General features: G+C 39.5%; 1 protein-coding gene across 2 annotated transcripts; it reads left to right on the top strand.

The window, feature by feature from the left end:
- Positions 1-21946: 21946 nt before the first annotated feature.
- On the top strand, positions 21947-64013 carry wnt7bb (wingless-type MMTV integration site family, member 7Bb). 2 transcript variants are annotated; one of them, XM_088416771.1, is made up of 4 exons: positions 21947-22398; positions 33588-33814; positions 57823-58094; positions 62065-64013. In XM_088416771.1, the coding sequence occupies exons 1-4, from the start codon at positions 22331-22333 to the stop codon at positions 62542-62544; spliced, it is 1047 nt and encodes a 348-aa protein (XP_088272897.1). In that variant the 5' UTR covers positions 21947-22330; the 3' UTR covers positions 62545-64013. The 2 variants fall into 2 exon arrangements, with proteins under 2 accessions (XP_088272897.1, XP_088272896.1); XM_088416770.1 differs by lacking the exon at positions 21947-22398 and adding an exon at positions 26708-27096.
- The last annotated feature ends 8076 nt before the right edge of the window (positions 64014-72089 follow it).

Raw genomic sequence — 72089 nt, 5'->3', positions numbered from 1 at the left:
CGTGAAAGCGGCACTAGAGGAGTGGCGGCATTGGTTGGAGGGCACCAAGGTTCCCTTCCAGGTGTGGACGGACCACAAGAACCTTGAATATATAAGGCAGGCCAAAAGACTTAACTCGCGCCAGGCCCGTTGGGCACTCTTCTTCACACGCTTTAACTTTGTCCTCGCCTACCGCCCTGGCTCCCGAAATGTAAAACCGGATGCCCTTTCCAGACAGTTTGAACGCATGGATTCCCCAGGCAAAGAACCAGAACCGATCCTTCCACCCTCATGCATCATCGGAACCCTCACCTGGGACGTTGAGGAGAGAATAAAGTCAGCCGCCAGAGGTCAACCCGCACCTAGCGCCTGCCCGCCCAACTGCTTGCCTGTTCCCGACCACCTGCGCTCTGAGGCCTTGCAATGGGCTCACTCCTCCAAATTGACCTGTCACCCTGGGGTTCGCCGGACAATAGAGGCCCTGAGACAACGCTTTTGGTGGTCCACCTTAGAAAAGGACGTAGGTGAATTTGTCAAGGCCTGTCCGGTCTGCAACCAACATAAACCCAGTCATCGACCCCCAGCTGGCTTACTGCACCCCCTTCCGATTCCCCATCGGCCCTGGTCCCATATCTCGTTAGACTTCATCACTGGTCTACCCCCTTCCAATGGCAACACAGTCGTTCTGTCTATAGTGGATCGGTTCAGCAAAATGGCCCACTTCGTTGCACTCCCAAAACTCCCATCCGCCAAGGAAACGGCCATCCTTCTCTTAAATCATGTCTTCCGACTCCATGGGCCACCCCTTGACATGGTTTCAGACAGAGGTCCCCAGTTTGCCTCCTCCTTTTGGAAAGAATTCTGTCGGCTCCTTGGAGCAACTGCCAGTCTTTCATCCGGCTTCCATCCCCAGACCAATGGGCAAACCGAAAGGGTCAACCAGGAGCTTGAGAAGGCCCTCCGATGTCTGTCTTCACGGGACCCGCTGTCCTGGTCCACCCACCTCCTATGGGCCGAATATGCCCACAACTCACAGACCACCTCTGCCACAGGTCTGGCTCCCTTTGAATGTGTGTTTGGATACTTACCTCCGCTCTTCCCTGCCCTGGACACTAACACCTCCTGCCCTTCCGCTCTTGCATTCGCCCGCCGGTGTCGGCGCACATGGTCTCGAGCTCGCGCCGCACTCCTGCGTGCAAAGGAACGATACATTCGCACCGCTGACAGGCGGCGCACCCCGGCGCCTGCATACCAGGTGGGCCAGAAGGTCTGGCTGTCAACCCGCGACCTTCCTCTCCGGGTCGAGTCCAACAAATTGGCTCCTCGTTTCATTGGCCCCTTTCCCATACAGAAGGTCTTGAGTCCGGCCGCGGTCCGTCTCTCTCTTCCCCGATCAATGCGGGTCCATCCGACCTTCCACGTCTCCCGGATTAAGCCTGCGGTTGACAGTCCCCTGGTCCCGGCTGCTCCGCCTCCTCCTCCTCCTCGGCTCGTTGATGGGGGCCCTGTCTACACGGTCCGCCGGCTTCTTCGTTCACGTCGGCGGGGCAGGGGCCTCCAGTATTTGGTGGACTGGGAGGGGTATGGTCCTGAGGAGCGTTCCTGGATTCCTGCTCGCCAGGTTGTGGATCCGTCCCTGATCACAGATTTTCATAGTCTTCACCCGGATCAGCCGTCTAGGTCATCTGGGCGTCGTAATGTGCCCCGGCGCGTCGCCCGCCCTCCCGCCCGTGGGGGTTCCCCGGCCGTTGGCCTTTCCCTCCCGCCCGGTGGTTTTGGGACGTCGGGAGCCGTCCTTTGATGGGGGGGTTCTGTCACAGTTCACCAGTTCAGCCACCTCACTCCCAGCCTCACCTGCTCAGCCCTCCTGCTAATCAGCCCAAACACTAACACCTGCTGCCACTCACCCGCCTAGTATAAAGCCCGCTCACTTCCATCCACAACCTGCCAGATTGTCTCTATGCATCACGCCGAGCTTTCCAGCGACTCCTCCTGCCAGCCTGCCCGTTGCCTGACCCTGTTTGTTCCTGACCACCCGACTGCCCGCCGAATTGACCGAAGTATTGGTATTTCGACCCTGTCTGCCTCTGACCACCCGCTAGCCTGCCGTCTTAATCTGTCTGCCCGAGCCCTCCTCCTGTCCCGCTCCCTCAGCCCGGCTCCCAGCCAAGCCCCGCTCTCCTGACTCCGAGACCCCCTAGACTTCTTCGCCACGCTCTCGTCGGCTTCCACAAACCACCTGCACATTCTGTTTAATAAACTTTCTGCATTTGCCCTTACCAGTTGTGCGTGCGCTTGGGTCCTCTCTCCTCCCGTCGTCACAATAAGTCACACTTCTTCCCCAAAACAAAGGCCAAAAGTATGGGTTTAACAGTATGGATATGGGTATCTATATGGGTCTATTACAATCTTACAATCTAAATAAATAAATGATTAAATAAATACCGTAATTCCCAAAATATGTCACACTTCTTCCCCAAAGCAAAGGCCAAAAGTATGGGTTTAACAGTATGGATATGGGTATATATATGGGTCTATTACAATCTTACAATCTAAATAAATAAATGATTAAATAAATACCGTAATTCCCAAAATATAAGTCACACTTCTTCCCCAAAACAAAGGCCAAAAGTATGGGTTTAACAGTATGGATATGGGTATCTGTATGGGTCTATTACAATCTTACAGTCTAAATAAATAAATGATTAAATAAATACCGTAATTCCCAAAATATAAGTCACACTTCTTCCCCAAAACAAAGGCCAAAAGTATGAGTCAAACTGTATGGGTGTGGGTCTATGTAGTAAGTACTGCAAGTATGGGTCTACTACAGTTGCAACAGTTGCAATAAATACATTTTAAAAAACAAAACAAAACAACAAACAAGAAAAAAAAACTCAAAATATGGGTATAGGAGTATGGGTGCGGGTCTGAGTGTGCGTTTACTCCAACAGTCTAAATAAATAAATAATAAACAAACAAACCGTAATTCTTCAAATATAAGACATCTTTTTTTTTCACCAAAACGAAGAGCAAAGTTATGGGTGCATCCTATAAACAGTAACTTCATCTTTTTTAAAATAACTTTATATTTACACCATTATAAATTGTATACAAAAATACAATGACGCTGGTTTTAGAATGGTAACTAAATGTATAAGTGTAAAACATACTCCTTGGAAGTAACTTCTAATATGGTCAAATACATCTGCTTGAATTTGCATGAAAACGTAATATTTGTGCAACAGCGCCTCTTACTGGCATAAAGCTACTAGCGCTGGGATTATCACGTGACACGATTGCCAGTGGAAAAGATACGTGACCACATGACGGCTTGAATTTTTCTTATTTTCCCTTAGATTAAAAAAAAACACATACTGCACATAAACATTTTAAAAATCAAAGAAATCAAATCAAAGAAGTTGTGTGGTACAGTCTCTTCTTCGGCGTGATTACAACAACGATTAAAAATAAAAACAACAACTATGCACGGTTTACGTTAGTCACTGTCGCCATCTAGAGGACATTCTGTTAAATGTCACTATTTTTTAACGAATCATTGGTTGCTTCAAAAGTAATGAGTTATAAATACTTATGTAAATGTGCATCATGTAATTTTCTGATAACTTAGGACTTTTCTTCGCTGCGTTCAAACAAAAATAGACAAACAGAGAAAATGTGTTAACTTTTCAATCTTTGAAAAGTGATCTGAATAAAAAAAAAAAGGAAATGATGTGATTGCATATGCGTGCACACCCTCATAAAAGGTTACATTTTTTTCAAACAAAGGCTTTGAGTATCTTAGAGTTTGTTTAACACCCTCAATTATTCTGAAACCATTTTTAACATTTTGAATACGTTTTTAAAACGAATTAACGAATTACATACAGTATATATTATATATATATATATATATATATATATATATATATATATATATATATATATATATATATATATATGGCAAAAACTTACTTGCTGAATGCAAGCCAATGATAAATTAAGCCCCCTTAGAAGCACATTATTTAATTTTAAGCAAAATTTGATCAATTAGCAGTCAAAATATAATTTTCTGTCATTTTAAACGGAATTTATTTCAATTTTGGGTGTATTTTGACAGCTAGCACTGTATACTGTATATTAAAAATCAGGTGAGAAAGTCAATGCCATTTCACACTGGTAAATAATATATTAGTGTTAGAAAAGCAGAGGCTTTTGTCATGCAAGCATGTGGGAAACATTGCCCCCTGGTGGTTAAAAGACAAGAGTTCTTGTCCATTGCACTGAATGACTTCATGTTTTATGATCGTATTGTTTGCTTGTACTATTTTGGACAGTATTAAAAACATAAAATATCAGACCTGTTCTCAAAAAGAAATAATTCTAAATCAATATTTGTCCACAGAATAATATTCAAGAGATGCGTTCACAAAAAACGGGACAAGTTGTCTCGGCGCATTCTAGTATGAGGGAGAATCTGTCTTTTACGAGATTTTTTTTTTGTTTTATTGATGACGCAACCCCTCCATGTCATTTCCGAGCTTAAACGCACCTCATTCATCCCGCGGCGCGCCGCCATTCCGCCATTCATCACATCCGTGGCCTCTTGATGACATCATTCAAGTGCGAGTTTGAAAAACGGCGGCGGACGCCAAGCCCTACCGCCATTATCATGGTAGCCCTCGCTCAGCTAGCCTTGATTTATCTGTCGGCCTGAAAACGGCGCCAGGGCCGCGCACGCTCGGGAGCCATCATTCCCGACCGAGCGGCAAACCCAGACAAAAACGCGCGCATTACTCCCGTGCGCCGCTCGCTCGCTCGCCGAACACAACGCGTTGTCGGCGAGCGCCAACAAGCATTTGCTGCAAATTCCTCGGGATTCCAGTAAGTGGTGTCTGACAACTTTCCTGGCCTTGACGGGAAGTCTGTCTTTGGGGGTGCAAGATTATAACCTCCGCAATAGCAGCGGTCAACGGAAAAGTCCTAATCCGCTCACGGTGCCCGCCGCTACCCGGCGTGAAATTGCCTACCGGAGATACGGAGGTGGAAGACTTTCACCTAAAACAAATAAATTGAGCTACGCTTTGAAAAAAATAAAAATAAACAAAAAAGAAAAGACTCCAAAGGGAGAACGGAACAACGTAGCAGGCGTATGTTTGCTTAGTCGCCCTCGGCGGATTTGAATTATTCAATTGAATTGACCCTAGAATAGTGGTTCTCAAATGGGGGTACTCGAGATTTTAAATAAAAGAACAAAACAGGCAAACGTCTCTTTAAAATAATTATTGGGTTAATTAAATGTTTCAGGAAAATATAAGTTCATAAAACGAATGTTATGTTCAGTAGGTTATTCAATTTTCCTATTTTTATAAGCCATATTCTCCCCCATACTAGAATGGTTCGACCCAACTTGTCATGTGCCACCTCTCGTTACCTGTCAGGTTAACGATTTATTTTTCTGAACACGTCTCTTCTATGACCCCAAAAGAGGGCACTTTAAGTTGAATATTTTTCCGTGGGCAAATATTTATTTAAAAGTATTTTTAAGGACAGGTCTGACACTTTATTTTGATTATTTTTTTTATCTAAAATTATTTATGAATAATTAAGTTGAATATTTTGTGAACAGATCTCTACTGTAAAACAAAAAGATTACTTTTGATGTTGAATATTTTTCTGTGGACTAATATTTATTTATAATTATTTCTTTTTGAGAACTGGTCTGACACTTTATATTTTTAATACCGTCCAAAATAGGACAAGCAAACAATACCATTAACTCGTTAAGTGCAATGGATGAGAATTTTTGTCTTTTATAATAGTAATAACAATATTAGTACAATTCTGTTCAAATATGTTTTTTTATGGAGGGTACTTGACACGCTTGACTAATTCTTATCTAATATAAGCCAATTGTGCACTGTAGTGCTAATAGTGACCATTGGGTGGCAGCGTTCCTACACTTATAACGCATATATTACCGACATCAATTCTAACTGAAGAATGGAAGTCACTTTTTCTAATGGAAGCACCCATATTTACATTGATATAACGCACAATATTCTGTTGGTCTTGAAAGGTGGGTAAAAAACATTTTCTTTTTCCAAAAACGCTTGGCACTGAAAGAGTTAACATTCATAATCATAAAATATGTAAAGTTTTTCACTTATTGAAAAAAAAATCAGATTATTGTTACATTTCACAAAAATCACATCGCTCGTACATCTGCGCGTATTATTCTTCTTATACGGTTGCCGCGTGCGATGCTGCTACTCACGGCGTTCGTCGCCAGATGTTGTAAATCCTCCACGGCGAACATTTGGACCGCCTTTTGTTTGTCGCGTCGAAGCCAATCATATTTGTGCCTTCATTAATTCCAAGTGGCAGTTGCGATGTGGGAAAATTGCGACTCCTTCAAACGTCTTTTATGTGACAATTAATGACATTCCGCACTTACAATAGCCGCTCATCGCGTGCAGATGGCGTCTTTCATATCGGGTCCAAACACAAAGCGGCGTTCTTTTCATTCAGGGAATGCATGCCGTCAAATAAATAAAGATGAAATCAAGTGTTGGGAAGCCTTTTATGTCCTTTTGCGCTTTTGGTTTGCACCAGCGGAAAATATCACTGTTAGCTGAGGTAATGGCGCGACCCAAAAAAAGCATGATGGCGGATGCTTCTCACCAGCTGTTGGCGACCCCAAAAGGCACATGGAACTAAATGTGCAATGGAAGTTCTACTGCAAATGCCACTTGGAGCGGCAGGAAGACGGGAATGATGTGTTTTGTCTTCGAAAATGTACCGCAATTATTTTTTCCAAGATGGCGCCCCGGCGTTGGTAGCGCGGGCGAGAATCTCCCACGCGGCCCTTTTGGGTTTTGTCAGGGTGCTCTGGCTTCCTCACGTATTCCAAAGACAGATGTGAGGTTCGGTGCACACTTTAAAGTCGGATTTCTAGCTTTAGGGTGAGAATTTTTTATTTTAACCCCTGGGGGAAATTTTGATCCAACCCAATTTTGACCCACTCGCAGATTATACACGTTGCGTTTTTTTTTTCTAATTGTGTAAATGCTTTTAAAGGCGTAATAATTTCAGTTATTTTTGAATATGGAATGTGGCATCAATTCTATCCAATATATATGTAAAATTTATTAACACCACAAAAAGAATGAAAAAATATTATGGTCTGTTTTTGTAGTCTGTGACGTTATGTTGACAGTTGAAGACAAAACCAATAACGGGTCTCTACCGCCACCTACTGTCTTGAGGTGAAACACAAGTCAATAAAGAATTTTCTGTTTGCTGACATAGTGTGATGGCGGCTCATTGGAATAAAATAGCAGAATAATCAATGTAATAAATCCTATTAGAATGTATCTCAAAAATTGTAATTATAATGGTTTTACATGGTCCAAAATTTGATTATTTTTGTAAACAAAATCACGCATGTCGAGCTGCAATCGCATATAAATGTCAGAATCACTGCATTTTGAAATTGTACGTTTTAGTCATCTGCTGGAAATTTCAGCTCCCAAGTTTTTTTTCACCAGATTCCTTTATGATATCATTAAAAAAAGAATGACCATAATTTGTAACAATGCCACAAGGGTTAAAGAATGAGCATAAAAAAACCCCAACATTGTCAAAACATGTCAACTTTCAATATGCCACGAGAGGTCAAGAGGTACACTCTATAGGTATCAAATTTAGCCCATGTCAGGCTCATTTACTGCCATTCAAAATTGGAAATATTGTAAATTTTGGATGTAATGAAAACCCGAAATTTTATCGTGCATTTCCCTCAATTTTTGCAAAGACCCTTTTAAAGGCAAATTGCAAACGGGGCGCAATAGAAATGTTTGTGTTGACACCCCAAAACCACCGGGCGGCGCTAGCGGCCAACTTATGACATTTGCAAGCATTTCCATTACTTCAATGACTGGCTTAGCCTGGACTCCCATAATGCAAAAGTCTTCAAAAGTCCCAATACTCTAATGATGACATAATAAATATTCTCTGAATGTATTAAACCAAATAAAGTCAAAATTCTGTGCCGAATGATGTATGCAGAGACAAAATTCTGAGTATAAAGTCAGTATTCTCACTTCAAAGTAAGATTTATGACTGAAGTGAGAATTCTGACTTTCAAGTGAGGAAGTCAGGATCCAGACTTTTGTCTCGGAATTCATTAAACAGAATAAAATGAGATTTTAAAAAGAGAATTCTGCATTAACTTGCAACTTCGGGCTTTCGCCGACTGTAAAAAAATTTGCAAGAAATCATTCGAAAAGGAACCCAGCAGCGTTAGCGCAATCCAAATGGAAATCGAACCCTGAAGCAACCCCTTTGACCTCAAATTCCAGTTTACTCAGGAGCGGATCCCACCTGGCCGGGGGAACTCGGCGCTGCCGGGTTTTCGGAAAGGTCTCCTTCCTCCGCGCGGGCCGACAAACCGCAGCCGGTCCAGCGTTGGAGAGTTGAAATAACAGTCACTTTGCACAGGAAGCCATTGCTCACTGGGATGCTTCAGCGCTCAGACACAACAAAGTGGGCTTTTACACACACACACACAAGCGCGCACACACACATGCGAGGGTTAACAGGAGGCCAAGCGCAGGCCCAGAATTGAAATGGAGTGTGCACGAGAGTGTGTAGACAAAGTGACATCATCAGAAAGGCCTTCATTGGTGAGTTGGAGAAAAGAGAGGGGCAAAAAAAAAAAAAAAACGATGAGTAGACAACATATGTTCCAAACATGCACCTGCGGCGTATAGACGATAGGGGAGGCAGTGCTACATTATGGCCAGCAGGTGGTGCAGTTTTCCCTTGTCGTCCTGATTTGGGAGTTCATGTCATGTTTTTTTGTTGTTGGTTTTTTTTAATCTATACGGATAAACAATTAATTCGTGTGAGTGGTATTTTTCGTGATTTTTTTCTTCATTTTCTTCCCTCCTTCTTCTTCTTTGGGGGTATAGAAAATATTGCATAAAAACGTTTTGGTTTGACTTTTCCCATATGTTTTCTAATTTTTTGTTTTGATAAAAGTAGAAGCTAGTTTTTATTTCTTTACCTTGCTTAGGAAAAAAAAAAGGACCGAATGAACTAACTTATGCACAAGCTATAAATGTTAGGTTTACATTAAAACAGATTTAAAATCAGTACATTGTCTAAATATTTTCCACAGGTTTATTTTTTTTTTAATAAATCAAACTATAACATACACGTTTGATGGGTTTATTACTTCAGTTTAAACCATCAAAAACATAACTGTCCAGAATGGCCGCTATTGATGGTAAAATGAAGCCTCGTGAAACACTTTTGATATATCTTGCTCCTCTAGATGGCACTCTTGGCTTACAGATGGAGGTGAAATTGAATACATTGCATTATCCTTTATCTTTAAACTAAGAGCACATTATAATAGAGTAAGAAAAATATCACAAGTGCTTCATGAGGCTTCATTTTTTGCCCTGCTTTAGTTTTCCATATATATGGGACCTGATTTTTTTTTCTAACCAATTACTTTAAGCAAAATGACATTAACAAAGACTCATGACACCGTTTGCATCACAGCGTTTTGTGATTAAATCCCGGCGAGATAAGCCTCCCATCTGTTTTGACCGCTACGGAATAAACGTGGTCACAAAAGCGACGGGCAAAAGGTAAAGCCGGAGCATTTTGTCAACGTTTGGGGTTGGGCTCTATTCTCCGAGAATCCTATTGGTGTTGAATGATATTTGATCTTGGGCGCTGGAGGCGCTTGAGGCCAAAGGTCCGCTTGGCTTTGTCATCCTTAGCCGAGCCTCGGAGCACTTCAAGAACCTCCCTGACCTGATTGGAGATGTCAGCTTAGTGTCGTGCAGTCAGACGGGCAAACAAGCAGCGAGTGTGTGTGTGTGTGTGTGTGTGTCTTTGTAACAGATCCATCCTTTGTGAGTGTGAGGCCTCTGCGAGGTTCAATGTGTGTCTGACACAACAAAGAGAAGCAGTGTTTGCCCCAACCTGAGACTCCCAGGTAAGTCCGGTATAACCGACCCACCTAAAGACCTTCAACTTGAGACTGGGCCTTTCAACGGAAAATGATGAGAAATTTCATGAAAAAATAAATCATTTGGCTCATCAGTTTCGCCTTTTGGCTTCAGTTTATCATCAGTTTTTCCGCGTTTTTTTTTTTTTTGTGGGGGTTCCTTTTTTTTAAAAATATGTTTCCTTTCTTTTAGTTTGTTTCTTTTGTTAGAAATACCGTATTTTCCGGACTATAAGCCGCACCGGTATATAAGCCGCAGCATCAAAAATTGAGCAAAAAATTTTTAATTTATAAGATGCAGATATTTGCAGAAAGATGGTATATGGTACAAATATTTTATTTGTATTTATTTTCTAATTGTTTTCAGCCAAAAATTGCTGTATGTTTAGCACTAACATATTTATAGAAAATGGATGGATGAATATTTTCAACTCAATACCGCCAGAATACTGCCGCGTTAAATAACAGTTCAAACTCAAAATCAGTAATCAATAGCATTTTCTTCTGTCTCTATTTGTTTGATTGATTATTTTAATGAACATATAAACACATTGCACATAATTCATAAATATAATCAGAAATAGTTCATAGATTTCCTTACATTTCCTTGAATTGACACATCGAACAGAAGAGAAACACACATTTACTTTACTGGTTGATTGGACCGGTGGAAAACAAACAAAAAGCCCAACAGATAAGTTGCACTGGACTATAAGCCGCAGGTCTCAAATCACGAGAAAAAAGTTGCGGCTTATAGTCCTAAAAATGCAGTAAAAATAAATATAAAATGTTTATTTTTTGTTGAGATCATTACTTTTCACTGACATTTTGCAAAGCTCCCCAAAGAGAACAGTTCAGCCCCCCCCCCCCCCCCCACCCCCCCCCCCCCCCAGCAACTATAACTAAGATTTTTATCGACAAAAATAGTATACCTATAAAGCTGCAGCCTTTTTAACATTAACAATAGAAAACAAGCAATATAACTCCACTGCTAAGTACTTGATTTGTACAATGTTTGTGCAGGGTTACAGGTTAGTCTAAAGCTGAAAAAAGTACATCAAAGTGCCTGAAAAAAAATATGACACCAATCCGTATTTTATTTCATTTCACATGACAAAACCAATGCCTTTTCCTGGTCTGGTTTAACTTTAGAAGGAAAAACAAGCAAGGTAACTACAATAGATATTGTAACAACAACAAATATCCGCAGCGTAATATTCAATTTTATTCTGTAGTTCACGCTTCAGTGAATTTTGTAGAAAGTACCGTGAAAAAAAATGAACCGACATTGCTTCACTTTATTTTGACCTTGCTTCATCGTTTTTTCGCTAACCCCTTGTAAAATTGACGTTTTCACCAAAAATTGTCCTCAAAATGTCTCAGCATTTTGATAAATTTCTAACGGCCTTTCGACTTAGCAAAAGACGTCATTAGCGATCTGCATTCATTAACGTTGTTGGTCATCACTGGTGATTTATTTGTCATCAAAGCGAAAGCCTTGAAAGAAGGCACTAGGGAGCTGAAATTTCACCCGGACGGTGACAGCATGTGAAAGTTCGAAACGGCAAGACAACTTAATTATAACACTACCGGGAGTGTGCATCGCTTGGCTAAAATTTACTGCGAAACAATATGGAAGAAAATGACCCAAAAATGGTCAAAACATTGCACAAGGCTTAAAAATAGCAAAAAGTGGGATTTCCTTTGATCTTGACATCAAAGGCATTTCACATCAAAGCGAAAGCCTTGAAAGAAGGCACTAGGGAGCTGAAATTTCACCCAGACGGTGACAGCATGTGAAAGTTCGAAACGGCAAGACAACTTAATTATAACACTACTGGGAGTGTGCATCCCTTGGCTGAAAATGACTGCAAAATAATATGCAAGAAAATGACCCAAAAATGGTCAAAACATTGCACAAGGCTTAAAAATAGCAAAAAGTGGGATTTCGGAAAAAAACAAAACAGTCATTTCAATCTAGTTGATTATTGCCCATAGATCCAGATCTCCATTCCGCAAGTCATATTAAGTTGGAAGCTTCCCTTTGCCAAATTCCAGAACTAATAAGAGCAAGCCTGGAATACAATTTAAGATTTTCATCATTTTTAATATCTATACGCTACCGCCTGACACTCCGGAGAGCTAAAACAAATATCGGATTCCATTAAAATCCTGGCGTGTACGTAAATATGATTTGATGGATGATCGCGTGAGCTAATTGCTCCCTTACATCAACAGCGGAGCCCGGAGATCGCTTCGAATGGGCCCGAGTGAAAAACGGCAGCGCTCCCGGGGTGAAATTCTTGTGACCGAGCATTTTTTCGCCAGTATCGTTACGGCGGCCGTTATAACGCCGCGCCGTTTGATACCGGGATGGTATAGGAAGAGCGTGCGTTAGCCGCTGCCAAAACACGCAAAGGAAACCACATGCTAACATGCAAAACATCCTGGAGTAGAATTGAAAAACCTTCAGCGGCGAGGATAAACAGCACGGATGGATTCAATATGCGCGGACGGGAACTGCCAAAGACTCGGGGAACGCTTTCGACATGTGTGATCGTCACCCGTGATTTATGTCGAGGGCCCGATGAGTTAAAACGTCGAGGGAAAATGAAGTTAACAATAGCGGAGCCTCTTTGTTATTATTATGGATTTTTCTTGTAATGCGTGAATGCTGGGAGACAATGTTGTGGTTACACCATGTATTGTGGGAATAATTGAAGAGCAGAATTTAATAAAAACTGTTTACTGGTATCTGCGATCAACTGTCCATCAGTCGTGGGAAGACCGATCCGTTTCGAAGACGATATATAAATATATATATATATATATATATATATATATATATATATATATATATATATATATATATATATATATATATATATATATATATATATATATATATATATATATATATATGTATATATATATATATATATATCCATAGAAACTTATATTTTTTAATATTTTGATATTTGGAGGTTCTAAAAATGGCTGGATTTGAATAAATTAATTATATAAAGTCGTCAATTACTTTAGTAAGTAATTATTCATTCATTTAGTAGCAGCCGTCATTTGCGCCAAACATTTGAGAAAATATAAATAAGTACCTGGGATTGACTCTCTGGATGCTTTAAGAAAAAAAAAAAAAAAAAAACTTATAAAAATACGTTTTTGGGATTCAATGAGTTAAAAAATGAAAATGATGTCTGACTGAATAAGACCCACCTATTTTAAAGCACCGATACCACCAGGAATTTTGGTATACAAAATAAAAAAACAAAAACCAAAAGCAGATCATTTTTTTCTAGTTTAGTACATTTAAATGACATTTGAATGAAAAAAATATATATATATTCTAAAATATGAGTGAAAGAAAGACTATATCAAGTCACTTCTACTATTAACCTTTTTTTAGACTCAAATTAAAAAAACATATTTTTAACACATTCAGTAACAGCCATGTATATATATATATATATATATATATATATATGTATATATATATATATATATATATATATATATATATATATATATATATATATATATATATATATATATATATATATATATATATATATATATATATATATGCAATGAGCAGGTTTGACTCGTGTCAATCTCTCTCTCTCTCTCTCTATATATATATATATATATATATATATATATATATATATATATATATATATATATATATATATATATATATATATATATATATATATATATATATATATATATATATATATATATATATATATGCTTGAAATTGGCTGGCAGTTTTCCTTTTTTTCCCTTATGTATGGCATGTAAGTCCAAAATGATCACTTTTCCGGAGACCCCAAAATTTTGGGGATTGGTTTTTAAAAGTTACTTTTTTTAGTCCTTTTCTTGTTGCTAATTTTGTCAGTCTCGTCCTTCCTTGAGGCAATGAGCTCGTTTGACTCGTGTCAATCTCATCCGGCCGGTGACCCGGGCCCGACCGCCCGACCGCCCGACCGCTTCCCACTGCCGGGTTTGCTTTTGTGACCGCCATTGTGCAGGCTATGAAATACTGCGGGAACCAATATCTGCGTGACCTTTTTCGGAATGCCGGTGGGCAAAAAAAAAAAAAAAAATCAAAACAAAACAAAACACGGCGACCGAATGTACTCGGTCGCATTGCTGAAATTCTCGCTGATTTCTCAATGAACTTGGCCCCGCTTTGTTTTTTGTCGCGACCTGAGGCCAAGCTTCGGTGGTTTGTGACAAACGCCAGGATCGGATCGAGGGTGGGGGGGGACGGAAACGCGAGCTGTTTGAGGTAGGCGCAGTGCAAACACAGACAGCGCACAGGGCCCATTGTGCGAAGCGTGCAATGTACGGCAAACACTCCCAGCTGCTCGCAAGCAGGCTGTGTTTGTATGTCTGCGCGGGCCGCTGCCGCGAGGCCGTGCTCGGGCGCAAATACGACGGGGGGGGGGGGGGGGGGGGGGGGGGTGGGGGGGTGGGGGGCACGCCTTGAGTCAACGCTCTCTGTTGAGCTTTCACAAGTATGTCAACTTCAATGTCAAAGCAATGCATTTGATGTATCCGCAAAGTTAATGGCTAATTGCGCCGCAATTCTTTTCCCGGTTCTGCTGAAGTGGAGCACGCCGGGCGATTGAATTAGTCATGGAGGGGGGGTCCGCAAACCATGGCTCCAGGGCCAAATGTGGCTATTTCCATCTTATGCTGAATCTATATCTGGCCTGATATAGATTTTTTTTTTTTTTTTTAAGCGTCAATTTTGCGCAGAAAAATATTTGAATGGAGAAAGAGCTGTCAATACTGTTCATGTCCGGGCCAGGTGAATTATTAATTATTATTATGACTATCTATCTATCTATCTATCTATCTATCTATCTATCTATCTATCTATCTATCTATCTATCTATCTATCTATCTATCTATCTATCTATCTATCTATCTATCTATCTATCTAGATAGCTAGCTAGCTGACAATCTCTTAAGCTACCTAGCATGCTGCCAATCTATCCTTGTCTAGCTCACGCTCTATCTACGTAGCTTAGCTAGCGCTCTATCTAGCTAGTTTAGCCAAACGCTCTTTCTAGCTAGTGCTCTATCTATCTAGCCTAGTGCTCTATCTATCTAGCCTAGCAAGCGATCTAGCTATCTTGTTAGATAGATAGATAGATAGATAGATAGATAGATAGATAGATAGATAGATAGATAGATAGATAGATAGATAGATAGATAGATAGATAGATAGATAGATAGATAGATAGATAGATAGATAGATAGATAGATAGATAGATAGATAGATAGATAGATTTTGGCTAAACTAGCTAGATACAGTAGAGCGCTAGCTAAGCTATGTAGATAGAGCGCGAGCTAGATAAGGATAGATTGGCAGCATGCTAGCTAGCTTGAGAGATTGTCAGCTAGCTAGCTAGCTAGCTATCGAGATAGATAGATAGATAGATAGATAGATAGATAGATAGATAGATAGATAGATAGATAGATAGATAGATAGATAGATAGATAGATAGATAGATAGACTCTATCTATCTATCTATCTATCTATCTATCTATCGATATTTATTTATTTATTTCTATATATATTTATTAGGGGTAGAACTGTCTTGGTATGGTGCACACACTTAGACAACACAAGTTTAGACATTCCGTCGCCGATCTGACTTTCCGTGTTAATTGCGTAAAATGATTGATTGACGATCGATGGATAGATTACTGATTTTGCTGGACAAACTATAAAAACGTTAACCCACTTGCACAGCAATTAGCTCCTCGGGACCTGTTGCAAGAGTGACTGTGGCGAGGAATCAATTTCCTCCCCCCCGAGCCCTTCGAAAGTGAAGAGGAGCAAGGAAAAGGTCAAACCCATTGGTCAGCACGAGAGGGCCGGCGGAGTTGGTTTAACCTCTGACCTGACAGTTAGATATACGAAAGGTCATGTGACATCCAGGTCAGAGTTGACTCCGACGGCTGCGTTGAACTTTGCTTGGTTCCGTGAGGGAAGATGAGGGGAATGCGGGCCGAGGGGGAAGGAGGAGGGGGCGTTGGGAGTACATACAGTACTATCCCCACTTCTTCCCGCCCGCCCGCCCGCCGCCCCCCCTCTGCCTGGGGCCCTTTGTGGATTTGGTGGACCCAGCCCCAGACGCCACTCCATGGTTTTGGCAAGCGGCGCGTTTCAGTCATCTCACTGTTTCCAGCTGAAGCGGCTCCCATGCAAACACGCGGGCAAACGCCTGGCGTTGCTTGTTTCGCTGTCGGTCAAGAGTGCTTCAAAACATTTCAAACGACAGCGCGACACATCGGCAGCGACTAGCCAAAATACCATACGATCCCCGCCGAGATTTTTTTTTTTTCCTCCCCTTTTCCTCAGTTTGGGAGGAATGCGTGCTTAAAAAAAAAAAAAAAGGAGCAGATACGTACAACAGGCCGGCGGGAGGCCACTTGAAAGCAGAGTGGCAGGATTGTTAGCAATGAAAAGGTCGCCTATACAAAAATGTTCAAAACATGCTATTAGCTTCAAATTTTTACCTAAAATATCTTGACTGAAACACTAACTCCTTTTATAGCTATTTCCATATTTTCTGGATAAGCAAATTAATATCGTTTATGTTGCAGCACTTTTTAAGCCAGCGGCTCTTAATTTTGTTTCAGAACCGCTGGCTTAAACATCACTTTGTATCACTTTGCGATATTTTTATTTTTCATCCAAGTATCCCCTAACCAGCGCAAAGAATTTTGGAACGACTACAAAAAAAAACAACAACAACTTCAAACCAAGTTCTGTGCCATTTAAGAAATGGAGGACAGAGGCAAACGGTGGCGTTTAGCACAGTTAGCTTAGCATGCTAACTGCCTTATTTTCCGCACAAAATGGCACGCCTAAAAGGCTTCAATTTCCTCAAGAGCTGACGATGCGCCGTATAATTCAGTGCGCCTAATACAACGCATGAACCGCAAGTTTTCATTTTTGGGGGACGAAAAAAAAATAACCATGTAAATTCTTCTTCTTAAGTGACATCTTAGACAATCTTAGTGACAGCCTGACTCCGACAAATAGCAGACCAGCATCTTAATGACGCACGCAGCGCAGGCAGCTTGACACGAACAGAAACTAAGAGCGATTACCTAAAAACTCCTGAAGAGGGAGGCAAAACAACATAAACACAGCCAACCCATCAGGTCATGACAGTTGTTGATGCCGTAAAGCGGGAACAATGCCACAGAGAGGGGACGAAAAAACGTAGTCTTCCACTTCGTAACGTGAAAAAAACGTAAGCAACGGACGCCGTAGCACGGGGCTCCGCTGCATTTCAGAATAACTGGTACGAGGCGAGATACGTCACTACCCGTTGGTTGGTGCAGCCACAGTCATCAGTTTTCTTCGACAACTCTCGGTTATTGCCATCCGAGCCAGATCCGAATTTGTCATTCCAAACTATACAGAATCTGACGCAACTACATTCATCCGTCCATTTTCCATACGGTTTCTCCTATCGAGGGTTGGCGGGAATGGAAGCCTATTCCAATTGGCTCCAGGCAAAAGGCTGAGACGACGGTATGAGGTGGAAAATACTTGATTTGATACGTTTCGCAATTTTTTCGACCAATGAAGCTTCTCGAAATGGTGAAGCGTACCTACCGCTCGTCGGGTCAGAGTTTGGCAACCCGAATTATACAGAGCGGAAACTCCTTCGAGATATTCCAGGCGCAAAAGCCCCCCGGGTGGCGGCGTGAGACGCGAGCGGCGATGTGGCGTCTGACTGGCTTGGACCGATATGTCCTTCCTGACCCAGATGCTCTCATCCCTGCCACAGCTTTTTAAAATTAAATAAACAGCATGTCACAGGATCCTCTGCGTACCACCCAAGTGCTACAGTGTAAGTGTGTGTGTGTCACTGTGTGTGTTCGCTCTTCAATTTTGATTTGTGACTTTGCGCATATGCGTCGCATTCGTGGGCCGGCTAGGCGTGCATGACACTTTTTATGCTTGAGTGTGTGTGAGCGAGGACAGCGAAACGGCAATGCCAATAGCGAGTGACATAATGCTAACGTGCACCAAACCCTCAAGTGACAATCCTGCTCCGAAATTTTTTAAAAAAAATGATCAAGCTCAGATATTTTAGATGAAACGCTACCTTAAAAATACTAACAAACAAAAAACTAACCTTGATTTCTGATTTATTGATAGATGTTATATATATTTGCAGAAAACCTGCGCAGACTGAAAACCGTTATTGCAACAGTATAGCGTTAAACTGCTAAAACGGCGCCTCGCTTGCTATATAAAATTTTCAGAAACTCGATGGTTTTTTGGGACAATTTTGAGTTATTTAGTTACCGGTCCTCCCCTGCATATTTTACAGCGTCCTTTACTCGGCACACCTGATTCAAATGATCAGATAATCAGCTAGCTAATCAGCTAGCTCAGCAGAAGCCCGATCGTTTGAATCAGGTGTGTCAGGGAAAAGTTACCTGTAAAAAATGCAGGATACTGGCCTCTACAACATTAGCCAACTAGTTAGCTAGCTTGCTAGGCTTACACCCTGCAGTTTCTCTCCTTCCTATTATTATTTAAATTACCGAACAAGGGAGTGACACCACGAAAGAGAAATTTGCCCATCTGGTAGTACTGTATGTTAGCTTTCAAGCTAGCTGGCAGCTAATGTCACTGATATCCATTTTAGCTACGTTTATGTGATTTTGACACCTCACTCTCAATACCAAAAAATTCCCAGGTTGTTAATGACTTGTATTTGGTGCATCGAAGTTTGAATGTAGGCTTATTGCTAAAAACGTAGCTTCCTTGCCAAATGCACATAACCATAAAGAACACTATTTTACTCAATACATTTTCAAATGCATTGATATCATAAAATAGTAAATTTTATTCCCCACTTACGCATGCGCAAGCCAATACCCACAAGCCAAAAAATGCTATATTTTAGCACTTGGCTAACAAATACGATTCGGTGCCTTATATGTACGTTCCTGTAGATGAAAATTAAATACTACGTATCGTTGAATACGATATCTAGCGAGTACTGCACTGAATTAATACCAACGTGGCACTAAACACAATTTCATTTCGCAATTTCTCATTAGTGCGCGGACCGCACTTTGCGATTAGCGCTAGCGTTTAATTCAAACGAAAAATCCACATGACGACAAACAAGATCTCCGTTTTACGGGCCAGACATCAAAAACACGTCACCCTCAGACCGGCGCGTTGACTTTGATTATGAAAAAAGCGGGTCTGGAATTTTGACGGGGCGCGTTTGGAAGGGGGAGGCCTCGGCGACCGCAACGGCGAGATGCCTTGAAACAAAAGGCCGCTGCGGTCGTGTGTGTTTCTCGTGGTCCCCGCGCACAGATAGCTCACGTCTGTAATTGTAGTTTACGCCGTCATTATTACAGCATGCTAGCACCCCCGTCCCGAACCCCCCTCCCTTTTTTTCGAATGCACTTTTCTTTCTTGGAAGCATGCGGCGCTCGCGGCTTCAAAGGACCATGCTAGCATAATAAAATTTGGTAGACGGTGGGGGTGGGCTCGCTTAAAACATTTTTTTCCCTTGCCAGGCAGATGAGGAAAGAAGCCAGATGAGCGGTAGACTATTACTGGTCTAGGGAAAATACAGATTCCTCACATTACTATTATTTTCTTAACGGATACTTTTGAGGTGCGTGTGGAAACCCGAGAATCGTATTACCGACACCAGAATGCAGATTGTTAACCAAAATTGCGCCACGGTACACATGGCGAGCGGTTTGTACACAGGTCAACCGCAATATTAGGGACACGTGCCGTCCTATTTACGTGTCACGCGAGGACCGTAAACGGTACGAGAGGTATTCATTCAGGAGCATGTTAATTATGGTGGTTTTGTCCCGGTGCAGAACTGCTTTGAATTACAGCAGGAGCTGTTTTTGATATTTTAGTGGCCTTATTTAGCAACGTGACTCAGGATGATTAAAGCGGCTCCTGTGTTGAATGTCTTTAGAAAGCAATTTCGTGAGTAACTCATTCGTTGCCAAAGACGTATTTTTACGTCTTTCTTTCGAAGGTCCAGACATTTAATTTAAGGAATTTATTGAAAGCATTTTTTTTTTTTAAATATTGATTTAAAGTAGGGTCGGAAAGGAGCTTGCATTGAATGAGTTAAGAGGTATACTTAACAAAATGGTTCTCAAATGAGAGTACGAGTACTAATGAGATCTTTTTAAGACACCCCAGGGGGTAGATGAGATTTGAACAGGGTTTTTGCAGGCATCGGTAACCCTAATATAACATTTTTTAATGTCGTAACACCCAGGTGTCAAACTCAATTAATTTGCTCTTAATTTGAAAAGTAAAACCCATCTGTTTCCGTTATGCTGTTTCTGAGAAACAGATGTTTTTAAATTAAGGGCAAATTAATTGGAACATGAAGGTACTTATTGTTAAACTGTGTTTGCAAAACATGTGTCTTGTTTTTTACCAAGTTGTATATGGATGTTAGTGACTTAATTTTCTCAAAAACGAGTGAAATGAAACAGATGATGTTAAATGATCGTGCTTTTGGAGTTGCTGAATAAAATATGTTCCCTCAAGAGGTTTTGCTTCTTGTCAGGTCATAGTTGTATATTACATTACTGTTACCAGTATATTTTGACTCTTTAAATAAACATTAACTAATTAAACAATAAATAAATAAAAGCACAGCAAATCTAATTCCTGAGTTTAACAAATCAAAGATTTTTGTTAGGGCAGTAGTTCTCAAATGAGGGTATCCCTTGTGGGTACTTGAAGGCAACTTAAGAGTGCATGAGCATTTCAAACAGGATTTCTGCTGGTATCAGCATATCGAATTCAATCGAAAGGAACAGAATATTTTCACTTCAAATTACGAGCAAATAAATTGGAACATGAATCATTTTATTGCTAAATTGTGTTCTAGTGACTCCTCTGCTTGCGAGTTTTTATTTTGTTGCTCTGTTGTCATTAGTGACGCAAAAAAGCGAGAAATCTATCTTATATGACAGGAACAGCATATTTCTCTCTTCAGATTAAGAGCAAATTAATTGGAACATGAAACAATTTATTGAGGGATTGTTAGTGGTAGAATAACTCCTTTCAAGCTTTTATTTGATGGTTATTAGTGACCCAAGTTTCTGGCGGACGAGCCAGACATCAAAAAGATGACATCAAAAACACGCGTAGAGATACAGCTACAAATATAATTCCGAATAAAGGAATTAGACATGGATGACACAGCACTCTGTTTGAAGTTTTCTTTTTTTTGTTTTTCGTCCCCAAAATGCTTAGAAAGAAAACAAAAGTAGAACGATTGTCCTCTGAAGAGTGCTACACACACTTTGAACAGCAGGGGGAGTCTTGTGACGTACACGCACATACGCAAACCCGCTTGGCTCACATCTGCTCAGAATTCAACCACAATCAAGCCCGAGTGATGGGAACGTTTTCTTTTTTTTTTCCCACTCAATGCAATTTATGTCGCTTTGCGCACAATTTATCACCAATCAGCTTGAATGACACATCCTGAATGACTTCTCCCGCATTTCTGACGCCAGTTCTGCGTTCTTCTCATTATTATTATTAGTCATTATTGTTATTATTAGTCACGCTGCCGCTTTGTGGAACACGGATTCCACTTGCGCCTTCTGGCTTGGTGGGGCGTGCTTATTGTGGCGCAAGAAGAAAAAAAAAGCCGCAAAGGCGACAAAAAGGGCCCCCCTCTCTCTCTTTGTGTTGTATATAAAGGGCATCATTTCGCATCATCACTTTGTTGTGTTGCAACAAGGCGAGCGTGGACGCAAAGCCCGGCCCCATTATTATCTGCATATCCACGCGTGGAAGGAGGAGGGAGGAGGAGGAGGAGGAGGAGGAGGAGGGGGAGGAGGAGAAGAAGGCGTGCACCTCTCCACCAAAGCTTTCCTTACCTGTGCTGGCTGCAGGAGACCATGGAGTTAATTTAAAGAAAGGTGCACAAGGGAAACTTAATTAGAGCCCCTAAAAAAAGTTTAAAAAGACGGAACGCGTGTTTCCGTTTAATTCCCGCACATTTCACCTGCTGCTTTTTTTGGGGGGACCGGACCGGACCATGGACTGCACCCTTGGGACGGTTTTACGCGAGCTGGGTGCCGCGGGAAAGAGTCGCCATGCGTGCATGTGGAAGGGTTAGTTCGTTAGTTAGTTAGTTAGTTAGTTACTTAGTTAGCTGGTTAAAATAGTTGGTAGGATCGTGGTGAACGCATCCAGTACGTTCCAGTGCATGGCCCACGGACGGAGTGGCAACGACCATGCACGAGCCCCTCCGAAGCTGGACCCCCGTATTGCTGTGTTTGGGCATCATCTACCTCAGGCTCGGGTGAGTTGCGTGCAACGGAGCCACTAAACCAATTTTGTGATCGGCAGAAGCAACCGAATTGATCAGCGAGCTTTCGAGTCGTGTCATTCCAACTGCTGTCTGCAGCCATGCATACCTTTTTTTTTTTTCTTTAATAGCACCGCGCCAGAGTTGTATTTCCACATTCCATCGGCCCAGACTGAGTTTTTACCTGTTTAGCTTTAACTCTCCTCATCCCTCCCCTCACCGCCTCCGCTCACTTTTTGAGAACACACAAGAAGACACGCACGCAGCGGTATGAGGAATCGCTATAGGAACAATTTACGCTAACGTGCTTAATAAGAGGGTAGATTGTTGCACTTTAAGGGCAGGAGTCTCCGTACTTTACAAACCGGTCATTAATGGTAAAGAACACGTCAAGGTATTTGATAATAGCGCACGGCGCTCTGGGAATGTCAAAACACATCATTAAAAGTGAGCTGGAACTCATTTTGGGGCAAAAAATAAGCAGGTGTGCTCCTATAGGATAGTGGTTTTCTAATGGAGGTTCCCTGGGGATATGCAAAGGCATGTATGTGATATTCTAGCAGGGTTTCCGCAGCAATCGGCAAATTTAATGCGACGCTTTTAAATGCCGTGACGGGAGCAGAACACGTTCTTTTCGAAATAAGAGCAAATTAATTGGCACATGAGGCGACGTTGCTAAATTGACTAAAGTAACTATATATATATATATATATATATATATATATATATATATATATATATATATATATATATATATATATATATATATATATATATATATTGTAATCAAAAATGCTGTGTTTGAGGGTAGGGGGACTCTATTTAAAATAAGGATTTCACCGCAGGGGCAACATCATAAAAAAAAGAAAAAGCTGAGTCAATTGCATAGTGTACCAACTCATTCTTTCGTTCTTGAATTTTTTTTTTTTTTCAAATCGTCTCCGAACAATATTGTCTTGTGTTTTGGATAGTTCTAGATGAAAAAAATCCCATAGACCCAGCCTATTATTTGTGTCCACTTTTGTGGACATTTGATTTTAATCTAGATCTTATTGGAAATTGGATACTTCCAAGTATAGGACCACTTGGGCTTTTCGTCTTGTGTGTTTTGATGGGATGCAATTAGCTTAGCTGTCTTATTGAGACAAAAGTGAACATAAATCAATTTTATATATATATATATATATATATATATATATATATATATATATATATATATATATATATATATATATATATTAAATGCCGTGACGGAGCAGAACATGTTCTTTTCGAATTAAGAGCAAATTAATTGGAACATGAAGCGATGTTGCTGAATTGACTAAAGTGACTCCTTTGCAAAAACATCAGGCGAACAAGAAATAAAATAGATGATGTTACACAATATATATAGGCCCTGTGGCATTATAGGGAACTTGCTGTGATTTTAGCATTTAGCTTACAAAGATATTCAAACATATAACTACTAGATCTCCTACGTTTCCATTTTATTCATAGTTTTCTGCGGTGTAAAAAGCGTAGTCTATTTGACCGAGCAGAAAATCCACCTGCCGCACTGGACTATTTTGCTTGGTGTTGCAAAATATAAACATCGCTAGATGTTTGTAATGCAGCCCGCTGGGCATCCTCTGGTTATTTGTTTATGCAGGTGTACCTAATGTTGTGGCTGGCGGTGAGTGTCTAGCCAGATATTAAGCTCATGTGGAGTGGAGCATGAAACACACTTCAAGCTCCACAGATGCTCATATCACATGACAGTGTACTTCCAATGTGTGTGTGTGTGTGTGTTTGTGTGTGTGTGTGTGTGTGTGTGTGGCGCTCTTACAATGTTTACCAAGCCCGACCATTTAGCTCATTCCTTCCATCCCTTTACTTTCACTAAATCTTTCATTGTACCCTCTTCATTTACGACGACTGGAGCCTGCAGGTGTTGACTGATAGGCCCATAGCAACACACTCACACATGCAGACGCGCGCACACACACACACACACACACACAGAAAAAAAACTCAAATCTGGCCGACTATTTGATTTTCCTGCATCGGTTCTTGAACGTCTTGACATGAGTACATGGTTATATTATTCGTATTACGGCATGCCCGGGCCTTCCCGTTTGATTATTTACAATAAATCGACAAGAGAATTGGTGAGAAATTGCTCGAAAAATTGTTTTGATGCAGGTGCAGCGTTTTCCTGAATTTCTGCCTTCATTCGGACATCAAAACAGAATTGGTTTTCTTGGAAAACAGCACATCGCCACGGCAACAGCATGAAAAGAAATGGAATGTTTTCATTAACTTTTTATATTACACATCTTTAGATGAAACATGTAGCGTTTCAAGACAATAGGATACATTTTCTTGGGAGAATTTCATTGAAAAGTAAAGTCATTAAGAGTCTACAAAAAAATGCCAACAAATTCCAAGATAAATCCCAATGACGGACTTCCTGTTAGCTTTAGCATATGGCTCCAAACAACTCATTTGTACCCTATGGGTTGCTATATATGCCTCCCTATTTTCCTGGATTAGGACAAAATGTACAATTGTCCTCGTCAGTGACATTTTGGGACCAAAAAATTTTCTCAGAAATATTATACGTTAGATGCTGAAACGTAATTGCGAGCCAAAACAAAATTGCCAACAGTGTAGGGTCTCACTGGCCCCACCCACAAAGGCCATTTGGAAAAATATCCATACGTTTATCTGTGTATAGCAACTTTAAAACAGATTATTTCTTTGCTATTTCCAACATGAAAAATTTGGTGAGTTTTCATTCATGTTTAGCCACTCAAAAATGTGATTTCACATGGAGAAAAATAATGACGTACGCAGGCTAGCAGCGATAACCCAATCAGAGAACGTTAAATTATACACACAGTTCATACGGCAACAGTGATGAACCAATCACAGAACATTAAGTAATACGTGAAGAGATTACGCTGAAAGCGATGAACCAATCGGTGAGCATTATGTAGTTCGCACACTACGTATGCAAGCAGTGGTAAACCGGAAAATATTACGTAATATGTACAGTAAAAACACTGGCAGCAATAAACAATTCAGAGAAAATTAGATATAAACGTACGTATGCTCGCAACGATAAACCAATCATAGAACGTTACCTAGTACGTGAAGAGATTACGCTGGCAGCGAAGAACCAATCAGAGAACATTACGCAGTACTACAGTACGTACGCTGGCAGCGGTAAACCAGTAAACATTACGTAATAATATACAGTAAATATGCTAGCACCGATAAACCAATCATAGAACGATACGTAATACGTGAAGAGATTACGCTGGCAGCGATGAACCAATCAGAGAACATTACGTGGTACTACAGTATGTACGCTGGCAGCGGTAAACCAGTAAACATTACGTAATAATGTACAGTAAATATGCTAGCACTGATAAACCAATCATAGAACGATACGTAATACGTGAAGAGATTACGCTGGCAGTGATGAACCAATCAGAGAACATTACGTAGTACTACAGTACGTAAACTGGCAGCGGTAAACCAATAAACATTACGTAATAGGTACAGTAAATACGGTGGCAGCGATGAACCAATCAGAGAACATTACGTGGTACTATAGTATGTACGCTGGCAGCGGTAAACCAGTAAAACATTACATAATAAGTACAGTAAATAAGGTGGCAGCGATGAACCAATCGGAGAACATTACACAATACGTACAGTACATACGTTGGTAGCGGTAAGAGAACGTTACGTATGTTCTCGTTTGAGCATGTGCTTATAATATGGTGCAACCTATGTATGGGTTAAGTATGAAAATAGTCCCCATAGATGCGCCGCATTTTCACAAAGCATCGTCAAGAAAAATAGCTGGGGCCGGATTCTAAACAAATTGGGCCGTGTGTGGCCCTCAGGCCATATTTTACCCACCCCTCAAAACCGCATCTTTTTCAAAGAGGGCTTTTAAGCAGAATAACGCAACTTTGTGCTATTTTAGCTGCCTGGTTGGTACGGGAATATTTGTAGTATTCCAGTCTATATAACACCAACTTGTGGATGCAGACTGACTCATCCTGCCCCCGAAAAATGTGCTGATTTGAACCCCTCCTTTTTTTTTTGCGCGCGAGCAAGGAGTTGCGATGACGGTGTTTGTTGAAGTTTGGGAGGGATTTTGTGAGGGGGTGCGTTGGGTCGATGATGAATGAAAGCTCGGATCAGTGTCACCCCCCACCCCCCCTCCCGCCCCCCCTTCCTATTGTCCCGCCGTGGCAAAGTGGGCGGACTGCAGTCGTCTTCGGCCGCCCAATGGCAGCCGCGACTGCGGAGCCGAGCGCGCACAGGCACTTTTCTGCCATGCGAGGTCCCTGAACGCATCACCCGCCACCAGAACCATCGCAGCGGAGACATGTCAGAGCCCACCCCGGCCCCGGTTCCGAACACTCGGCCGCAGCTGCTCGAAGCGGCGTGACTCGAGTGTTGGATATTTATTTTTTTTTAAAAGCGAGAACTGGGAATTAAAAGCGGAGGAGTTTTTATTTAAAATTTTCAATATTATCATCTTTTTTTTTTTTTTTTTTTGCACATTTTGTGTGAGGCGCCTGAGCCGCTTTGGCTCCTCCATGTCATCATGATTCTGCTCTCGTCGCGCAGTGTTCTGCTGTCAGTCTACTACCCGCAGATTTTCCTCATCCTCACCAGCGGCAGCTACCTGTAAGTCCAATTAACACGCCCGCTTTTGGATGAAAAAAAACCCAAAACAAAAACTGCCGCATCTTTCACTTCACTTTTTTTTCTTTGCATGACTAAATATCACAATGAAAAAAATAGAGCCAAACTTCTTTTTTGCGTGCCGGTTTCGTTTTGGCCACAGAGTGGCAGAGATGTTCAAGAACAAAAAAGTCGACGAGTGTTATCTTATGACCTCAGCGTCCCAGTGAGTCCATTCATCACTTGATTGACACCCTAATGCCCCGCGTGGCTTTTAATTAAACACCGATCATCCCAGCAGGATCCGGACTTGCAAAGTCATTACTAAGCTATCTTTCGCTTTTTTTTTCTTGTTTTCTCGCTTTTCTGCCCGCTTCCTCTGCTGCCCAGAGACCCCAAACCTGCTGCTAAAATAGATGTGTGGTTTTTTTGGTTCTTGTTTTTTTTTTTTTTCTTCCCCAAGTTAAAAGTGGGCTCACTGCATGTGCACAGTCATAGCTTGCACATTGAAGTCATAAACGGGTTGTTTATTTGGATTATGCAAGTTTCCTGTTGGGGTAGCATGGTGGTGGAGTGGTTGGCACGGTTCTGGGTTTGAATCCTACCTTCATGATTCTTTGAAGACTAACTTGTCTGTTGGTGGTTTGTGGATGTGTGCTGTGTTTGTCTGGCGACCAGTCCGGGGTGTGACCTTATGTGTGACCCTAACGGACCTTGCGCAGAACATCACGCAAGTAAACCTGATGACATAAGATCATGTTATTGCTAGATTGTGTGAATGTAATGGTATATATATTTTGGTCTCATTCTGTCTGATAATATTTGCCCCTAGCAACTATTGTTGTTGTTGGACAGGCAATTGAGGGGTGTACTGTGCACAGAGTACTCGATACTTCATGGAGTAACATGTGATTTTAAAACAGTTTCTGTAGGTATTAGGATTAGTAATTTTATGCTTTTTTAAGTTGTGGCAGGAGCGGTACATTTTTCTTTTCGAATTAAGAGCGAATTCATTGGAACATGAACCAGGGATGCCCTTTATTCACTGTTAAAAATGCTCATTTGAGTACTAGTCGACACTGAGAGGAGACACATCATTTTTTTTAATGAGATGCTTTCATTCACATATTAAGACATTAGAGCAGCGTTTCTCAAATGAGGGTACAAAAAGACACTTCAGGAAGTAATGTGAGGTTTTAAAAGGGTTCCTGTAGGCATAAGGATTCGTAATTTAAAGCTTTTTAATGTTTTGGCAGCAACAATACGTTTTTCTTTTCAAATTAGAAGCAAATTAATTGGAACATGAAGCAAAAAAAAATCCCCTAAAAAAATAAGCATATTTGGTCACAAAAACAACTTTTGGATTATTAATATCCTCTTGAGACCCACCCTATTCATTTGTGTGGACATTTGATTTCAGTGTATATCTTTTGACTCATCCAAATCACCCTGTTCAATTCTAGTGTCCTCATCCGAGGACCTCCTGGTCTTTTTGATGATGTTTTATGTTTGGGTGGGATGTGATTAAATGTGTTGTTGAGACAAAATGGACACTCTTGGATAATCACTCATTTGGTGCTAGCTAACCTTTTTTCTAGTATTTAAGAAAAAAATATGGTAAATAAATATCTCGGATCAAATGTCTGGACTTTAAAGAAAAAACTGAAAACGCATCATATATATTATGTAGTCAATCTTCATTTAGGGTTGGAACCCGTGCTCTGGCAAAATGATTAATTTCTATCCATTATCCCTCTCAGTATACATTCAAAATTGTGTTGGGTTAGAAAAAAATAACCCAATTACAGGCCGGGAAATGGCAAATCTAATATTTAGGTCAGTTTGACCCAACTTTTGGGGTTATTTTACGCAAAACAACCCCGCTTCCGCCCATCCATCAAGATGAGTGGAAGAGAGCACATCCCATTCAGCTGCCCTAAAGCACAACATTTCCTGCTCTTTGGATGGGGGGGGGGGGGCTCCATCTTAAGTTAAAACGCGTCCCACCCAGGCATGAATTTTGTGAGTGCATTCCTCTGTAAGATTCATGCCTGGGAGCCGAAGCCGTGTCAGTGCGGCTCACATAGCGTTCCATGTGACGAAGGGGAAGGTGGCGGCGACCACGTCCGTCGTGACGTCGGTCGCCCACGCCACACGGTGATGTAAGAGGCTCTCGCTTTGGCGGACGTCCCCTTTTTTTTTTTTTGGGCTGCACTTGTCAGGTCAGGTTGGCAAAGATGTTGAGCGGAATGTGGGCTTCCACTATGACTCACTCGGAGCGGAAGCGGAGTTCCCAACTACTCTCCATCAAAAATTCTGCCTTCCAAAGATAGTACTGCGCAGGTGTTGTTGTACGACTGCGCCGCAGCATACTGAGTTTCTAACGCGAGATTTTAAAAGGATTTCTGCAGGTATCATGATATCCAATGGAGTGTTTTTTATTGCTGTGACGGTACAATTTTCTTTTCAATATTGAAAGCAAATTAATTGGAACATGAAGCAAGTTATTGATAAATTGCGATAAGGTGACTCGTTTCCAAAATGCTGTCTGCCTCTATGTGCGTTCTATACAGATAAACAAGTCATTAGCTAAGATTTTTCAGCCGACAGGACGAGTACAGTTAACTTTTCAAATTAAAAAGAAATAAATTGGAACATGTAGCAAGTTCTTGATAAATTGTCTTGTATGTGCATTCTATGCAGATAAACATTCATTAGGTAAGATTTTTCAGCCGACAGGAAAAGTTCCATTTTCTTTTCAAATTAAAAGCAAATTAATTGGGACATGATTCAAGTTATTGTCAGATTGTGTTTTAGTGACTCCTTTGCAAAATGTTGTCTGCCTTTATTTAAATTCTATACGGTTACACAGTCATTACCGACAATGTTTGAGCCTACAGGAAGAGTACAGTTAACTTTTCAAATTAAAATGAAATAAATTGGAACATGAAGCAAGTTATTGATAAATTGTCTTGTATGTGCATTCTATGCAGATAAACATTCATTAGCTAAGATTTTTCAGCCGACAGGAACAGTTCCATTTTCTTCTCAAATTAAAAGCAAATCAATCGGAACATGATGCAAGTTATTGTCAGATTGTGTTATAGTGACTCCTTCGCAAAATGTTGTATGTCTTTATTTAAATTCTATATGGTTACACAGTCATTACCGACAATGTTTGAGCCTACAGGAAGAGGACAGTTACCTTTTCAAATTAAAATGAAATAAATTGGAACATAAAGCAAGTTATTGATAAATTGTGGTGTACTGACTCCTAAGCAAAATGTTGCATGCCTTCATTTAAGTTCTATAAAGTAACACAATCACATTTTCATTTCAAATTAAAAGCAAATCATTCAGAACATGATGTGAATTACTATTAAATTGTTGTATATTGCAAAATATTTCACGTCCTTGTTTAGGTTCTATACAGTTACACAGTGACGATTTTCAGCCAACAGGAGAGTATATTTTATTTTCAAATTAAAAGCAAATTAAGTGCAGCATGAAGCAAGTTATCGATAGTGTTATAGTGACTCTTTCCCCAGATTTTGCATGTTCTAAACCGATACACAGCCATTAGGGACATTTTTTGCTGACAGGAAGAGTACAGTTTTCTTTTTACAATGAAAGCAAATTAATTGGAACATGATGCAAGTTATTGTCAGATTGTGTTATAGTGACTCCTTTGCAAAATGTTGTATGCCTTTATTTAAGTCCTGAACCATTACACAGTCATTAGGGACTACCTTTCAGCTGACAGGAAGAGGAAGATTTTCTTTTCAAATTAAAAGCAAATTAACCATGTTATTGTTAAATTGTTATGCAAACTCCTTTGCAAAATGTTGTATGGCTTTATTTAAGTCAGGAATGTATTTGTCAGAAAACTGTGTAACATAACAACGAGCATTGATATCAAACGTATAAAAATCAAGAAATTAACAATTGATCACCACCTTGCTTCATGTTACAATTAATTTGCTCTCGATTTGAAAAAAGAACAGCACTGTTCTAGTCACTTCATTAAAAAACATTACGTGCAGAAACCTTGTTAAAATCTCGCAGAATGACCAAAACTAGAGTAAAATAGACTTCAACATTCTATCCGGAACCGTCCGAGATCAACGAAGGACATTTCGTCCAATTCCCGTCTTCCAATCATTCCCGACTTCCCTGAAACCGAATCGGGGGACCGTTTATTGGCAGATTATTGACAAGCGCCTCATTATGGTCGCGTAGAGCCGCTACGGCTCAGTTGGTATCCAGAAACCGCGTTTAAGCAAAGGAGACATTTAGCATGTACCAAAGTGAGCGCCGACACAATGAGTCTGGTTTGTATGGATGGGATGTCGCGGTTGCCAAGGGCGACCGCATATACTGCCGAGGGGTGACGCCGGGGTCGACGGAGCAGCAAGAGGGCAATGAGGTGAACGACACGTACAAGCTAGCAAGCAGGATTTTTTTTTTTTTTTTATGGGCGACTCCGCCGGTTCTTTGTGTCGTGCAAATCGGGAGCTTTGTTGAATTTTTGCAGTTGCATTGTGGGCCGTCGGTAACAGCTGCACTTGGGTTTCATTTACTTCTCCGTCTGGGTGGAAAAAGACGTTGTCACAAAGCGACTTGGAGTCATCCATCAAATGTTTTGCTCTTAATCTCCTACCAAGAGAGTTTTTTTTTTTTTTGAGGGGGGGGGGGGGGGGGGGGTTAAATCCCCACTGGAATAAAAGTCTGGTGTCACGATCCCTCCTGCGTATCCTCGCCGCGTTATAAGCGACGTCATACTTGACTCGGGGGTTTCGCGGGCTAAGTTCTAGCTAGCTTGGACGAGGGGTGTCATCTCATAAACGGCGTTTAATCGCCTTAAGTTTTGATAATGGGCCCCATGTGCTTGTCGTTAATGTAAAATGCTGCAAATGATCATTTTCTTTTACGATAACTGGCTATAAGCGCGAGTCGGCATCATCGTCAGCGTCGGATGTCGTCCGGCATTACGAATCGCAAACGGCGTTTTGGGGGCGAGATAATTTATTGGGTCCCTTTTTTGGCGTTTTCTACGTTTGCGAGGTTTCTTTTTTTTTTTTAGCGTATTTTAAATAAGAGCACATGTGGATGATGATGTCGACATCACTTGCTAGATTACGATACATACAGGATGTTCTCATTCCATATGGCCGCGTTACATCCCGACACACTTGTTCTGGAAGAGTCCAAAAGTTACTCACACTAGGCCATCGCGTCATTTCATAGAACTCTATTGCTCATTTTAATGACTGTGAATTACATCCTCGCCTGGGTTTACGATTGGTTTTCGTCAGAAAATTTAGGGTGTCCTCCAGAAAAATTGGTAGATCTGATGGTCAGGGTTGGCTATGTCTACTGTACAAGATGGTTATGGTGGAAAAACGCCCATTAAAAAACGATCTTAGACGTCTATAGTTGTCAATGGCAGTGAATGAGTGACCCAGTGCAAAAATCTTTGTTTAATACTTTGTGGATATTTTTCTAACAATTGCACTTATTTCCACTGTACAAGATGGTTATGATGAAAAACTGCTCCATTAAAAAACGATCTTAGACGTCAATAATCGTCAATGGCAGTGAATGATTTACCAGTGCAAAAATCTTTTGTTTAATAGTTTGTGGATTATTTCTAACAATTGCACTTATTTCCACTGTACAAGATGGCTATGTTGAAAAACTGCTCCATAAAAAAACGATCTTAGACGTCTATAGTCGTCAATGGCAGTGAATGAGTTACCCAGTGCAAAAATAGTTTTGTTTAATACTTTGTGGATTTTTTCTAACAATTGCACTTATTTCTACTGCACAAAATTGTTATGGTGAAAAACTGCCCCATAAAAATCGTTCTTAGACGTCTATAGTTGTCAATGGCAGTGAATGAGCGACCCAGTGCAAAAATCTTTGTGTTTAATACTTTGTGGATTTTTTCTAACAATTGCACTTATTTCTACTACACAAGATGATTATGGTGAAAAACTGCCCCATTAGACGTCTATAGTCGTCAATGGCAGTGAATGATTTACCCAGTGCAAAAATCTTTTGAATACTTTGCGAATTATTCCTAGTCTGCCTGTCTCTAAATGTGTCCAAATCCGTCCAATCCCTTGATCTTCACATCACAGGGAAAGCATTGAAAAAAACGTTCTAGGGAGCTGAAATTTCACCCAGACGGCGACAACTTGTTAAAGTTCAAAATGACGCCACCGGGATCGCGCCATCCACCGGCTAAAACACTGCGAGATTGACGCGGACGAAAATGACCGAGATCGAAATATAGCACAGGGGTTAAAACCGTTTAAAGGCTTTCATTTTACTATGGAAGGTGCATCAATCAGTGGTTGAAATGAATCTTACTGCGAGTAACCTCACATAAGAGTAAAGTGATCCTTCTTTTGGGAGGAAATTCGAACGTTTTATTCACAGTGTGCGTGCATTCATGTGCGATATTCTTGTTTCTGTCTCGCTCTTGGCAGGGCCCTGTCCTCAGTGGTGGCTCTGGGCGCCAACATCATCTGCAACAAGATTCCCGGGCTGGCACCTCGTCAGCGGGCCATCTGCCAGAGCCGCCCGGACGCCATCATTGTTGTGGGCGAGGGCGCCCAGATGGGCATCAATGAGTGTCAGTATCAGTTCCGCTACGGACGCTGGAACTGTTCGGCGCTGGGCGAGAGGACGGTTTTTGGGCAGGAGCTGCGTGTAGGTCAGTCTGACTTCTATTCGCTAACTGAAGTATGAATAAACGAACAAAAGCTGCTCACTCGTGAAGTGAAACCACCGGCGGCCATCTTACACCGCCGCTCGCTAAGCTAACCTTAGCTAACCTAACCTTAATTTCTAAGAAAATTGTAATTGATATTGAAAAGATTTGTTTGCATCCACCAACAACGAAATGAGAGCAAAAGCCCTTGAGGAAAAAAAAAATGTCAGTAATAACACAAGATGGCTGCCTTCTGGCTTCACAATTGTTGGTTTATTCATAAAATATTTGCTTTTGTTTTTCATGTGGCTTCTCACGGTAACTGCTTTGTCTTATTTGGTACTGCATTATTTGCAATTTTAGTGTAAACTATTCAATTAAATCTAGCGAGCTAGCTAGTTAGACATGTAGCTAGCTGTATAGTGATTAGCTCTTTAGCTAACTACCTAGGTATCTCACTAGCTAACTATATAATTGGTTAATGCGTTAGCTAGCTAGGTAGAGTACTCTAATATTGGAATAGTTAGCTTAGTAGTTGCTAGCTGGCAAGCATTCATGTTCTGTTGTGATGGGAAAACGAAGCCTCATGAACCAAGTGTGATATTTATTTGGCTTCTTGCGGGAACTGCTTTGAAATTTGGTCATTGCTACTGTAGTCTTTGCAATTTTGGTGTGTTCAATAAGTCCGGAAGCTATTTTATAAAATACAGCTAGCTGGCTAGTCAGTTAGGCAGGTAGCGAGCTTTGCAGCTATATGTCCGGGTATTCCTAGCTACCTAGCTAGCTTGGTCATCTTCTAGCTAGTTAGGCAGGTAACTAACTATGTAGCTAGAAACCTAGCTGTACCGAGCTGACTAGCTATGTAGCTTATCAGTTAGCTAGTTGGGCAGGTAACTAGCTATGTAGTTAGATACTTAGCTATACTTAAATGGGTAGCTATAAAGCTAGCTGGCTATGCAGAGTTGTTTAAGAATAGAAAAGCTTGCTTGTTAGGCAGAAGTTTGCTAGCATTTTTATTCTGTAGTGTTCATACACAGGACTTGAGGGCGTATTGAAAGTATTTATGAGTTACAAATCCTTGTTTGTCGAATGAAGCAGGTGCTTTTAAAATCCGAACTGGACCATGTACAAGACTGGCAATAATACAACTGCATTAGCTTTGAGTTGAGCGCTTGCGATCCTGTGGTTATGCTATTCAAACCTCAGACTTTCCATCGCGTCTGGAGGCATCCCATTGTCTGGTTTCGAGGCGCACGAAATGCGCGGCGCTACCAGTCCCTTTGCGGTCTATAAAATGCATCTCTTCAGAGGTCAAACCCAAGCTGCACACATCACACGGTCCAAAACTCAAACCAACAACACACAACACACTCTTTGACGCGCGATTGTGTAACTGTTTGGGTTGGCTCCATACGCAACAGAACTTCGCATGCTACCGATTGCGGCCCATCCTTGTCCTCGAGTGCTGCCTGACTGCAACGGGTCGCTGTGTTTGCGAGCAAAACTCCGCTAAAATCTACGTTTGAAAAATGATATCACAGATGAGAGGACAGCTAATGGTGGCGTTCGAAGACACATCTGTTTTTAATTGGGTGCAGTTGGTTGCTATGCTTCTTTGCGAGAAGCAGACGTTTATGAAAAAAAAAAAAAAGCGCACGCTCGGGTGCATTGTTTTTGTTTTACAATATCTGTCATCTCGCTTTGTGGTCGTTATGTTGCGGCGGGGTCGCGCATTAAACCGAGCGGTTCTGTTTCGAATCTCTTGGTCATTGTTGCGAATGCGCTGCTTTTGGTTTCAATGGCGCTCCTGCGAAAGTTCGACGAGCGCGAATTCTCATCGTTTCCATCGCTACGTGTTGATTTGAGCAAAAGCATTCAGCAGGCCTGCTTTCTGTCCGTTCCGATGCTTCTGCTGCATCTGTGTCAAGTGAGGGTTGTGATGCGTAAGTGGAAGCACCATTCCACCTAAATATCCAAAAATATTTAGTTCATGGTACTTGTCTTTTATGTCAATGAAGCACATTCATTAACAATCGATGGCCACAATCCGCGCTCAGACTAGCTAAGAAGTTAGCCACTACATTCTCTATATATATACAGTGAGTGTGTGTGTGTGTGTGTGTGTGTGTGTGTGTGTGTGTATATATATATATATATATATATATATATATATATATATATATATATATATATATATATATAATTCAAAATTTACTCATGCATATTTTAAAAAACTCTCAAATGATTGACCAACGTGCTGTACAGTAACTAAAATATAAATAATAAAGCTCAAATATAACAATAAAAACTGCAATAAAGTCAATGTAGGGTAGTGTGAGGGTAAAAACAGACATAGCCAAGATTACGCGCATATATATATATATATATATATATATATATATATATATATATATATATATATATATATATATATATATATATATATATATTTACTAAAATAATAAATTTACTAAAAGTTACTAAAATATAAATAATAAAGCTCAAATATAGCAATACAAAATAAACTGCAATAAAGTCAATATAAAAATGAGTTAGAATAAAAGTGAGGGTAAAAACAGAAACATTAAAAACAGAGATTACCCGCATATAGATTGCTAGCTAGCTAGCTAGATAGATAGCTAGATAGCTAGATAGATAGATAGCTGTAAAACTCACAAAATGGGGGAAATGTCCTTAAAGTTTCTGGGAAATTTCTTCGTGTTTCTAAATTGTAAATTTCCCTTGGAAACTAACTAATAGTTGAGGGTGATGTAATGGAAGAGCATTACATTCGAGCATCAAAGGGGAAAATACGTAAAAAAAAAAAAAAAAAATCCAAAACAGTGTGGCCCATCCACTATTTACAGGTAACTTCCCTTTTGGCGACAAAAGAAGACTGACCGCAAGGGCAAACACCTTCCAACTTCCTTCAAACAGCGCACTCCATTTTTACACTGTATCAACACAAAACTGCAAGCATCACTCAACGTGGTTTGTTGTACAAGCAGATTACATTTGAAGTCACAGTAAAGAAAAATCTGTTCGGATTGGTTGAGAGTCGTAAAATTGAGGTCAATGGGTTGTTTGTACGGAGGGATGCTTGGTTAGAGTCAAAATGGCCGCCAACCAGAAAAAAAGTGGCTCAAAGTTGTGGCTGTGTTTTTACGTGTTTGTGTGTGTGTGTGTGTGTGTTATCACTTAGCTTATTTTGTTGATTCCCATCCAGCAGCATGTCCAAGGAAATAAACATGGCACGTCCACACGCTTCATTCAATTGACTTCCTCTGAATAATAGAAACATTTCAAATGTCACTTTTCATCCCTCTGGTTTCTCTTCCTGACATTTAATTGGATATATTTCTCTCTCTAAAAGTGTTAGCTCCTTTAGCACTTCACTTCCTGCTTTCTGTCTTTCATTTCCTGGGTTAACTCAAAAGCCACACCCACTTTTTTCCCCTTCTTTGTAAGATTCGCAAGTTAGTACAATGGTGTAGTGGTATTTTTTTGTATTCTGGACACCTTTTTTTGCTTTAGAATATACTGTATGTTTTTAGCAGTAGCTAGATAGCATTTTTGCTAGGAGAAAGCAGCTAATATGTAAGTAAAATGTTTTGTTGCTTGGTTTGAAATTATGATTGTTGATGGGTTTTATGATGTAAGCTTTTTTGTTTTTTGACCTTGTTTTGTGAAAGCTAATGTGTTTTTAAGAAGATATCTCCACAAAGTAATGTTCGGAGGAGGATTATTGTTAAGTGAAGAAAAAAATGTTGGCAGGATTACTTACGTGTATCTCAGCAATTTTGACTTTATGATTTCTCACAAAGTTTATGAATATTTACTGATACCAGGTATCAGTATCAGCATCGATACCGGCCGTATTTGAAGGTATCTGTACTTACTATGGGAGTTTGCGATCGTTTAACAATCTTGAACAAGAAACTGGAAATCTGAAGACCAGAAAACATTTCTCGCCGTTTTAAAGAAGATGCTGTATTTTGATGCATAAGTCTGTAATGTACTCGTGGTATCGGCATCGAGGACTGAAGCATCGGTATTAATCGGCATTTGTCTGAAAAAAGAAAGTGATATCAAGCGTCCATAAATTGATAGACTGCTAAGAATATAACCTTTTTGGGATCCCAATGATTTACATTTAAATATGTTAGAAATGCCCACGAAAATCTGTTGTCAGCCACAGCTCACACTCACACACTGACTCTATTGTGCAACACATCGTAGATTATCTATACATTTTCTTCTTTCTTTTTTTATGTTTTAAAAACATTTCAAATGTTAAAAGCTTGTGGCAGCATGTTTTATTTTTTGAAACTATCTTTTCCGACGTACTGGGAGCAGGAAGACTCCTAATCATGCTGAAAGACAAGAAATGACGGGTGTTGTATACGCGTGTTTATAGTTGTTGATTAGGTATTTGAGTCCAATCCAACGTGAGATGAAGCTCTCTGGTGCGGTAGACAGGGAGGCTACGCATTCACTTTTGGCAGCATTTTTTCAGCTTCCCACTCGGTCGCCGTGGGAGACCACAGACGTGAGCGAAGAATTCCCTTGTCAGTTATAGACGCTGTTGGAAAAAAAAATGTTTAAACACCTGCCATCAACATTTTCGCCCGTGCTATTTTTCCAGTATTTGTCGTGTTACTTGAAATCGTCAAAGAGTAGTATGTTATGGAATTCTTTAGCGAGACGTATGAAATCATGGAATACACCTCCGAAAAAAAAAATGTTCCAATTCCAGACCCAAACCGTCCTCATCATAATTAAATGCGAGGGAAAAGCTGTTCCGCTCGCATTGAAATTATGAACTCAAATCCCTCCAATGATGAACACTAAACCTTTCCCCCCACAACGTGATCCCGTCTTAGTTTGGGACTGCGAGCGGGGAGCTGAAGATGGCCGCCGACGGAACGGGCATTAATGGTGCTGGCCAATCCCATCTGTGTTGGTTTTCAAAGGCTGTCCTGAGCTCTTTTCCCCATTGTTGCCATGGTTTGAATGTCCAAAACGCCTGCGTGGATTTGGGGAGGGGTTTTTTTTTTTTTTTTTTGGGACTGGCCCGGTGGACGCAAATTGGAGAATGGTTTTGTGTTTTAAGGCAGTGGTTCTCAAATGGAGGGTATATGAAGGCACTTTATTTAAACACGCTTTCTGCATTTATCAGCAAATCCGATTCAATGTTTTTTAATGTTCTGACAGGAACTGTACATTTTGTTTTTAAATCTTGAGCAAATGAATTGGAACATGAAACAAAAATATTGTTTCTGACTCCTTTGCAAAATGCTGTATTTTATATATATACTGTATATATATATATATATATATATATATATATATATATATATATATATATATATATATATATATATATATATATATATATATATATATATATATATATAGAGAGAGAGAGAGAGAGCGATAGATTGATAGATAGATGGATGTGTTTTGATGTTTTCATTATTTTTCAATATATTTGTATATGTACTATATGATAGAATTTATGAATAATAATTTATTAATTTCTGATCATATTAATAGGTTATATATGTATATATCTTTCAAGAGATTTTAACTGGGTTTTTGTGGGTTTGGGCATATCTAGTTTAATGGCTTTTAATACGGTGGAAAAAAATAGCACATTTTTCAAATTAAGAGCAAATTGATTGGAACATGAAACAAATTATAGCTCAATATTGTCCCTTTGCAAAATATACTTTTTATATTTTAGAATATATATATATATATATATATATATATATATATATATATATATATATATATATATATATATATATATATATATATATATATATATATATATATATATATATATATATATATATATATATGTGTGTGTGTGTACACATACAGTATTTTTTATGAGATTTTAACAGGGGGTCTGTAGGTTTGATCTAGTTAAATGGTTGTTAATGTTGTGAGAGGAACAGCACATTTTTATTTTCAAACTAAGAGCAAATTATTCGAAACATGAAACAAATTACTGCTTAATAATCGTATTTATGTATATAAACATGCATAAAAACATACAGTAATGACATAATCAAATCAACAAGAACAAACATAATCAACAAGAAGACGTTAAACGGAACTAAAATGATGTTTTGTCGTAGGTTGTGGGCGGAGCCTGGCGGTGCTATCCAAAACTCTCACAACGGGGCTCCACACGGTATCTGTTTTTCAAATAGCATGGCGGCCATTGTTCGGCCTCCCCCGTAGTTCAAAAAGCACTCGCGTTGCATTTATTCAACAGTCCAGCACATTTTTTGCAAGTCGGGTTGCGGCCTTTTAAAACCGTCCTTAAAAGCAACATTTTTGACCTATTTGCACTCGTCCAAACGGCAATGCACTTGATGTTGGCGAGCGGAATTTCCAAATGGACACCTTTCAGCGGCTACACTCAGCATCAAAGACCGGCGTCGTAAAACGTAGCTCTCCGGTTACCCTCTGTTTGACTTTTCAGCCAGTTTGTCAGCGGCCTCGCTGGGCTTGAAAGGCTTTTGTTTTGTTGTGCCGCCGCTGAGCAATTACGCAAGTTTGATGTCGCTGTCAACGACGAACGGAATGGATGCGCTGACGCCGGCGCAGGTCAGCTGGCTTTGCTGAGGGATGGCCGTCGTGGTCGAGATTCAAGTTTTATCGTCGTATGGGTCGTAATACCGCACAATGAAGTTCCATTTCCGTTCACTTCCCCGAGCAGACTCAATAATCGAGCAAATAATAAGGTCGGCTCAATAAATATGAAATAAATTATTAAGTAGGATTTTTTTTTAAAGGCAAACAACGACATATAGGGTCTAGGGTGCCAATAAACAGACATACGAAACCAAATGATTCTCTGTAACATAACTTAACGTAAAATTAGAGGTATTGTGGGAGTTTTTTGTAAGTGTGGATTTTTGGTTCTTTAGTGCTTCAATGCACATCTTTATAAACAAAGTGAAGGGATGCAACATTTTGCAAAAGTGTCACTTTAACACACTTTAATACCTTCATGTTCCATTTAATTTGCTCTTAATTTGAAAATCAATTGTACCTTTCCTGTCACGACAATAGAAAAGATAAAATTAGACTTGCTTACGCTTATAAGAAAACCTGTTAAAATCTGCTCTAAAATTGTGTACAATCCATGCTAATCTATGCTAATTAACATAGCATTTTTTTATGTTGAAAACCTTTCGTGCAATATTTGATGCAGGCTCAAAGAGTTTTCCAGGTACATTTTCCCATAAATTTGGACTAATTATCAAAAACATCTAAAACAGAAGTGGAATGTGGGCGCTTAACTGCAAAAGCAGTTGGACAATAGCGGGCGGATTCACGTCTGAATTTTCCTCGTCCTCCCACGATTGTAGCAACTCCCTGGCAGCCTCCTTGTTTTTCATCCACCTCTGCCATCCGCAAGCCAGTGGGCCAATCCACCTGCTATGGGGCCCGACCAAAAAAAAAAAAAAAAAAAAAAAAGATAAAGGATGTTTACGTCAGTGCCTTCATTGAAAAGCGCTTATGTGGAAAGAGCTGCTGGAGACGGAGGGGATGCAGTGGAGGGGAAAGGTCACACACGAGTAGGATGATGTGTGCAAAAACAGACTGGATTCGTACTACCTCACACCTTTATACACGGTAGTGATTGTCAAATGCGGGTGTATGAAGGCATTTTGTGAGATTTAGCAGGGTTTCTGCAGGTATGACCAACTCTTATTTATTGAACAGGAACATTACAGTCTTCTTTTCAAATCAAGAGCAAATTGATTGGAACCTGAAGCAATTCATTGCTTAGAGACTCCTTTGCAACATGGTCTATGCCTTCTGCAGGTATGACCAACTCTTATTTATTGAACAGGAACATTACATTCTTCTTTTCGAATTAAGAGCAAATTGATTGGAACCTGAAGCAACTCATTGCTTAGAGCCTCCTTTGCAAGATGTTCCATGGCTTTATTAAGTTTTATATGTTGTCATTGGTGATACAATTTTCCAGCCAAAAATTAAACAAAGGTTACTGCATGATCGTCGCTGAATAAAATACGCTTCGAGCAGAGTTACCCAAATGGGTATGTGAAGTGTACACGTGGGAGTTTTACGTTTTTTTTTTTTTTTTCAGGGATCAGCAAATCAAATTTAATACTATTTAATACATGACAGGAGCATGTCCTTTTCTTTTCAAATTAAGAGCAAATCGATCGGAACATAAAGCCACGACAACAGTGTTTCGTTCATGTTTGATTACTTCAAGTGTGAATCTTTATAATAAACATCATTAATAATAATATTGAGGATGTGCAGTGATGCAATTTCACGGAACACAACGCCAGAAATAAAACCGTTAATGTTACACCAAATATCTTTTGAGTTGCTGGATGAAATATGCCTAGAGATACCACTCCAAATGTAGATCCAGGGATTCAATCAGACACAGATTTTAGTCTTTTTTTTTTTAATTCTAACAAAAAAATCCTGGTTTGAAATAAAACAGATGTTACACAATCGATCTTCTGAGTGACTGAATAAAATACGCCTGGAGATACCACTACAAATGTAGTTCCAGAGGTAATTTTTTTACATTTTTTATTTGCTAATCAAAAATGCTGCTTACAAATAAAACAGAGGGTATTACACTTATATCTTCTGAGTTCCAGAATAAAATACACCTAGAGATACCACTGCAATTGTTGTTCTAGAGGTTCAATCAGACACAGAGGGCAATATTTATTTTTTGTTTAATCAAAATATCCTGCTTAGATATAAACCACACGACCAATCGTCTGAGTGGCTGAATAAAATACGCCTAGAGATACCACACAAATGTAGTTCCAGAGGTATTTTTTAAAAATTTGTATTTGCTAATCGAAAATGCTGCTTACAAATAAAACAGAGGGTATTACACTTATATCTTCTGAGTTCCAGAATAAAATACACCTAGAGATACCACTACAATTGTTGTTCTAGAAGTTCAATCGGACACACAGGGCACTGCACTGTTTTAAATAATTTTTTTTTAATGATTTAATCAAAATATCCTGGTTCAATATAAACCACACGATCAGTCTTCTGAGTGGCTGAATAAAATACGCCTAGAGATACCACACAGATGTATTTTTTAAATCCAAAACGCTGTTTAGGGGGTTCTTCTAATCCTTAAAGAGGGTTGACCACTGAAAAAAAAAGAACCACTGCTTCCAATTGCTTGAGAACCACTGCTTCACAGAACCAAAACCCACGTGCTGACACGCAAGGCATTCATGCACGGAACGAAAAAAAACGTACATCGTTTCCTGAATGAAAGACATGAAATTACCATGCGGCGTAATTGCCGCTCTATTGTTATGGGAGTTGCCGTTAATTACGCGCCGCGGTCACGGACGCGACACAATGCTCGCACATTTTAAAGGCATTATGGGAGCGCCCGCCCTCTTCTGGGAATCAGCGGATGGCCGTCTGCGGTGAAATCATACCCTCGCTTGTATGACAAGTGCGGTCCGAGCGCAAGCTAATAATGAACTGGCAACGGGACGTGAAATGTATTTAAATGACCGCTATGTTCCATTCGGCCTTTATTTCCTCGGCCCGACGAAGAAAAAGGAAATGAGAGTTGATGTATTAGGTTAAACCGGTTGACTGTTGAAAACGCAAACGGGGAGATTGGATTGAAGTCGACGTTTTCGTTGTAGCGCGTTTGATGTATAAGCCGCGTGGGGAAACGTATTGGGACATCTGGGAAATTTTACACGTGTGAAAATTAAACAATTTTTTTTTCAGGAAGTCAACCTCAATTTTTTCTTGTTAGCTTGTTACCTGAGTCTTGAGTACATGGAGTGGCAAAATGTGTTTTTATAAGTGTGTTCCTGTCAAATAATTCAACCGTAAAATTACTCATACACAAAATAGTAACTTTATACTGCTGAAAATTTTAAAATAAGTTTTACAAGGATTGTACAAGGTGTACATGGTGTAGCAGGATTTTGCAGGTATCAGCTAATCCGAGTTAATGTTTTTTAAAGCCTTGACAGTGTCGGTATGTTTTCTTTTCAAATTAAGAGCACATCAACTGGAACATGAAACAAGTTTCCAATTAATCAATCGATTTTGCAGGTATCAGCGAATCTGAGTTAATGTATTTTAAAGCCTTTACAGCATCGTTATGTTTTCTTTTCAAATTAAGAGCACATCAACTGGAACATGAAACAAGTTTCCAATCAATCGATTTTGCAGGTATCAGCTAATCCGAGTTAATGTTTTTTTAATATCTTGACAGCGTCCGTATGTTTTCTTTTCAAATTAAGAGGACATCAACTGGAACATGAAATAAGTTTCCAATCAATCAATCAGTCGATTTTGCAGGTATCAGCTTATCTGAATTAATGTTTTTTAATGCCTTGACAGTGTCGGTATGTTTTCTTTTCAAATTAAGAGCACATCAACTGGAACATGAAACAAGTTTCCAAACAATCAGTCGATTTTGCAGGTATCAGCGAATCTGAGTTAATGTTGTATTATGCCTTGACAGTGTTGGTATGTTTTCTTTTTAAATTAAGAGCACATCAACTGGAACATGAAACAAGTTTCCAATTAATCAATCGTTTTTGCAGGTATCAGGTAATATGAGTTCATGTTTGTAATGCCTTTACAGCGTCGGTATGTTTTCTTTTCAAATTAAGAGCACATCAATTGAAACATGAAACAAGTTTCCAATCAATAACACATCAGCATTCTGGTTAATATTGTATTTATGAAATGAAAATAAATCTCAGGGTCGGCCATGTTTTTCACTTGTCAACTTAAAATGACAACATATTTGCTCACCAACCACGGCTGACTTGCATGTGGTCATGTGACGTGTTTGATCCGTGATTGGTTGCAATCTGAGCCTTGGATATATGATGTGGATGACGCTTTATGACCTGCGTCGATTGTTCATAGCTGCGCTTTTTCAAGAGGTAATCGCTTGAAAATCTAGATGTGAATTTTGAAGGTGTTTCCAAACTTTTGAGTGGCGAAGCCCCTCGCCGTCCGTCTCGCGTTCCCGCATTTATGATTGTTGAGAACTGACGCGGAATCGGTTGTCTGATAGCGTGCGGCTGAACATGTGGTAATGATGCGTGCATTGTGCCGAGGTGGAAGAGCGGCGGCGGCGGCGGCGGCGGCGGCGGCGGATGGATACGGGCCGATTTTTCAGCCCATCATCATGTGGTCGCTCGCGATCCTGTCTGCCCGTCCTCGCCGCTCCGGCCAGAGTAAACACGACGCTCGCGCGCGCGCTCCTTCCTTTCGCCGCGTCAGATAACCGGGATGCCGCTCGGTTATCCGGTGGCGCGGGCCGGCCAAAGGTCATCGCCCGCATCCCGCCGCGCGCGTATCAGGGGCGGGGCCTCCGTCGTTCATTCACGAGCTCGCTCTCAAAGTCAATCGTGAGTTTGGCTGGGATCTCTGCTGACGCGGCCCCGGCGAGGTTGCTCCCCCGCCGCGCCCCGCCGCGCCCCGCCGCGCCGCGCTCCCGTAACCCGCGGCGCTGTATTATCGCCGGGATCTGCGTCCGTCTGTGTCTGCCGGCGGCGCTAGACGGCGGAGGAAGCAGGATGCGAGAGGATCAACTGTAATCTCGCGGCGCGCTTTGTTCCGCACAATCACTGTATTCTCTGCTCGCTGGACATTTACATGCGCCAAAAATCACACCGCTACTGGGCCACTTATGGTCCGCGCAGGGGGTCTAACGGGGTCCGAGTGCGCGATACGAAACGAGACGCTCATTTTTCATAGTCTTTTCCGCGCGGTCTCGTAAATAAACCGTACGCCATCCTCTCGGTTTTCGGAATATCCCTGTGCGTGAGAACGAGGATCGACTCGTACTTTGGTTCAGTCTGCTCGCTTCTTTTATCGAAACCGATGCCGTAACAATCTCAGCAATACTAGCAATACTAAAATGCTACGGGTCTCAACGGAAATGTACGGAGTCCCAAAAAACGCGCAATAAAAAGCGCAATTCAAGTCTAGTGCCTTGGTCTTGGTTTTGAAATATTAATATCAATAATAAACAATAAAATTCTCGTCAAATACGTTTTTTTTTCATGGAGGGTAGATGACACCCTTGACCAATGCTAGCCTAATATAAGACAATTAAAATAGTAATATCAATAATAATTTATAAAATTCTCGTCAAATACGTTTTTTTATAGAGGGTAGCTGACACCCTTGACGGTTTTCGTAATATTCCTTTATGTGAGAACGAGGATCGACTCGTACTTTGGTTCAGCCTGCTCGCTTCTTTTATCGAAACCGATGCCGTAACAATTTGAGCAAAACTAGCAATACTAAAAAGCAGCGGTTCTCAACGGAAATGTACGGAGTCCCAAAAAACACGCAATAAAAAGCGCAATTCAAGTCTAGTGCCTTGGTCTTGGTTTTGAAATATTAATATCAATAATAAACAATAAAATTCTCGTCAAATACGTTTTTGTTTTCATGGAGGGTAGATGACACCCTTTCAATAATAATTTATAAAATTCTCGTCAAATACGTTTTTTTATAGAGGGTAGCTGACACCCTTTACGGTTTTCGTAATCTTCCTTTATGTGAGAACGAGGATCGACTCGTACTTTGGTTCAGTCTGCTCACTTCTTTTATCGAAACCAGTGCCGTAACAATTTGAGCCAAACTAGCAATATTTTTTTTTCCTAATTTTGTAAATGCTTTTAGAAATTAAAGGAGTAGAAAATTGCTATTAATTTTGTGTTAGTCCTATATTGGAATATGTAGGGTGTATCTTTAAAATTATGCCATATTTTGGGGGGAAATTTGGTTTATTTGCGGAATTGGTATTTAGTATCCGTATCGGTGATTATTCAAAGTGCTATATACGGGAATATGTTGGGTGTTTCTTTAAAATTATGTCATGTTTTGGGAGGAAAATTTGGTGTATTTGTGGTATCGATTCTTAGTATCAGTGATGATTATTCAAAGTGCTTTATTGGAGTATGTAGGGTGTTTCTTTAAAAGAATGTCGTGTTTTTGGGGCAGAGTTGGTGTTTTTGTGGTATCGGCATTTAGTATCAGTATTGGTGAATACTCATAGTGCTATTTTGGAATATATGAGGTGTTTCTTTAAAATATACAATTTTTTTTGGGGGGGGGGTTTGTTGTATTTGTGGTATCGATATTTACTATCAGTATCGGCGATTATTTAAAGCGCTCTATTGGAATATGTAGGGTGTTTTTTTGTTTTTTTTTTAAATTTTAACTATGTTATGTCTTCGGGGGAAATTTTGTGATATTGGTATTTAGTATGAGTATCGGTGATTACCCAAAGTGGTTTACTCGAATATATAGGATGTTTCTTTAAAATGATGTCATGTTTTGGGGGGAAATTTGGTGGATTTGTGCTATCTGTATTTAGTAAAAGTATCGCTATTTACTCAAAGTTTATAATATATTTGGTGTATTTGTAGTATCGGCATATAGTATCAGAGGGTGTTTCTTTAAAATTATGGTGGTATCAGTAATTATAATCAGTTTTGGTGACTACTCAAGAGTACTGGTATCAGTCTGAAAAAAATAGTATCAAACATTCCTTTCTAAAACATATTTTGGTTCGAATGACATGATGTGATGAATGGCTCGATCTTTTCCGCCTTTTCCGTAGGGGAATAATGGTTTTAGCTTGAGCGCCGTCGGGCCGGTCTAGCGTATAGGTGCCTGCGGTCCGGCGTCGGCGGGCCACGAGCGCGAAGCTTCCTCCCCCGGCAGAACCCGGGACCCGGATGTTTCTGCTAGAACAATATTATTTTTATTGTAACAGAAACAAGGCCGCGCTAATAACTCAAGCTGCAAACCTCACCGAGCGACCGCAACTTTGTCTGTAATTTGCTGGGACGCTCTAAGCTAGCGTAAAAAGGACGCGGAACGGAAAAGAGTAGCGGTATACAAAACGAGGGGTTTTCCTCCGACCCCCCCCCTTTTTTTTTTTTTTTTTTGACTGGGGCCTCTCAGACGTGGAGACACAGTGTCAGCGCTGGCACGGCGGCGTTGGGACTCTATTTATTCAAATGCAAAATGTGGAAACTTAAGGTAATGATACAATATGTTAATGCTTGCTTTTAGGTGGGAAATTTCATGTTATAGAAGACCAAAACAAAAAAAAAAGTAGCCCTTGATCTGCTCAGAGCCATTTTGGATGAGGATAAACTGTAATACAATTTAGCAATACATTTCTTCATGTTTCGTTTCATTTGCTCTTAATTTGAAAAGAAAATGTGCTCTTCCTGTCAGAGCATTGAAAAGCATTAGGTATAACATAATTTAACAATAATTTGTCTCATGTTCCAAGTAATTTGCTCTTAATTTGAAAAGAAAATGTACTTTTCCTGCCACGGCATTAAAACTCATGAAATGGGATTTTTGACGCAATTGAACAATAATTTGCTTGTTCTAACTAATTTGATTTTAAACAGAAATATGTAATTATGTCACATTGAAATAAACCTAGAACAAAATGAGTTCCTCTATATTCCAATTCATTAACTTTTAATTTGAAATTCACTATGATACATGCTTAAAAAGTATGGTGAATTTGGTTTATAAAACAATTTAGCAATAAGTTGCTTCGTGTTCCAAATAATTTGCTTTTAATTCATAAAGAAAACTGTCCTATTTATGTCACAACATTTAAAAGCAATAAAATACGTTTATTGCACAATTCAGCAAAAGTTAGCTTCATGTTCCAATTAATTTGCCCTTAATTCCAAAGGAGAAACGTGTCACAGCGTTAGAGGGCATTGAATTATCGTTATAACAAACCCTTCATTTTCCAATTCATTTGCTTTTCATTTGAAAAGACCAATTTACTAAGCCTGTCACAGCATTAAATAATTAATTAAATAATTTCAAGTTTGTTTAATAACACATTTGAGCAATATATTGCTTCATGTTCCAATTAATTGGCTCTTAATTTGAAAAAAAATACTATTCCTGTCACATTAAAAAGCAGCCGTATAACACAATTTGGGAATAGGTTACTTCATGATCCAAATAATTTGATTTTCATTCAAAAAGGAAACAAGTCATAACACAATGCAATGAGTTCCTTCATGTTCCAATTCATTTTCTTTTAATTTGAAAAGAACACTTTACTATTCCAGATTTATAATGCAATTTGGCAATACGTTTCCTCGTGTTCCAATTTATTTGCTTTTTATTTGAAAAGAAATGTATACTATTTCTGTCACATTAAATAGCAGTTGATTAGACGTATTACACAATTTAGCAATATTTTGCTTTCTGTTCCAGTTCATATGCACTCGACATTATGGGCATATTTCCCATCTAGCTTGATGTTTTGAAGGGTACTTTAGGTGTAGAGACTCCCGGCTACCAGCAGGTGACACTTTTCCCTTTGTTCACTGCAGCGCCATTTGTTTGGTCAGCATGTGTTTTCTGAGCTCCACAAACTCCCAGTTCATTGCAGTGCGTTTGTGTGTGTGTGTGTGTGTGTGTGTGTGTGTGTGTGCGTGTGTGTGTGTGTGTGTGTGTGTGTGTGTGTATTTGTTGAGGTCGTGAGTGCATGTCCGGGATGGCCTTTAAAAAGCTTTCCCCTTCACGGCTCCATCAACAGGCAGGGAAACCATTCAGCAGCACAGCATGTGTGTGCGCACACGTTTGTGTGTGTGTTTGAACAGCACTGCAGTCAAACCAAATCTCCTCTGGGCCATTTTCATCCACCATCTTGTTTTTTTTTTCTCTCTACTTTTCCTTGCTGTGTTTCATTCATCTTTTTTCGATAGATATGCTTAGGTGACCTGATAGAAAATGGCAAAATATTAAGAACGCCTCTCAGGATATTGCAGCACAGCTTACAATTTGTTATATTCATAAAAAAATGAATCTTTTTACATTATTTGTGATCTAGTGATGGTGTCTATTACAGGGGTAAACAAACTCTTTGACTCGAGGGCCGCAAAAGGTTCTAAAATTTGACAAATGAGGGAAATCTGAATTCGCAATAAATATATGGATATGAACACCAGGAAATATGAAGAATTTACAAAGATGAGATTTATTCTGTTTTGCTACCTTTTTATCACCACGGGCGGTCAGCGCTTAAGATTTTTAATTTGGACAGGTGGACCCTGCTCTCAAGTGAAGCCACACCGTCCTTCCTCACTAGAAAATGTAATATCAACAGCGGCCAGAGGTGGCGCCAAAAAACAAAGATCAAGCCAAACATAAAACAAATGAATGAACTGAAGGATAAACTGAATCAGTTCCAAAACATCATTATTTTGTGTGTGGCCCTTTTGACCCGGTACCAGTTGATCTACGGACCGGTGCCGGGTCGCGGACTGGCGATTGGGGACCTCTGCTGTACACGGTAACCTAGAAATACCAGAAGTGGACCCTAAAATTAAGGGCCCGCCCGATACACAAGTGCATCCTATATTTCGAGAATTACGGTAATTTTGCTGTGGGTTAAACTGTCCCATTTGACTGTTACGGTAACTGTTAAATGTAGTTTTTTTTTGTACAAGACCTCTGCTTGGCTGTCCAAACAAAGTGACATTCGTACACATTTTTGTTGCATTTTGACATGTTTGGCATTGTTCCTGGTTAACTCTTTCAGTGCCAAAAGGCAACCTCTTGAGCGCCAGTATATTTAGTATTTTCACTCGCTTGTCTATGTAAATGAGCGCTGCCATATGAAAGATTGACTTCCATTATTCAGTTAGAATTGATTAGGTAATAGCTGTGTTGTAAGTGTGGAAACAGTGCCATCTAATGGTCACAGCTGTCGCTACAGTGCTCACTTGGATTATAATTAGGTAAGCATTAGTCAAGGGTGTCAGCTACCCTCCGTAAAAAAACATATTTGACCAGAATTTTATGATTTATTATCGTTAATACTGAAAGTCAAGCTAAACATGGATCAAAATGACCCCTAAGTATTACTGCAATTTCTAAAGGAAAAAAACAGTAATTGCCGTATTAGTTAGTAGGATTACAGAAACAAAAAAAAACGCAGTTTTTGATACCCCTGGCCGGGTCATATTGACCCAGAGACAGAACAGAAATGTCCCTGAGAAAAAACAGATACAACACATTATGCTAAATTTGGATTTCATGCATTTCCACCACATTTGGATAACTAAATACGCCTCGGGTCACTTTGACCCGGAGACTTTATTGCTTTTCTGCTATGCTTTCCTCAAGCAAAGTATCTGTACTTCCACTTCCTGTAAACGGAACGTGTAAGAAATTGCCATCTGCGAGATGAAGCTGACAAAACAGCAGCACAGAGTTCATTTCTTTCTTCGCCCCCTCGTGTCAGCAGCCCCGACTTGACCGTACCGTGCACGCGGCGAGGACAGCGGGGCCAACTGAGGTCAGCCGGCCCCGCTGCTTCCACCCGCCAATACAAGTGTCGACGCTCGTAAATCTTCCCGTGCCGTGTCATGAGAAATTTGTCCCTGCGGCGCGCCTGCCACCCGATCCAAAAAAGCCAGACTGGAGCTCCGGTGGCGAGCCGCGACAACTTTTTGCCCCTCCCCCCTCCGGTCACTGACGTCACGGATACGGCCGCATAGACAGGCAGGTGTCCAATGTGCTGTGGTCAGCACATATGGAGGCTTCCATCAGAGTTACTCTTGGATTTTATCCTGGGATCCTGATGTACATTTGGAAAGTGGCGAAAAGCTTGTGGTAGATTTCCATCGTGGTTGAGATGAGGAACTTTGGAAATATTCCAAATTGAACGATAACAAAGTCAAAATGCAGTATGGCAAAGAATGCAAGGTTTATCTTTTTTTCCTCACGTTAAAACAAGGATTAATATTTAAAAAGAGCAAAGAATACGTTTTATGAGTCCAAAGAATTTTGTTTTTATAACCGTATCTCAATTGGTCTTTTTTTTTTGTTCTGTTTTTACTAGCTTGCGGTTTATCCAAATCCTGCTCGTAACTTTAAAAAAATGCCTAAATCAGGGTGCTAAAAAAGAATAAATAAATCTGAAGAAAGAGTAAAGACAAACTAAAGTAATAAACTAAAAATCAGAAAGAAACTTAATACAAAAAGTTTTGGAAGAACACCTGAATACAACTAACGGAAACCAACAACACTTTGACAATGACCTGACAACAACTGAAAGGAAACAGGGAAGTAAATACACTCAAAACCGATGAGACAACAAGGAGCACCTGGACAAGACACAATTGGAACAGGGAGCTGATTGGCCAACACCAGTGAAGCAAACATTTTTAAACAGTCACCTCAATATTAAAAATAATAATAATATAATAATGTACATGTGATTATTTTCCACAACTCTTTTAAAAATCCTTATTAAGAGCTAAACCCTAGCGTCTTCGCATTTACAGTTATTCTTGAAATCAAATCCACCATGAATACAATTTTATAGCATTCATGTTACAATAAACTACAGTAATTAAGCTAAATACCTAATAAAAACACAATATAATACAGCTTAACAGTGTACCAATCCATCAGTCCAATATTAGCAGGATTTTTTTTTTTTTTAATTCGCTAATTGAGCTTTTTAGAGTCAATAAAATCAACGTACGAGTTGTTACTTTCTTGGTGCAAAAAGCGGGATCACAGAAAATGACATTCAATAACTAAAAAAAAAATAGGCTGTACTGAAAGGCAGCCAATTTCCTGTTTATGATTTTTCAAATTTGCTCGCTCTCATACTGTGCTGCCATCTAGTGGTCAACAGTGAAATCACACCCCAGATAGACAATGTTCTTAACTGTCCAAAAAAAATTACAAATAATGGGGCCTCCCAATGAAATTCTATTAATTCTCATGAAAAATTTCCCCGGATTTTGCAACCCACCTGCGCCTGCTGAAAATGGCGCCCCATTAAATCTACTGAGCCAACCCCCCCCACCCTTTTTTTTTTAGCTTAGCCTAACAGACACTTGCCTCAAACTCCATTAGACATCTGTTTTAATATTCCGCCATTCTTCTGTCACGCTTGTTTCCAAATTCACTGAGGTTTTTCTGGTCACTCCAATTTTCCACTGGCAGCGAGCGAGGCAACCCCAGGGTGGTTCCTCCTGGAGGGCTTTCAGGGCGCCGGGGCCAGCCTCCGGAGAGTTAGACGGGTGCCGGCTCCCTGGCCAAAAGAAGGCCCTTCCTCCGCTAAGGGCACGGCGAGTACACTCGCACGCACACCCGCACGCACACCCGCACGCACATCCGCACGCATCGCTGTTACAAAACAAGAGCGTTGCGGTCGGATTTTTCGCCACCCCGCCCTTGTGTTTGGCGGCCGGCGGAGCAAATTTTGAACTCGGGTTTGAGGTCTTCCATAACTCCGCATCGATCTGGGAGGAATAACCGCTATTTGTTTCGTGATTGACGAGGCGGCGACCGAGGAGCGACAAATAACAAATCGTCGGTTTTCAAGGGGACGTATAATTGAAAAATGACTTTTTAATTGCCTGCGTACAAATTGCTTGGCCGTGATGCCTGCCCACCCATCAAATGTGAATTTCATTATTTATTTTAATCTTCATCATTTTTTGTGAACGGTGCGTTTGATGGGAAATATTAGCCACCCCAAATTTTGACATTAAGACCTTATTTGGGCATTTTCATATTGGGGTGCGCTCGCCTTTCTCGATGGCGGTTTCGACATGTTGAGTTATTCTGATAACGCATTCACAGTGCTACTCGTTACTTTTTTCTATTTTAAATTTTGTCCCAACTGCTTTTATGATGTTTTTGAGGTGTGGTAAAGCATACCAAAAAAAACACAAGGATGCAAAGATATTGTATAGATTGTGAAAACAAGCTTCTGAATGCTTGTAAACGGGAGGTAGAGAGGTACACATAGGTGTCAAATTTAACCCATGTCAGACTCATTTACTGCCATTCAAAAATGAAAATGTTGTCAATTTTGGACATATTGAAAATTCAATGTTTTATCGTGCATTTCCTACGATTTTTGCATTAATCCTTAAGGGCGCAATAGAAATTTTTGTGATGACACCTCAGAATATTACATATTTTTGACGATGTTATGACCCTTTCAAAGTCCGACCAAATGGGGTGATAATGAGGTCAGGGTAGTGAAAAATCTTCTCTTAGTCTTGCGCCTTGAAAAAAAATACAATTTCAGCGAAAAAGTACGTTGTCAATTTTCTGAAATACTGGAGTCAGTCGTGCGTTTTATCCATATGGACTCTGTCGACTGGGTGTGGCATCTCGAGGTTTTGCGTCAGTCCCCAACCGGGATAGGAAACTACCGGGTGGCGAAAATCTTTAAGAGTTAAAAAAAAAAATGCTTGTGCGATTACAGCAGGAGGAAATGACATGGAAAAATAAGCAAGTGGACTTCCTCCAGTCTTAATGTGTTACCATGGGAGCCGACATGACTTGACGGGTTTCTATGAGCAAATGGGTTCCGAGCCAGGAGAGCCAAATATTTGCAAGTGAGCGTATTACACAACATACATCAAAAGACGCCTTGAAACGCTTTGTGGTCCGCATTGTTTCTGCTACTCTGAGCCCGCCCGGGTGAATGAATGATTGAAGGGAGGCTGGTGCCGTCATAGCCCTCGGTCTGTTTTTGACTTGGAGAGGTCTTTTTAGACAAGAGGCCTTTGTGGCCAGGAGGGTAGTAGCTGAGGACCCTCACACTTTGTCTTTGCGAATGCATATTATACATAAATGTGTACATGTACAGTATCTATGTAGATTTAACAATGAAAATCATGCAATATATGTACTAATACTAACTTCTAATATAACCGCAGCTCTCCAGGAAAGGATAACAGTACAGTCACAGTACATATATATATATATATATATATATATATATATATATATATATATATATATATATATATATATATATATATATATATATATATATATATATATATATATATATATATATATATATATATATATATATATATATATTCCAATTAATTTGCTCTTTATTTGAAAAATGTGCTACTTTTTCACCATATTAAAAGCCATTAAACTAGATTTGCACAAACCCACAAAAACCCTTTTAAAATCTCTTGAAAGATATATACATACATTAATTATTAATATGATCAGAAATGAATAAATTCTTATTCATGAATTCTATCATATAGTACATACAAATATATTAAAAAATAATGACTACGTATATACAGTATATACAGTAAATATAAAATACAACATTTTGCAAAGGAGTCAGAAACAATATTTTTGTTTCATGTTCCAATTCATTTGCTCAAAATTTGAAAACAAAATGTACATTTCCTGTCAGAACATTAAAAAACATTACATCGGATTTGCTGATGAATGCAGAAAGCGCGTTTAAATCTTACAACCAGCATTTGAATACGCCATGTACCTAGCTAACAGCGAGTGCTAACAAAATCTTTAGTATAAGTGTTTCAAATGTTTGTAGCTTGAAAACGGTTACTCGTAAAGGGATGCTGACTGTAAGAGTTGCAAGAAGCAAAGCTAGCTAGTAGCTTTGCTGCGAAGGAAAGGCAACTTCAAAATAAAAGCGTGCACCAGCCATTGCAATGACATCCATGTATTATTTGATGTGTTTTTTTTGTAAGTTAGCCTTCAGAGCACAATTATTGGCGTCTAATATGATGTTTCCTGTTCATTGGCAGTGAGCTTCCTGTTTAGTTAACACAGAAGTCGACAGGAAGTGATTTTATATTTCATATCAATTCTGAACTGTAGTAAATGAGAATCTTGATTTTCTTTTTTTTTTTGCACACCTCTCGTCATTGTGTCAATTTTGAGTCATTTTCTTCCACATCATTCTCACAGTAAATGGCATACTCGTGCTCATGTGATAACTTAGTGGTTGTGCCATTTTGTCACCACCTGGGTGGAATTTCAGCTCCCTGGTGCCTTCCTTCTAGCATTCGCTTTGATGTGAAATGTCTTTGATGTAAAGATCAAAGGACCAGACAAAATACTTCACAAGGGTTCGGGAAATTAGAAGAAATCTTCAAGCAGCTGGGTGTTCCTGGAGCTAATTATACATATTCAGAAATTTACGAACCATGGGAATTTTTACCCTTGCGGTATTTTGTCAAGACACCAGGGAGCTGAAATTTCACCCAGATGGTGTTCCCGTGTCAAAGTTCAATACGGCACGACCACTTAGTTGTCCCACTACCAGGAAAGTGGCATCCCTCGGTTAAAATACGTGCGTAGAACGTGGAAGAATTGATGGTGCGAAAGCGTCCTCCATGTCGTCAGCGAGGCGGCGAGACTCGGACACGGCGTCCCTTTGCATTTGGGGTTGCTGCACACAAGGTGCTACCGTTGAGGAATTCAGCACTTTGGACAGCACCTAGACCAGCTCTCACCGCACAAAAATTCAAACGCTGCACTCCCAAAAGCGGGGCTCGGAATGCTTTGTGGTCACATGTTCCTACAAAGGTGCAGGAGGCGTGAGGGAAGACCAATTCAAGGCAGAAACTTTCAAATATGGTTGACTAAATTGCAGGAGGCATAGACGAACCCAATAGAGAGCATGTGCAGATTCAAAAGAAGTCTTTATTAGTCCTGCAGTGAAGAAATTGTTTTAAGTATAAATTGTCCACATGTGCGATCATGAGTGCGATATAGTACGGAAGAGGATTAGGGCCAGTGAAGAAAAAAAGTGGGCGGAATTCTCACCGTGATATCACAATTCTCCAAATTCTCACTTTTTAAAGTCAGAATTTTCAGAGAAAAGTGAGAAATCTGGGAATAAATTTAAACAAGGAGACAATGAGAATTTTGACAAGTTAGAATTTTGACTATTATCAGAAATCTGACTTCACTCACAGTCAGAATTCTGACTTTTTTTCTCAAAATTCTCACTTCCGAATTCTCACTTTCAAGTCAGAATTCCCACTTTGACTGAGAATACAGTCGGAAGACTAACATTCAAGTGAGAATTCTCACTTTATTCTCAGAAGTGTCACTTGAAGTGATAAAAATAAATTGGAATTTTTAACAGAATTCTGAGAATAACGACTTTAGTCCGAATTCTCACTTTAATGTCAGAATTCTCATTTTGAGTCAGAATACAGTTAGAATACTGACAAGTGAGAATTTTGACTTTATTCTCTGTCACTTTAAAATAAGAATAGAAAATAAAGTGAGGATTTTTACTCTATTTATAGTATTGTCACTTTGAAATTAGATGACAAACATAAGTGAATTCTGAGTGAGAATACTGAAAATCATCAGAATTCTTATATTGGTATTCACAATTTTTTCTCACTTATTCAGAATACTGACTTGAAAGCGAGAAATATGTCTAGAATTCTGAGAAAGTTTGAGAATCGTCAGAATTCTCACTTTTATTTTCTATTTTGGCTTTCAAGTGAAAATGATAATTAAGTTAGAATTCAGAGAAAAATCTGAATTGTTGAAATTCTCACTTTTACTTTTTGATTTAAAGTGAAAAATATGACGAGTTATAATTCTGAAAAAAATCTGAGAATCATCACAATTCTCACTTATATTTTGACTTGAAAGTGAGAATTATGACTCGTTAGAATTCCAAGAGAAATCTGAGAATCGTCAGAATTCTTACTTTTATTTTAAGCGGGAATTGTGACTAGGTAGAATTCTGAGAAAAATCTAAGAATGGTCAGAACTCTCACTTTTCTTTTCTATTTTGACTTTAAAGTGAGAATTATGACTCGTTAGAATTCCAAGAGAAATCTGAGAATCGTCAGAATTCTTACTTTTATTTAAAGCGGGAATTATGACTAGTTAGAATTCTGAGAAAAATCTAAGAATGGTCAGAACTCTCACTTTTCTTTTCTATTTTGACTTGAAAGTGAGAATTATGACTGGCTAGTGTTCTAGAATTCTGAGAAAAATCAGAAAATCGTCAGAATTCTTACTTTTATTTTCTATTTTGACGAGAACTCTGAGAATTACATGTACAGCCACACCCCGAGGCCTCCTTAACAAACGGTGGGTTTCCCGTCTTCCAGGCAGCCGGGAAGCGGCGTTCACCTACGCCATCACGGCGGCGGGCGTGGCCCACGCCATCACGGCGGCGTGCAGCCAGGGCAACCTGAGCCAGTGCGGCTGCGACCGGGAGAAGCAAGGCTACTACAATCAGGAGGAGGGCTGGAAGTGGGGCGGCTGCTCGGCCGACATCAAGTACGGCATCGAATTCTCCCGCCGCTTCGTCGACGCCCGGGAGATTAAGAAGACCCCGCGTCGCCTGATGAACCTGCACAACAACGAGGCGGGGAGAAAGGTACTTTTGGGGGCGGGGCCCTGGATATTCAATGTCCATGCAATACCAACAAAGAAAAAAATCATAAATACATGAATAAATATACAAATGAATAAATTATGCATATAAGACAGTATTTATATATATGAATCCATTTAGGTACCTTGGTAATTAAGTAATCGTAGATTACTTTAGAAACTTGGTTACTCTAGCTCTTGAGTACCTAGAGTAATCAATTAACATAGTACTTAATTACCCTAAGTAATTGATCACTTTAGTACTGCAGTGCCTAAAGTAATCATTTACTTTAGTACTTTTCGAACCTAAAATAATCAATTACTTCATTACTTTTAGCATCTAAATTACCTAAGTGTCTAATGTAATCATTACTTTACAACTTTTTGTACATCAAGTAATCATTACACTTGTGCTTTTTGTACCTAAAGTAATCATTTACTTTAGTACTTTTCGAACCTAAAATAATCAATTACTTCATTACTTTTAGCATCTAAATTCCTTAAGTGTCTAATGTAATCATTACGTAACAAGTTTTAGTACATCAAGTAATCATTACATTTGTGCTTTTTTTACCTAAAGTAATCAATTACTTTAGTACCTAATTACCTTAACTAATGGATCACTTTCGTGCTGCAGTGCCTAAAGTAATACGTTTACTTTAGTACTTTTCGTACCGAAATTAATCAATTACTTTATTACTTTTTAGCATCTGAATTACTTGTACTCTAATGTAATTAAATACTTTAGAACTTTTAGTCCATAAAGTAATCATTACCTTGATGCTTTTTGTGCCTAAAGTAATCAGTTACTTTAGTACTTAATTATCATAACTAACGATCACTTTAGTACTGCAGTACTTAAAGTAACCATTTACTTTAATAGTTTTCGTACCTTCATTACTTTAATAACTAATCTTGTAATATATTCAATAAATTTAGAACTTTTATTAACTAAAAATAGTAGTACTTTAGTACTTACGTTTCTAATGTAGTAAGTGACTTTACAACTTCTAGTACCTAAATTACTTTAGTACTTAAGTATCCAATGTAATCAAAGTACTCGATAACCATAGTACTTTTTATACTTTTGTACTTAAAAAGGAAAAAAAAAAGTTTCTGAAATGGAATATCTGGACTCCTCAAAAACAAAAAAAAAAAACGTAAAAATACGTCTTTGGGATTGAATGAGTAAACGTTTCCACACTTGGATGCTCAGCGATGATGTGTCGAACTAGCTACTAGCGTGAGACTCGTGAGCAACGTGCAGATTGATCCATCACACTTTTTTCATTTGGCCCCGGTCGCGTTTTTCGACTGCTTTTTCTTTCCATCGTAACGCCGGCCCACATCGCAAACTCTGCTTTTCTATTAGTCACTCCTGGCTGACAAGAAGAACAAAATGAAGTGACTCTTCTGACAAATGGATTGACATGGATTTTTTTTTTTTTTTTGAAGTGGAGTCCGCGTTGGGACGCCAGAACCTAACACGTCATTGCAAATTTACTGTGTATGCTGAGGCCAACCAAGCACATGTTTTGCATGGACGGCCCATTACTGAAATCAAGACGACTCTAGGGGGCGCCAAAAATCGCCTGGAAATACAAAGAATTACTCCAATCAATCACCTCCAAAAAAAAAAAAAAAAGTAATATTTGGCGTCTAGATTCGTCAATTCGTCAGTTAATGAGTTCAAATGTGCTGTAACTTATTGTATTATCCAGTCAAAATGAAAGAAGAGGAAGTAGAAACAAATAGAAACAGTGGAACAAGGAAAAAGAAGCAAAATAAAATCATTTAAAATCAATGATCTGCGTCGGGTGCCCGGCAAGTTTCTAAATTTACGATGCACCTAAAATGCCTCATATAACTCAAATAATTGAGGAAGAAAATGTTTGATTTTTTTCATCCAAAATGGCATTTCCAAACATGCAAATACGTCAAGTGCCTCGGAAGTGCCTAACTTTTACAAACGTCTCCAAAAATTCATGGAATGTTAGTTAGTTGTCATCTGCACTATCCTCATTTCCAAAGCGTCTTCTCGATGGACTCTCCAATCATTTGTGTATTTCCCCCACGTGTACACCGGCCAAGAAATTCCTTATAAAAAAAGATGCGTGCAGCCATAAAAGCAAGACAAATCTTTTACTGGGACCGGACTGTTATAAAAACCTCTTAAAAGCGCGTAAATCAGCTGTCCTCGTTTCATGTGACGTGTGCAGTTTGTGTGTGCGTGTGTTTTGACGGATACGCCGTAAGTAGACGTTTCCGTCTATTTGTCAAGAACTTCGGCGCGTTGCATTCCTTGTGATTTTTTTTTTTTGCGCTTTATATTTTTGGAAATCCTCACTATGCGGATCGGGTTGGACAGCGAGTCTGCGGAGACTCCGTGAACAACTGCATGCGTTTGCTTGATAGGGATGAGGTGGCGGGAAAAATCCACTCAGGGGGTGCGGGTGGGGGGTCTTACCAAACAATTGAAACCTTATGCAACGGTGACTTCTTAAGTGCTGAAATTGATCAGTAATTTATCGATTTATCGCGTTTAATTTATAGGATGTTTTTCGGCTTATAATGCGTGAGTTTTCGTTTCGCATATTTTCCCCTTTTTAAAGTGTTTATTCACTGTTTTTTTTTTTTTTACCATTTGATTTAATGTAATTTATCGATTTATCGCGTTTAATTCATAGGATGTTTTTCGGCTTATAATGCATGAGTTTTTGATTCGCATATTTCCCCCTTTTTAAAGTGTTTATTCACTGTTTTTTTTTTTTACCATTTGATTTAATGTAATTTATCGATTTATCGCGTTTAATTCATAGGATGCTTTTTGGCTTATAATGCATGAGTTTTTGTTTCGCATATTTTCCCCTTTTTAAAGTGTTTATTCACAGTTTTTTTTTTAACATTTGAAGCATTTTTTATTAGGTTTTTAGTTTTATATATATATATATATATATATATATATATATATATATATATATATATATATATATATATATATATATATATATATATATATATATATATATAAATTAAACAGCAGTAACTTTTTATTATGCATTTTACTATGCAATTTTACAGTATGTGAGTTTCCATTGACAGTATTTACTCAAGTACAGACTTTTACTTTTATGCTTTTTTTCATTTGTCATATATTTATTCCTTATTATTTACATTTCAAAACAGTAAACCCCCTCCCCACACAGTTAAAACATTTCTGTCAGGCATTAATCATTTCTCTGATTCCTCTCATTTAAATACACTTAAAAATCAAATATTTATAGGCTTTAAAAAAAAGAGAAAAAAAAACGCTTTTATAAAATTGAACCAAAGGACAAGACATGTATTTGAGAAATTATATCCTAAATTTTAAATGCATCCATGTAAATTATTCATTTATTTGTTTTACCCTTCTAAAAACTATAAAAAGAACAAACACAGTATATAATTATAGAAATAAATGCTAGCTTTTAGAGATAATGTAATTCTAATAATCAATCTACGGGGTTGGACACGGGAAATTATAAACTAAATGTGAAGGAAATCATAAATTAGGTTGCGATCATGATGTGTTTATTTCTTGTCTAGATTAGAATGCATTGCGATCCATCTATGCAGTCCTAGTTCATCTGGCCCCATTCCAAGATAAAGCTGTTGACGCCGGAACGCGTGAACCGAAACCTTGGCAGAGCTGTCGGGGGCGCCCGGCTGGCTCTTTTTGCTATTTCTCATAACGCGCAATGCTTTGGTGAATGAATGAAAAGCAGGCGGGGACGCCTGGGCTCTGATGCGAACACGAGAGCGAGAGCCCAGTCCTCCCTTGCCGGCAAGAAAAGTCAATCTTGGTCGGTCCCAGTCACTACGCATTTGGGCTCGTCTCAGTCGTCTTTGTCCATTTCTCCGACACTCACCTCCGGTTAAAACGGGTCGTATGCACGTACGCGTTTTAATCTGCAGTTTCCTCCTCGGCACAGGTTCTAGAAGAGCGCATGAAGCTGGAGTGCAAGTGCCACGGCGTGTCGGGCTCGTGCACCACCAAGACGTGCTGGACGACGCTCCCCAAGTTCCGGGAGATCGGCTACGTGCTGAAGGACAAGTATAACGAGGCGGTGCACGTGGAGGTGATGCGGGCCAACCGCCTGCGGCAGCCCAGCCACCTGAAGGTGAAGCAGACTCAGGGCTACCGCAAGCCCATGGACACGGACCTCGTTTACATCGAGAGGTCGCCCAACTACTGCGAGGAGGACGCGGCCACGGGCAGCGTGGGCACCCAGGGCCGCCTGTGCAACCGCACCTCGCCGCACACGGACGGCTGCGACCTCATGTGCTGCGGGCGGGGCTACAACACGCACCAGTATACCAAAGTGTGGCAGTGCAACTGCAAGTTCCAGTGGTGCTGCTTCGTCAAGTGCAACACGTGCAGCGAGCGGACCGAGGTGTTCACCTGCAAGTAGAGAAGCCGGATAAGGACTTTGGAGACGTTTTTGGACGCTATGGGCTCTCGCCGCGTCGTTTTGCACACAAGAATTTTTATGTCGCTTTTCACAGAGTAAAAATGCAAACTACCAGTAGGCCACTTTGACGCCAGGATGTACGCGGTGACCGCAAGATGAGGGACGGGCCCCTATACCCCAGGTGAGAAGTGCACTCTGGGATTTTTTTTTCGCCTCGCACAAGTCCCTGCTTAAAAAAAAGAAAAAAAATGCTCGGTTTTGTGGGGTTTTTGTCTCGGTCCTAGCAAAACGCCGATAGCAAGGGAAAACAGTCAATGTACGAATAGTGTTGCTCGATATAGATTAGGTCCCGGTTCAAATCCGCCCGGCTCCGGCCTTCCTGTGTGGAGTTTGCATGTTCTCCCCGAGCCTGCGTGGGTTCTCTCCGGGCACTCGGGCTTCCTCCCGCTCCCCAAAAACCTGCATGGCAGGTGATTGGACATACTAAATTGTCCTTAGGTGTGATTGGGCGCGTGATTGGTCGTTCGTCTCTGTGTGCTCCTGCGATTGGCCGGCAACCAGTTCGGGGTGTCCCCCGCCTACTGCCCGAAGCCAGCTGAGATAGGCGCCAGCAAGCCTGCGACCCCTGTGGGGATAAGCGGCTATAGAAAACGGATGGATAGACATCTATGCACCTTTTTGCATATTCATGATGTGACATCAACCCTATCGAGAGTAGATTACCATTACTACTATTTGAACATTGGCTGTTTTGTTTTGCTAGGACTAAGATGAAAACAAAACCAAACCATGCTGGTCCATACTTTTTTTTTTTTTTTAAGCAGAGGCGACATTTGTCAACGAGCGAAAACCCCAGTGGTGTTTTTTGAGCTCTGAAGTGGACACGGACGACCCCGGGGCGCACGTTGGGACACATTTTTGTAAGCAAGGTGCGTTGAGGTGTACCAAAAAAAAAAAAAAAAAAAAATCTATATATGAGCAGAGAACTCTGTGGAAGCCTCTGCTGCCAACTGGAATATGGTGGAGTCAATGTTAGTCTTCCAGTCACACTGGAACTGTCTGTTCTGAACACTGAAAAATAAATTGTTTATTTATGTAATAGTATCTTAAAAAAAACGAAGCACTAACGGGTAGAGATGTCTTTTTTTTTGTACTAAGTGTAAAGAAAGTACTTTAGGAGCTCTGACTGAAGCTGTATGTTTATAAGGAAACACCCCATCCGACCCTTAAACACCTCATCTTCTCTTGTTGAAAAGAGCGTCGTTAAAACGCGTCTCACATTCCCCAACGACTTGGCTCTATTTAAGTGTTGCATCGTTTGTGTGTTCACGCTCCGTTGCCGGCGTCCGCTTGGATGTCGGAGCGGCGGGAATGTTCCCTGGAAGCTGGATGTTGTTGTCGAGTGCTGCACTGATACTTTCTCTTCAGTCGTGCGAAATAAAAGTCCCCATTTGGAATGTTCTAGTAAAGGCACGTCTTTATTTATGTCGGGGCTGACCTTTGAGTTGCCTCCATGCACTCACTTAATGTTACATTAAGCTTTGTGCACACACTTCGCAAAATGCAAACTACACACATTGCATTTCTTCCCTAATTTCGTAAATGCGCAATAAATAAATGTTTTGTTTTTTTTCCTTCAAACCACTCAAATTGCTCAGTGGCATCAGTTCTAGCCATACATACGTAGGTTAACTTTATTAACACCCACAAAAATATGAAAAATGCTATGGTCTGTCTGTAGCTTGACACCAACTGGTCTCTACTGCCACCTACTGTTCTGAGGTGAAACAGAGGTCAACAAAGAATATTCTGTTTGGTGACATAGTTTGACTGCCGCTCATGGGAATCTTGCAAAATCGCAGGAAAATCAATGAAATAAATCCTGTTAAAATGCATCTAAAAATATGTAATCATAATAGTTTTATGTGGTCCAAAATTTGGACAATGATCACTTTTGTACACAAAATCTCGCACGTCCAGCTGCAATCACATAGAAATGTCAGAACCGTTTCATTTTGAAAATTGACATGTTTTGATCATCTGCTGGAAATTTCAGCTTCCTAGTGTTTTTTTTTTCCCATAGATTATTTTATGAAATCATTAAAAAAATCAAAGGAATTTCCATCATTTTTAACATAATGCCACAAGGGCTACAAGGTTTAACATTTGTCACCCAAAAAGTTTTTTTTTTTTTTTTTTTTAATGAGACAACATTTTGTGTTAAATACATTTTCTAAAATATGAAAATAACCTAGTTATGTGTCAAAAAAGGACCAACTCAAAATTTGGGTCATTTTAATCCAACTTTATTACTGACTCATTATTTGGGTCATTTTCATCCAACTTTATTTTTTGTTTATTTTTTTTTTCTTCCACAAAGCAACCCCACAAAAAATTGATCATTTTTGGTGTACCTCAAAAATACATTTTTTTGTTTTATTCATATGACTTTTTTGACATTTTGGGTTAAATATACTAAAAATATGTCCAAAAAAATATTTGTGATAATTTGAACCAAATTTTTGCACAAAACAAGGTTATTTTGTACAAGACTACTTGAAAAACTGGTGTTTTTTTTTTAAACATTACCTTGTTAGCATATATACCTAAATCCTGCGTAAAATATTCAGAGGAAAAAAATATTTACTGATTTTAAGAGAGATTATAAAATTTGATTTTTGGAAAAGGTTACTTATAAGTTTACTTTTCCTCCTGGGACCGAGTCTATACATTTAAATCCGCTGGATTTTTTTTTTTCGGCTTTACTGGAACGGTCATGATGTCCTCTACTGAGGACACTAGGATTTAGTTGGGTAACTCTAATGAGTCAAACGATATACTCCAAAATTGACATCCACTGAAGTGGACACAAATAAATAGGCTTGCTCTCAGGAGGATTGTAAAAAATAAAGAAATAATGATCATAAAGAAAAAAATAAAAAGATAATATAAAGATATACGCATTTTACGGAACCTCAATCTCCCTTAAAAGCCAAAAGTGAAGTGAAATATTTTTGCAGCAAAACAACACAGGACAACACGTCCTCAAACCCCGAGTCAGGAATCCGCATTTTTTTCATGTTACGGCTAAAAGCGTGTTTCTACAAGAAGGTTTCTGCTCTGCATGACCAAGCCTATTATTTCCATAAATCGTCTTCCCTTCGAGGAAAAGCGCACACGTTCAAATCTGCTCGTCGAGCGCTCATGTCAACGTCTGTTATTCGCCGTTCCAATAAGGCTTAATACAGCAACTGGCAGATTTGGGAGCGATAAATCATTCAAATGAGAGATAAATAAATCAAGCCGTATGCTGACTTGGACATGATGCTAATGCGCTGCGGTCGTGTGTATTGGCTGTGGCGTGCGTGCCACACGAGGTCGTGACCTCTCTTGAAGCTTCCTCCGCACAGTTGACAAGGGAGGAGCGGCCGGATTCCATTTCGTGACCGTTTCGCTGAGCGCCAGTACCCCCCGCATTCGGGATCCCCCGCAATATTTTATTATTCATCGAGTTGGATCTCTTTTTTTTGTTTTTCCTTTTAACGCACACGCAAATTGGGGACGTGTGTTTGGGACGCTGCATTTGACATTGCGTGATTTGCTCATTCGCTGCCAATGCTGTGATGAGCGGCGAGGAAAGTTTTTTAGGATTCTGCATAAAATTTTGACATAATTTTGTGGGGGGAAAATTTGTGGTGAAATATTGTGTGCTAAGTCAGCCAATTCTCAAATGCGGCACGTGAAGGCACTTAAGGGAGTATGTGAGTGATTAACAGGGTTTCTTTAATGCCACGGCAGGAACAATACGTTTTTCTTTTCAAAATAAGAGTACATTGATTGGAACATGAAACAACTTATTGCTGATTTGCGTTATATTGAGACATCACGTTTTAAACAGACGTGTTTTGTCGTTAGTCACCCAATTTTCAGACAGACGAGCAAGAAATAAAACATGATTTTACACAATATACACCTTAAAGTACCAATTCTTTCTTAATTGTACTCCTCTTGAAAATTTGAAGCCAACATGGCAGAAATAATAACAATAAATTGGAACAGTAGAAGCCTGTTGTCAGTGTTTCATAATAGCATAAGTAATAATCAAAAACTACTCTATTGCAGAGAATATTTTCAACAGTAATATAGAAAATGATTGATTACATTTCATAGCTTTGAAAGAAACAGTGCATTTTCTTTTCAAATTAAAAGCAAATGAATTGGAATGTGAAGCAACATCTTGCTAAATTATGTTATAGTGATTCCTTTCCAAAACCTTGTATGCCTTGCTTTATTTTGTAAGATTTTACACAAATGAGAATTGTCATTCATGACTCAATTGAAAAAAATAAATAATAAAATGACATAATTAATCTGGAGTTGCTGAATAAAACACACTTAGACATATCACTGTAAATGTATGTTAATTTTCCAAATATACAAATTTACTGTTTTTAAGGCATTGAAAATTGTCATCTAGGCGTTGACCACAAGATGGCAGGTGTCGCTCACCGGCGCCACGAACCTGGCGACTATAATGCGAAGAAGAAGTGTGTAGGTCAAAGGTCAGCAAGAAACGGATTTTTTTTTTCACACAGCTTTGAGAGTTTATTTAAAGCGCAGCAGGATTTGGAATTTACAGAGGGGACGTGTCTATCAGCAACTTGATCGCACTATAATGGATTCACTTTTCACACAGGTGAGTTAGCCTAACTCAGTAATTTGTTTGTGTTGCGGGTTACTCATTTCTGTTCACTCATTGTTTTTTTGTACTTTTTTGTATTTTTGTTACTTCACTAAAAATTGTTGGGTCAAAAAGTATCCAAATTGGCTCCTGTAGAGGCGGGCAAAACTTAGGTTATTTGTTTAGCCCAAAAAGTTGAGTCAAAATGAATAAGGCATAAGGTTGCTCATTTTGAAAACAACACAAATTGACCAAATAGGGTAGTCCTTTTTTTGACTTGTAGTTTGCTTATTTTTTACCCAACTTTTTTAGAGCGATCATAACCCAAAGGTTGATTGGTGTTCTTTTTTTTTTTTTTAACCCAATTTGGGGGTATTTTTGACTCAACGGTATGCTTCTGAAAATAAGTGTATTGTTTGATCATGGAAGTTAGTTCGATATCTGTTTAAAAAAAAAGTATGATTTTTCAATGTTTGTTGAACCAAATTGTAGGATTATTTAATTAAATAAAATGCATTCCTATGAAATACAGAAATTATATTTTTAGTTAATCATAGCATACACATGTGTGAGTGAGTCTATGATATAAAAAAAAAAACATTTATGTTCATGGCATTTACTTTTATTTTCAACTGCTATGTTTAACAGAAAAACTGAAAAAATTTCTATGATTAATTTCCAAACTACAATTATTTGTAACTTATTTAGAACTTACTGAAGGCAATGTTTGATTATTTTTTGAGGATCAAATACCCAAACCTGCCAAAATTTACATGTAATCATCCAAATTGGTCTTGGTGGAATTTTGAGCTTATTAGGCTAATTTTATTCATTTTTTCATGCATTCCGCATATTGTCAAATCTAAAAACAACAGCGATAAATGCGAATTACATGATCCATCCGGGATAATCGGGAAGCGCCATCGGCAGAGCCGAGCGGAGTGTTAAAAAGCGTCATGCAAATGAGCTTTAAAGCCGAAAAAGAAGCGGCTCAGTGTTTCTTTTGTCATCGAAAACACCGGACCCGAAAAAAGTTCTTGTTGAGATGGACGGGATGGCTCGACGGAAACAAGGATGCGCGTGTGTAGGCCGGAAAAGTGAAAAAAAGACTCGTTGTAAGCGGGAGAAGGAGCTAATTGAGAGAAGTTGGCAGCGAGAACAGAATCAACAGTGTGGACGGCATGCTAATGCTAAAGTTCTGTTAGAACACACTATGGCAAATGTTTCAGGGAGCTAAGACTGCCACAAAGGCAGAGTAGCGAATAGATTCTTCCATGGTACAAATGTGCAAGAAGATAGCTTGGTTTTGAGTCTTTATGTTCACCAAAAACACGTTTTGTCTTCAGTAGAATGAGCTACGCTATCATTAGCGTTGCGCTAACTGGTGGCAGCTAACCACCTCTGATTGATAACAATCGTAGAGCAACATTTTTGAAAACTGGACTGTTTATTTTGAATCTTTTTGAGGTTAATGAGTGAAACAGTTAATTAACTGCCATACGATGAAAATTTTCCAATTTTCCAACCATCAGCAGTATATGAATTCAGACGTCCAATATTTTTGCTATTTAGTGTGACTGTCACATATACTCAATCGCTTGAAAATTAAATACCATAATTAACAACACGAGTAACAACACGAGCTGCTGTTAGCTTCAACGGGCACTGGTTGCTAACAGCCAACTGACATCCATTTTCTAGCCGCTAGAAAAATTTTAGAATCTAGCATCTTTAGAATCTAGCGCTTACTGTTACCGTAATTATTGTAAAAAATAGGACGATACAAAAATGCACATCTGTGCGTTGAAACCCGGTTTATGTGGGTGACGGGTAATCTTCCTCAAATAAGAATGGGGAAAAAAAGCTAATTTTTATCACATATAGGACACACCCAAACTTTTGGCCTTAATTTTTGTGGGAAAAAAAATGGTGTCTTATAGTTGTGGAATTACAGTATTTCAAATACATTGTTGAATAAAACATTTTCTTTGAATATTAATTCGGGATGCAAATCAGTGCCAATGTTAGCATATTTGCTCGAAAGTAGCCTGCATGCTACGTGTGTTAGCTGCTATACTAACTGGTCAAAAATATAAAAACAAAGAACTTGATGTTCTTATAATAAAACAGTAATTTTGTTTTGCGTTAAAGACAACCTTTACGATTGAAAACTTTATAACTATTAATACAGACTTACCCGGGTTATCTCAGTTAGCATGATGTCATTTCTGCTGAGTCATATAGCTCAGTTTTAGTAGCAGTATTTTGGTGTGTTCAGATTTTCTGAAGTACTTAAAACGTTTGTGATTCTGATTGCCAAAAAAATGAGTAATTTTAGCATACAAAATTACTTTATTACAATATCAAACTTGAGTGTCGTGCAGCTATCATGCTAATGCTAGTAAAATTCAAAACACATAGGATTGAAGTTTGTTTTTCTACTCTGTCTTCTTTGGGGAGACGCTTCCTATATTATTTTATTGAATTTTCCTCAAAATGCCTGTTAAAGTATTATCTTTTCAAATGATTATAGCACGCCGCCACGCCACTTCATGTGTCTGCTGGATGTGAACGGCATTGTGAGCAGCCAGTAGAGCAGAAGTAAGATGGGTTTTGTTAGTTGTCTGAAGCCCCTGGGACCGGAACTGCATAAGCTCCATCACACTGTGCCATGGATGCTGTAAAAAAAAAAAAAAGTTTCTTGATATTTTGGGACCGTCTTTATGCGGAAGATTATTGGGCCGTGTGGAAAGCTATTTGTGTCTTTTGTAGCAATAAAACAAATGGAAACTAGAATTTTCTAACGTAGCTTTCAAATGAGCTGTTTTTTGTTGTTGTTGTTGTTGTTTTGCCAGTGTGCCATTTCTCTCTGGAAGTAAAAGAGCTAGTGGAAAACATCACTCTCGTATCAAAGGGATATTAAATTTGTATTGTAATTTTCGCTAGAAAAAGTTTATATTTTGACAACAATGAATTCAGGGGAGTCCAAACTTTTTTATCCGACAGCCGCATACAGAAAATGAGAAAGATCTAAGGGCCAATAAATGTTCAAATTTTCATGACCAAACCCAGACGAGAAGTGAGCTGTGATTAATATGTACATGAAAAATTAAAAAGTTACCGTATTTCTGCACTAAAAGGCGCACTGGATTAAAAGGCTCAATTAATGACATATTTTAAAACTTTTTCCATGTATAAGGCGCACCAGAATATAAGACTCACCCACAGTTAATGACATATTTTCAAACTTTTTCAATCACAATATAGTAATACTCAAAGTAATAGCAATAATAACTTTAAACTCTTGATAGCATAATAACTCAATATGAGCAACCTTGTTCAACTATAAACACACAAAAGAAACAGGTAAATCTTACTTTATCACTTCATTCCCCATCTACCAATCCCAATCTCAATATTGAACCATATATAAGGCGCACCTGATTATAAGGCGCACCATCAGCTTTTTTAAAAAAATTAAGGCTTTTAGGTTCGCCTTATAATACGGTAGTTCTGAAAATTGTTATACAGTAGACAAAATGTCGTCCTTCTTTCAAAATTCGGAATAAAGCCTCCAGTTGCTGCTCCAAAGCATCTATCTATCTGTCAAGCTCATTTATTTATCGCGAGTGAGTCCAAGACTGAAAGTTGAAAAGACGTGATGACGTGATGGCCGACGTGAGGCCAAGCGGCGACTTTATGCAAATTATGCAAATCCATCACACGATCCGACATGTCGCAGTTCACTGACGAGTCATGTCACAACATGGCAGTGAAGCCCGAGCAGCGAGAGTCCAAGAGGCTTGAAGTCATCGCATGCAAAAAAAAAAAAAAAACAGGCGTAAAACAATATCAGGCAATAAATCCAACTGGGATAATTCACCGTGCATTTAAATGGCTCATATAGTCGCAGACGCATTTCGTTCAAGCGATACATTCAATTCAGCCCGACGCGGGACGCTTTGGACGGCAAAATCCCCATCTGGCTCCTGTTTTCAGGGCTTGTGGCAATGATGGTGATCTACAGATGGATGATCAACCATATATGTGCGGAAGCATGGAGATGCTAAAGTGGAGTAACCATTTTTGAATGGCAAACTTGCTGAATGTAGATTTGAACACACTTTTATACACGGTATAGAATGCACCCTGAATTTTAGGGTCGAAATCTGGTAGTTGTTATGTCACCATGTAGAAAACTCACCAACAGTTTGGCCATCGCAAAACAGATTAAATCTAACATTTGTAAATCCTTCATATTTTTTTGTGTTCATATTTGTAAGTTGAATATTTTTTCGCAGGTTAAGTGTTTTTCAGATTTCCCACATCATGAGCGGTCAGTGAACGCTGCACCAGTGTAACGTTGAATGCACTCGAAGCAGTTGTTTTTCTGACGCAAGTTTATTTTTGCCATAAACACCTGAAGTTGCGCACCATCTGTCTTCAACCAAGTCAAATAGAATATCTTTCCGTGTTCTTTAACCAATGTGCACAGCGTCATAATTTGCTACTCACTCACAGACACATCATAACTTTCACACGATGCTCTCCATTTTGGTAACATTCCTGTGTGTAAACAAGGATGAACTCGAACGTTGGTTCAGTTTGCTCGCTTCTTTTATTGAAAATAATGCCGTTACAACCTCAGCTAACATGAGCTGCTGTTAGCCGCAACGGGCACTGGTTGGTTCCAGCCAAATGATTTTCGCTCTGTCGCTCATCCCGTTACGGTAATTATAATAATTAAGAAGACGATATAAAAGTGCGATATAGAAACTCGTCTTTATGTGGCTGACGGAACAGTCGGTGCTGTTGAGTAAAAAATATGTAAATCTTTAAATTACTGTTTACAGGACACATCCAT

The sequence above is a fragment of the Hippichthys cyanospilos genome, chromosome 6 (assembly GCF_059441005.1).
Source record: "Hippichthys cyanospilos isolate Australia breed blue-spotted pipefish chromosome 6, RoL_Hcya_1.0, whole genome shotgun sequence".
Taxonomy (NCBI): domain Eukaryota; kingdom Metazoa; phylum Chordata; class Actinopteri; order Syngnathiformes; family Syngnathidae; genus Hippichthys; species Hippichthys cyanospilos.
The sequence above is the reverse complement of the archived record's forward strand: the minus strand, read 5'-3'. Positions and strand labels throughout refer to the sequence as shown.

What these genes read in the sequence shown, in the direction of transcription:
- wnt7bb (XM_088416770.1), top strand. Translation starts at nt 27,014, where the DNA reads ATGATTCTGCTCTCGTCGCGCAGTGTTCTGCTGTCAGTCTACTACCCG. An exon ending in CTCACCAGCGGCAGCTACCT is followed by an intron (nt 27,097 to 33,587) that starts GTAAGTCCAATT and finishes CGCTCTTGGCAG; the next exon opens with GGCCCTGTCCTCAGTGGTGG. An exon ending in ACAACGAGGCGGGGAGAAAG is followed by an intron (nt 58,095 to 62,064) that starts GTACTTTTGGGG and finishes TCCTCGGCACAG; the next exon opens with GTTCTAGAAGAGCGCATGAA.